The sequence below is a fragment of the Triturus cristatus genome, chromosome 6, assembly GCF_964204655.1.
Source record: "Triturus cristatus chromosome 6, aTriCri1.1, whole genome shotgun sequence".
In the NCBI taxonomy this organism is placed as follows: domain Eukaryota; kingdom Metazoa; phylum Chordata; class Amphibia; order Caudata; family Salamandridae; genus Triturus; species Triturus cristatus.
The window spans coordinates 1,492,012,584-1,492,084,672 of NC_140589.1; positions in this window are offsets into that span (position 1 = coordinate 1,492,012,584).

Sequence of the window (72,089 nt, forward strand, 5' to 3'; positions counted from 1 at the left end):
TATATATATATTATCTACTGGCGGTCGCCAGTAGATAGTTATAGTTAGGACCCTGTTTCCATAGGAAATCCGCAACATTCTATTTGGAATAACTTTGGCGCCGGTCGATGAATCCTCGCGAAATTTTCAAAATAGGTGGGGCGCTACGCTCCGCTCCTACCCTGAAAGTCTCGGGGGGATTCGTCAAGCGGGGGCTGAGAAAAAAGGGGGGTCCCAAAACGCGTTTTTCCCATGCATTTTTCCATAGGACCTTTAGACACAGCTACAGCCCGAACGGCTGAACAGAGTTACTTGAAATTTGGCAGAGAGGTAGTCCTCAGGTCAAGGAAGTGCCTTTTGTAGGTCTGGTGTAAATCTGTTCAGTAGTTCCTGAGAAAATAGCATTTAAATCAATATATATATGTGGGCGGAGCCTAACCACACATCTCATCCTGAGATCTGATTGGCTGTCAGCACTTCATCCAAGAAGTGTTGGCAGCCATCTTGGGACCAATATACATGATAGCACCTCATTAAAAAGCATTGCAGTTAATAGAAGGTTTTAAGACTTTAGTTACATTATAAATCATTTGTTGATGGTACCATACTCATTTTAGGAATTGTGGTATGTTCTAAGGTGATTTCACCATGTGAAAAAGCCTTCTGCTGGGATATCATGATTGAGAGAAAAATATTTTCTCATGCTTTTACCACAGAGGTTTGGAAGGTGATCTATAAGCTAAACTGAGAGCTTATTTTCTGTAAATTCACATTATCTTTCTCAGTCATGTGAGAATGAAGTCTGACATTCTCAGTAAAACATGTACATCCAACAAGGGCAGAGACTGTCAGTTGATTCCTTTGTGTTCTACTGCAGCTTTCCAGAGTGTTCCAAAGAACTACTAGAGCGCTAACCGTCCTACTTATGATAAATGTATGGCACACCTGAAGCCATCTTGCTTGGATTAAAGTGGTAACTCTTAAAACATTTAATTTAAAAAGGAACAAAATGAGGGGGTTCATTTTTCCATAAAAAGTATGATTAGTGCTGCAGAAAGAAAAATTAGGGCACATTTTGAGTGACTTCTCAAATCCTCTTCTATTTCATTAAAAAATTCTGACATGCAGACTGAAACATGCACTTTCAATACCAGCAGCAGTTTTCCCTGGTGAGCAGTAGCTTTACTACAGTGATCTAATGAGCAAAAAGAGTGCTAACATTCTGATTTTATGGCAAATGTGTGACACATTTGAATGCCTTCTTGATGGAATCAAAGTAAAAAACTGCAAGTATTTCCTACTGAGGAGACTGCAGTAAATGAGGAAATTAGGAAACTTCATAACAAATAAGTCTCCCAAGATGGCCACCAGAGACAAAAGAGCCCAAATGTAGCCCAAATATCACCCAGATGTAGCCCAAGTATAGCCCAATGACAGAATGTCCAAGAATGTTCTTAAAAACAACTAGAGCACTTACTGTCTTCATTATGACAAAAGTATGGCACACCTGAAGCCATCTTGATTGGAATAAACTGGTAACACTTAAAACATTTAATTTAAAAAGGAACACAATGAGGGGGTTCATTTTGCCATAGAAATTATGATTAATGCTGAAGAAAGAAAATGAGGGCACATTTTGAGTGACTTCTCAAATCCTCTTCTATTTCATTAAAAAATTCTGACATGCAGACTGAAACATGCACTTTTAATACCAGGAGCAGACTTCCATGGTGAACAGTAGTTTTACTACAGTGATCTAATGAGCAACTAGAGTGCTAACATTCAGAATTTATGGCAAATGTGTGACATATCTGAATACCTTCATGATGGAATCAAAGTAAAAAACTGAAAGCATTTCCGACTGAGGAGACTGCAGTACATGAGGAAATTAGGAAACTTCATAACAAATAAATCTCCCAAAATGGCCACCGGAGACAAAAGAGCCCAAATGTAGCCCAAAATCACCCAGATATAGCCCAAATATAGCCCAATGACAGAAGTGTGCAAAACACCTATTATTTTGTGTTTTTGCAGTGTTATATAGTGCAGACTTGTCAGGTATTGGAGTGCTTTACATGAGCATTGGTTACATCACACAAGAACAAATTCATTTTGGTTGTAGACATGGGGAGACTAAGTGATTTGACCAGAATCACAGAATGTCGAGCTGAAGCAGAAACTTCAACCTGGTTCCCCAGTTGCAAAGTCTGCAGTTCTGGAAGTAACACCACATCCTCTCCCCTAAGTGCAACATTTAATCAAGTTGTCAACTAGATAAAAAAACATAAAGATAACAAATAATTTAAAAGTGCTTTGTCGCTATTTGAAAACTCAGAAAATATGTCCTTATTTTAGTCTTTTAGAGCACTAACCATAATTTTGAAGCCAATAAGACCCTCTCATATATGTAATTTCTAAAGGAATGCTCTAGGTATTACAGTTTTGATTACATTAAGATGATGTCAGGCGTTCCACACTTTTGTAATAAATATAGAATGTTAGCAATCTAGTTGTTCATTAGGATACTGTTGAGAGGCAGAGGCCAGGGGCACGGACTCTGAAAATTGAAGGCAGGTAGGAGGGTGCAAAGGCAACAATTTAACCACACTGAGCAGGCAGGAAGGGCCGTGGAAGCACAACAGACTATGGAGGGCAGTGGAAAGGGGAGCAGGGGCAACAAACCAACAATACAGGACTTGCAAGAGAGGCTGTTGGAGGGAAGATCTATTACGGGTCAAGGAAGCTAGGGGCGGTCCCCAGAGCCCCGGGAGCCACCACAGAACTGAGCAGGAGAGTGAGTCAGGGACAAAAGGGGCACCTTAATTTGAGGCGGGGTGCCTAGGAACGCTTGCTCCAAAAATGAAGAAAACAGACATATGAGACATGGAATTGGAGGCAGAATACAATGGCAGTTTAATGAGAAGATGCAACTTCAAAGAAACCGCAGAATAGAGACATAAAGTACAAAATACAGAATCCAGATAATCATACAGCTGTCATGATATTCTCTGTATCTCAATTAATGGACTGACAGAGAGAGAGAGAAAACACATCTATAAATGCATCATGAGAAACAAGTTACACCAAGGAAAATGTTACCTAGGGACACTCACATTTACTCTTAGAGCAAGCATTCCTGCAATTACAATACAACATCTTTTAAATGCAAAAGTAAAGAGAACAATGGTTAAACATAACATGACATTTCATATAGGTAAAATAGAATAAGATACTTCAAGCAAAGCAGAGCAAGACATTTTAAGCAAAGGAAGACAAGAGCTCCCAGTTCTTGGGGAAAACCTGCACAGCCTGTTAACCTACATACAGACGGCGAGGTTGTCCGTCGATATCTGTGGGTGCTCCCTTTTTATATCATTTTGTGGGCTCCTTTGCACGCTACATCTACCTACGTATGCTACCCAAAAGCTTCGTCTGCAGATTTTACCAGACATTTCGTCATTTACCCACTTAATGCTGACAATGGACTGGGTGAAAAGGTCAGTCTCTCAGGCCAATCGCTTATCGTAAGTTCCATAGAGCAAGCAGAAAATAATGGGTGTTGTACAGGAATTCAATATATTCATGTATAAAATCTCCTCAGTTCTCCTAACTTGACGCTCTGCGGTTGCCACTTCCTTAAAAGCGGGAAACCTGCCCAGGAAGCAAGTACCAGTCCAGGATGCAGCCTACTGTATGTCGACAGCTTCAGGGGGATGTTGAACTTTGATACCGAGCACGGAGCACTCGGGTAGGGTGGGGGCTACTAGTTTGGAGCAGAAGGCCTCGCAGACCTGCCTTCAGACTGCTATACACTAAAATTGCAGAGCTATGGTCAATTTAACAAAGAGGCCTACATATTGAACAGAAGGGCCTACACAGGGGTTTTATGCTGGCTGAGTGGTAAGGATGTCTCAGGATAATTATATAGCAACACAGGACCCACTGGTCAATTTAATACGGCCTACAAATGCGGCTGGCAGGGCAAGGACAAGGGTCTCATACTTCAGGTGTGGACAGAACGGGCCAGGGGCCCCCTGTGATACAAAATCTACCCTCCTTCAAGGCTGTGGCAATGTAATAGACCATTGTGGGCAGAAGGAAGAGGCAATGGTAGTACAACCATACATGCCAACAGACCCGATACAGCCAGGAAACGTCCAATGTTTTTAAGCTCAAATGGGCTTTATTTGATCTGTCTCCTGTCTACAATATCCTCTTTTTCAATGTAACTCAAAGGGGAAAATCAATACCCCAGTTTTTTTTCAAAATCTCCCTCTTACCAAGTTCAAAATGTTCGCAAGTATGGTACATTGGATCATGGAAGGAAATGGGATAGGGACATGGACTTGGATAACAGAGGACAGGAGAGACATGGAGAGGTGCACCAAACTGACCCTGCAGGGCAGGCATCAGGGTTTGCAGCAGCACAATACACCACACAGGGCATGCAGGACGGGAGTGCAGCACAACAATCCATAGAAAGCAAGAGGGAGGGGACAGGACCATGCACATGGACAACAGAGAACAGAGGGGCAAGAGGCAATGGTAGCTAGCTGACCATAATGGACAGACAGGAGAGAAGGCTGCAGCATAACAGACCATAAAGGGCAGGAGGGACGGATCAGGGGCATTACAATGGAACAGACAAGCCAGGAGGGAGGGAGTAGGGGTCTGCACATGTAAACAGAGGGCTGGGGGCAAGGGGGCAGGGCAGGAGCAGCAAGATAGCCATGGAGGTCAGGCAGGATGGGCACTAGAAGCAAGACACAACATGAAGAGCAACAGTGAGACTGTGATGGCATACACACAGACCATGGAGGGAAGGTGGGAGGGGGTCAGGGGCAGCTAACTGACCACACAGGGAAGGTGGGAGGGGCCATGGCAGCACAGAAGACCATGCATGGCAAGTGGGAGGGTTAGTGGCAGCACAATGGCTATGATGGGCAAGAAGGAGGGTGCAGGGGCATGCACAAAGGACGATGGAGGATAGAAGGGAGGGTCAGGACCTGTGCACAGACAAGAAAGTTCAGGGGAAGGGGCCTCACAACAGACCACACGGGGCAGGCAGGAGGATCAGTTGCAGCACAACAGACCAGGGAGGGCAGAAGGGTGTGGCAGTACAATGGACCATGTAGGACAGGAGGAAGAGGATAGAGGCATGGCATGTGGACAGGCAGGGTGGAGGTGGCAGGGACAGGTTACAGTCATCTGACAATGCTAGGCAGGTGGGAGGGGAGTGACAGCTCAACAGAACACTCAGAGTAGATAGGAGTGGCAGGTCCATGGGACATGGTGGGCAAAAAGGATGGAGCAGGGGCATGCACAAAGACATCGGAGGGCAGGGGGAAGGAGAATAGGGGCAGCAAGCTAAGCACAGAGTTTAAGCAGGAGGTCAATGATGGGGCATAGAATTGGGCAATGGAGGGCAGGAGAAGTGGACTGGTACATCATACTAAATTGAGGGCAGTGGCAGCACATCAGACCATGCATGGCAGGAGGGAGGAGGCTAGTCCATGGATTCACACAACAGAGGATAGGGAGGAGGGGGATGGGGCAGCAAGCTAACTGTTCAGAGAAGGCGGGTATTAGAAACTTTATTGTTTTTAAAACATTTTGTCTGTGCAAACTACTTAAAATATGAACAAGTATGCAGCATAATCTCACTTTTATTCAGGAAGAAGAAGACGTTAGTGACTGTGACTCCGGGCTCACTTGGCAAAAACACCCCCTGACCCTCCACCCCCTATCGCAAAATGTAATGCCCGTGAAAAGGGTAGGTGAACACAGTGTTATATAGAACATAGTCCTGAGAGCACGATTGAAAATGAAAACTAGATATAGTGTATGTTATAAACTATGCACCAAAAAGTGTGATATAAGATGAACCAGGTGTGAAATATAATATGCAATACATTGTGCGCAATGACAGATTCATTGGAGAGCGCGAGATAGCACAGGCACTAGCGCGTGCTATGCGATATGCGCCTTGGAGTGTAATATGCACAGGGCAGTGTTGTGTAACCTAACTAGTCTCTAAAGTTGTAATATAAAATATGTGCTGGGGAGTGTAACGTTGCATATGCACTGTGACAAAGATATGGATCCCAAATTGTAATATGTATGGCATAGCACTGTGCGTTATAACATAGGCATCGAGGAAGGCACGTTAGATGGGGCAATATAACCCGTGCGAAGACAAGTGTGGCATGACATTTTCACGGGGTGGTGTTACAGTGCACATGGGCTAGAGAGTGTCATAGCATATGCACTAGCTAGTGGAATACAATACAGAGGTGTGTGGCACTCGGCAGGCAATGGTGGGTGTAACACAGCATTGGGCTCTGTCAGGAGCGCGCTGTGACTCGCAAGTGATGTTCGTCCCCTTTCCAGAGAGTAAAATAAAAAGTATTACACATCCGGCAGTGGATGTGTGTTTTATTAACTGTGAGGGGGGTTTCTTGCATAGTTTTGGTCGAATTTTTGTCGAATCCCCTTTGAATGGCTTGGTGTGCATGTGTATTAAATGTGCCCGTCAATAGCTACCCATGTTTGTATAAATAAACGACAAGGGTGTCTACCGGGATTAGGCACGGTAGAGCATCAGACATGTCAGAGCTTCACTAGTGGTGTAAATACATTCCACGTGGATTAATTGCATGCATAGTCGCCTTTTAATGAATATCACGCAAATCGTCATGGTGATAGGTACGTACGGTTTGTCCAGCATGTCCTAGGTGTGTCTATAAATATATATTTTTTAAAAATAATAAAAAACAGTGGCCGGCCCTGGGGATTGGGGTCAAAAAAATATAATTAGGAGACAGGCCCTGGGGGATGGGGTCATCAGGGCCAATAAATTAGAATAAGAAGGGGAACCACACAGCCCCCCTTCTTAAAAAAATAAAATAAATAAAAGACTGGCATCGTGCCGGAGGCCATGCCCCCTCCATGCAGCACTCTGCAAACGCGCCCCCAACAGTCATCTCCAGTATGCGCCAGGGAGCTGCGCTGCAGACAGGTGTTCTGAGGCCAAGCCCCTTTTTACACCTCTCTGCAACGCAGCTCTGTGGCGCTTACTGGAGGTACCTAGTGGTCTAGTGTGACCCTAGGGACCCTTAGGATTCAAGGGGACTTAATCTCTCAACTTAGAACAGCCACAGGGCGCGTTTACACAGTGGTGAAGGGAGGGGACGGGGCCTGAGGTGACGTGTGCAAACACGCACCATGGCACGTTTTAAATTGGGGATATAATTTCCCTTCAATACTGAGGGCCCCTGGGGGCTAACTAGCCCACCAAGTGCTTCCAGTAAGCGCCACTGAGCTGCATTGCAGAGAGGTGGTCCAGGCCGTGCCACTTTTTACACCTCTCTGCAACACAGCTCTGTGGCACTTACTGGAGGTACCTAGTGGGCTAGTTGGACCCTAGGGACCCTCAGGACTCAAATGAACTTAATCTCCCAACTAAAAACGGACACAGGGCGTGTTTACACAATGGTGAAAGGAGGGGACGGGGCCTGAGTTAACGTGTGCAAAAACGCCCTGTGGCCTGTTTTAAGAGGTAGTTTTAATCCCCATGCCCTATTATATACTAGGGGCTTATAGAGGAGGTAAGGCTAATCACAGGGGGACCCCAACGCATAATGTTCCCTAGTGTATGTAGGTGTTTTCACTGTATTCTAAGTGTCTTTTAACATAGCACTGGCTCTAGGACTGGTTAGTCAGACTCAGTTACCACCAGTATCCGTCTGAAAAAGTTGAGGGTACAGGATGATTTTGCAACAAGGCTTCTTTCTGCTCTTCTTTTTGTTCTTTCTGCACGTTATCCTTCTTCCTGCACTTATCTTCGTATTTGAGGACTTCTGTTGCTTCTTTCTGCACTTCTTTTGTTTCTTTCTGTGCATTTTTTCTTCTTTCTTCACATGTCCTATCTCTGTAGGCATAGTTAGAAATTAGCATTTAAAAAACCTTTGAAATTAACAGAAAAAACCATAGGTTTCAGGCACGTTATAGTTAGGAATTAGCATTTAAAAAACCTCAGAAATTCACTGAAAAAACCATAGGTTTCAGGGGTGTTATAGTTAGCTGGACTTTTCACTTGTACAAAACCATTGAAATTCCCCCGTTATAGTTAGTTCAGCTAACTATAACTCGCGCGCCCGCAATGCACTGCTGATGACGTCACATATTACATCACTCATGACATGGTCAGTGACATCACTCATGACATCACTGATGACATCTCAAATGACATCACTGATGACATCACTGATGACATCATCCTTGTGCTAGAGTGGCAGACCTCCTCTCACCCTAATATAACCTTTGATACACACATTCAAAAATAGAGACTAAAATTTTCAAAACAATGGACATACCAATACCAGTTACAACAACCTCTTCAGTAATTCTAAGATCCACATACACATCCACTCATTCACCAACAGTCCAATACAGTCACTCATACATGTACTCACTCATCATATGTACTCATACACCTATACATCCTGTTACACAATGCCACTCATCCATAGAGTTACTCACACACATAGTCACTCATGCTAATAAAGAATCAAACATACATTTACTTGCATATACAGTTATACACACACCACCACACTTACTTCTACGGAAACTTACACATACTTAGTCTTTTAAACAATCACTTATAGAAACACATACTTATTCATACAGGAACTCTTTCAATCTCTCACTCTCACATATACTCACATATATACACCAATAGTCACATATACTAGTTTAAAACATATGTAGTTACTCATAAAGACACTATTGAGACAGTCATTCACTCACTAACACACCCATACACACACTCATCCACCCATACAGTCCTGCACACATACTGTGTTCAACACATACAAACAGTGAGTCACTCATTCATGCACCTATGCACTACGTAATACCCCCACCGAACCATGCAGAGACTCAGACTGATACTCAAAAAACCAACTAATAACCTATATAGACACCCATGTAGCTACTCACCAACCCATGCAGCCACTTATACACAAAGTGAGAGACTGATACAGATATTTACATATTTAAACATTACTCACTAAGCCATGTATTCACTATGATACACTTAATCAGTCAGTTACACAATCAATTTTTCAAAAACAAATCATCCATTTAGACACTTATATACCCATTTATTCTTCCATCGACCTTGAGATATACATATATAAAACATATTTAATTTTCAGAATAACACACATTCACTGGATGATGTCATCAGTGATGTCATCAGTGATGTCATTTGAGATGTCATCAGTGATGTCATGAGTGATGTCACTGACCATGTCATGAGTGATGTAATATGTGACGTCATCAGCAGTGCATTGCGGGCGCGCGAGTTATAGTTAGCTGAACTAACTATAACGGGGGAATTTCAATGGTTTTGTACAAGTGAAAAGTCCAGCTAACTATAACACCCCTGAAACCTATGGTTTTTTCAGTGAATATATATATATATATATATATATATATATATATTCACTGAAAAAACCATAGGTTTCACACACGTTATAGTTAGGAATTAGCATTTAAAAAACCTTGCAAATTCACTGAAAAAACCATAGGTTTCACACATGTTATAGTTAGCGGAAATTTTACTGATAAAAAACCAATGAAATTCCCCCGTTATAGTTAGTGCAGGCAACTATAACTCACGCGACCGCAATCCTCTGCTGATGCTAATACTGTATTTAGACACTTATTTGCCCATGTCTTCTTCCATACATTTTTAGCTATACATATATTACAAATATTTTTTTTTCATAAAGACACATATGTCATCAGCAGAAGATTGCGGTCGCGTGAGTTATAGTTGCCTGCACTAACTATAACGGGGGAATTTCATTGGTTTTTTATCAGTAAAATTTCCGCTAACTATAACATGTGTGAAACCTATGGTTTTTTCAGTGAATTTGCAAGGTTTTTTAAATGCTAATTCCTAACTATAACGTGTGTGAAACCCATGGTTTTTTCAGTGAATATATATATGTATATATACCAAGGTGTATTGAAGAATGAGAATGAGTGGGTGTATAAGTGTTTGAATGGATGATTTAGTAAATGCATAACTGTCTGTATAAGTGAGTAATTAAACGTGTCTTAGTGAATGAATGAGTTAGTCACTAAACTATGTAAGTAACAACCGCAATGGACCGCACTCCGCTAGCTCCTCCTCCGGGTCGCCCCAAGGGAAGCTGGTACATGAAGTTCTTGAGTGGTTCACCCCAGTGGGTGCAAGTAAGTACTTGTTGAACTGATGATCTCTGATGGAGTTCTTGAGTGGTTCACCCCAGTGGGTGCAAGTAAGTACTTGTTGAACTGATGATCTCTAGACAAGATACATGTCCCGGGTTTTAAAATATCGCCCGAGACATGGCTCGGGTTTCAGGATAACTTCCCTCCTCAGTAGAGAAAATAGTTAGGGGTGGAAGAGAGGGCCGCCAAGCAACCGTCAAGGGCCTCAGTGCCTGCACAGGCACGCAGGTGCGTCCTCCAGGAGCTCGTCAGCTCAAAGCTCGAGGGAGCCATTTCTATAAACAACCGCAATGGACCGCACTCCGCTAGCTCCTCCTCCGGGTCGCCCCAAGGGAAGCTGGTACATGAAGTTCTTGAGTGGTTCACCCCAGTGGGTGCAAGTAAATACTTGTTTAACTGATGATCTCTGATGGAGTTCTTGAGTGGTTCACCCCAGTGGGTGCAAGTAAGTACTTGTTGAACTGATGATCTCTAGACCCGATACATGTCCTGGGTTTTAAAATATCGCCCGAGACATGGCTCGGGTTTCGGGATAACTTCCCTCCTCAGTAGAGAAAATAGTTAGGGGTGGAAGAGAGGGCCGCCAAGCAACCGTCAAGGGCCTCAGTGCCTGCACAGGCATGCAGGTGCGTCGTCCAGGAGCTCGTCAGCTCAAAGCTCGAGGGAGCCATTTCTATAAACAACCGCAATGGACCGCACTCCGCTAGCTCCTCCTCCGGGTCGCCCCAAGGGAAGCTGGTACATGAAGTTCTTGAGTGGTTCACCCCAGTGGGTGCAAATAAGAACTTGTTGAACTGATGATCTCTGATGGAGTTCTTGAGTGGTTCACCCCAGTGGGTGCAAGTAAGTACTTGTTGAACTGATGATCTCTAGACCCGATACATGTCCCAGGTTTTAAAATATCGCCCGAGACATGGCTCGGGTTTCGGGATAACTTCCCTTCTCAGTAGAGAAAATAGTTAGGGGTGGAAGAGAGGGCCGCCAAGCAACCGTCAAGGGCCTCAGTGCCCGCACAGGAACGCAGGTGCGTCGTCCAGGAGCTCATCACCTCAAAGCTCGAGGGAGCAATTTCTATAAACAACCGCAATGGACCGCACTCCGCTAGCACCTCCTCCGGGTCGCCCCAATGGAAGGTGGTACATGAAGTTCTTGAGTGGTTCACCCCAGTGGGTGCAAGTAAGTACTTGTTGAACTGATGATCTCTGATGGAGTTCTTGAGTGGTTCACCCCAGTGGGTGCAAGTAAGTACTTGTTGAACTGATGATCTCTAGACCCGATACATGTCCCGGGTTTTAAAATATCGCCCGAGACATGGCTCGGGTTTCGGGATAACTTCCCTCCTCAGTAAAGAAAATAGTTAGGGGTGGAAGAGAGGGCCGCCAAGCAACCGTCAAGGGCCTCAGCGCCCGCACAGGCACGCAGCTGCGTCGTCCAGGAGCTCGTCAGCTCAAAGCTCGAGTGAGCCATTTCTATAAACAACCACAATGGACCTCACTCCGCTAGCTCCTCCTCCGGGTCGCCCCAAGGGAAGCTGGTACATGAAGTTCTTGAGTGGTTCACCCCAGTGGGTGAAAGTAAGTACTTGTTGAACTAATGATCTCTGATGGAGTTCTTGAGTGGTTCACCCCAGTGGGTGCAAGTAAGTACATGTTGAACTGATGATCTCTAGACCCGATACATGTCCCGGGTTTTAAAATATCACCCGAGACATGGCTCGGGTTTCGGGATAACTTCCCTCCTCAGTAGAGAAAATAGTTAGGGGTGGAAGAGAGGGCCGCCAAGCAACCAACAAGGGCCTCAGTGCCCGCACAGGCATGCAGGTGCGTCGTCAAGGAGCTCGTCAGCTCAAAGATCGAGGGAGCCATTTCTATAAACAACCGCAATGGACAGCACTCCGCTAGCTCCTCCTCCGGGTCGCCCCAAGGGAAGCTGGTACATGAAGTTCTTGAGTGGTTCACCCCAGTGGGTGCAAGTAAGTACTTGTTGAACTGATGATCTCTGATGGAGTTCTTGAGTGGTTCACCCCAGTGGGTGCAAGTAAGTACTTGTTGAACTGATGATCTCTAGACCCGATACATGTCCCGGGTTTTAAAATATCGCCCGAGACATGGCTCGGGTTTCGGGATAACTTCCCTCCTCAGTAGAGAAAATAGTTAGGGGTGGAAGAGAGGGCCGCCAAGCAACCGTCAAGGGCCTCAATGCCCGCACAGGCACGCAGCTGCGTCGTCCAGGAGCTCGTCAGCTCAAAGCTCGAGTGAGCCATTTCTATAAACAACCGCAATGGACCTCACTCCGCTAGCTCCTCCTCCGGGTCGCCCCAAGGGAAGCTGGTACATGAAGTTCTTGAGTGGTTCACCCCAGTGGGTGCAAGTAAGTACTTGTTGAACTGATGATCTCTGATGGAGTTATTGAGTGGTTCACCCCAGTGGGTGCAAGTAAGTACATGTTGAACTGATGATCTCTAGACCCGATACATGTCCCGGGTTTTAAAATATCACCCTAGACATGGCTCGGGTTTCGGGATAACTTCCCTCCTCAGTAGAGAAAATAGTTAGGGGTGGAAGAGAGGGCCGCCAAGCAACCATCAAGGGCCTCAGTGCCCGCACAGGCATGCAGGTGTGTTGTCCAGGAGCTCGTCAGCTCAAAGATCGAGGGAGCCATTTCTATAAACAACCGCAATGGACCGCACTCCGCTAGCTCCTCCTCCGGGTCGCCCCAAGGGAAGCTGGTACATGAAGTTCTTGAGTGGTTCACCCCAGTGGGTGCAAGTAAGTACTTGTTGAACTGATGATCTCTGATGGAGTTCTTGAGTGGTTCACCCCAGTGGGTGCAAGTAAGTACTTGTTGAACTGATGATCTCTAGACCCGATACATGTCCCGGGTTTTAAAATATCGCCCGAGACATGGCTCGGGTTTCGGGATAACTTCCCTCCTCAGTAGAGAAAATAGTTAGGGGTGGAAGAGAGGGCCGCCAAGCAACCGTCAAGGGCTTCAGTGCCCGCACAGGCACGCAGGTGCGTCGTCCAGGAGCTCGTCAGCTCAAAGCTCGAGGGAGCCATTTCTATAAACAACCGCAATGGACCGCACTCCGCTTGCTCCTCCTCCGGGTCGCCCCAAGGGAAGCTGGTACATGAAGTTCTTGAGTGGTTCACCCCAGTGGGTGCAAGTAAGTACTTGTTGAACTGATGATCTCTGATGGAGTTCTTGAGTGGTTCACCCCAGTGGGTGCAAGTAAGTACTTGTTGAACTGATGATCTCTAGACCCGATACATGTCCCGGGTTTTAAAATATCGCCCGAGACATGGCTCGGGTTTCGGGATAACTTCCCTCCTCAGTAGAGAAAATAGTTCGGGGTGGAAGAGAGGGCCGCCAAGCAACCGTCAAGGGCCTCAGTGCCCGCACAGGCACGCAGGTGCGTCGTCCAGGAGCTCGTCAGCTCAAAGCTCGAGGGAACCATTTCTATAAACAACCACAATGGACCGCACTCCGCTAGCTCCTCCTCCGGGTCGCCCCAAGGGAAGCTGGTACATGAAGTTCTTGAGTGGTTCACCCCAGTGGGTGCAAGTAAGTACTTGTTGAACTGATGATCTCTGATGGAGTTCTTGAGTGGTTCACCCCAGTGGGTGCAAGTAAGTACTTGTTGAACTGATGATCTCTAGACCCGATACATGTCCCGGGTTTTAAAATATCGCCCGAGACATGGCTCGGGTTTCGGGATAACTTCCCTCCTCAGTAGAGAAAATAGTTAGGGGTGGAAGAGAGGGCCGCCAAGCAACCATCAAGGGCCTCAGTGCCCGCACAGGCACGCAGGTGCGTCGTCCAGGAGCTCATCAGCTCAAAGCTCGAGGGAGCCATTTCTATAAACAACCGCAATGGACCGCCCTCCGCTAGCTCCTCCTCCGGGTCGCCCCAAGGGAAGCTGGTACATGAAGTTCTTGAGTGGTTCACACCAGTGGGTGAAAGTAAGTACTTGTTGAACTGATGATCTCTGATGGAGTTCTTGAGTGGTTCACCCCAGTGGGTGCAAGTAAGTACTTGTTGAACTGATGATCTCTAGACCCGATACATGTCCCGGGTTTTAAAATATCGCCCGAGACATGGCTCGGGTTTCGGGATAACTTCCCTCCTCAGTAGAGAAAATAGTTAGGGGTGGAAGAGAGGGCCGCCAAGCAACCGTCAAGGGCCTCAGTGCCCGCACAGGCATGCAGGTGCGTCGTCCAGGAGCTCGTCAGCTCAAAGCTCAAGGGAGCCATTTCTATAAACAACCGCAATGGACCTCACTCCGCTAGCTCCTCCTCCGGGTCGCCCCAAGGGAAGCTGGTACATGAAGTTCTTGAGTGGTTCACCCCAGTGGGTGCAAGTAAGTACTTGTTGAACTGATGATCTCTGATGGAGTTCTTGAGTGGTTCACCCCAGTGGGTGCAAGTAAGTACATGTTGAATTGATGATCTCTAGACCCGATACATGTCCCGGGTTTTAAAATATCACCCGAGACATGGCTCGGGTTTCGGGATAACTTCCCTCCTCAGTAGAGAAAATAGTCAGGGGTGGAAGAGAGGGCCGCCAAGCAACCGTCAAGGGCCTCAGTGCCCGCACAGGCATGCAGGTGCGTCGTCCAGGAGCTCGTCAGCTCAAAGATCGAGGGAGCCATTTCTATAAACAACCGCAATGGACCGCACTCCGCTAGCTCCTCCTCCGGGTCGCCCCAAGGGAAGCTGGTACATGAAGTTCTTAAGTGGTTCACCCCAGTGGGTGCAAGTAAGTACTTGTTGAACTGATGATCTCTGATGGAGTTCTTAAGTGGTTCACCCCAGTGGGTGCAAGTAAGTACTTGTTGAACTGATGATCTCTAGACCCGATACATGTCCCGGGTTTTAAAATATCGCCCGAGACATGGCTCGGGTTTCGGGATAACTTCCCTCCTCAGTAGAGAAAATAGTTAGGGGTGGAAGAGAGGGCCGCCAAGCAACCGTCAAGGGCCTCAGTGCCCGCACAGGCACGCAGGTGCGTCGTCCAGGAGCTCGTCAGCTCAAAGCTCGAGGGAGCCATTTCTATAAACAACCGCAATGGACCGCACTCCGCTAGCTCCTCCTCCGGGTCGCCCCAAGGGAAGCTGGTACATGAAGTTCTTGAGTGGTTCACCCCAGTGGGTGCAAGTAAGTACTTAATGAACTGATGATCTCTGATGGAGTTCTTGAGTGGTTCACCCCAGTGGGTGCAAGTAAGTACTTGTTGAACTGATGATCTCTAGACCCGATACATGTCCCGGGTTTTAAAATATCGCCCGAGACATGGCTCGGGTTTCGGGATAACTTCCCTCCTCAGTAGAGAAAATAGTTCGGGGTGGAAGAGAGGGCCGCCAAGGAACCGTCAAGGGCCTCAGTGCCCGCACAGGCACGCAGGTGCGTCGTCCAGGAGCTTGTCAGCTCAAAGCTCGAGGGAGCCATTTCTATAAACAACCGCAATGGACCGCACTCCGCTAGCTCCTCCTCCGGGTCGCCCCAAGGGAAGCTGGTACATGAAGTTCTTGAGTGGTTCGCCCCAGTGGGTGCAAGTAAGTACTTGTTGAACTGATGATCTCTGATGGAGTTCTTGAGTGGTTCACCCCAGTGGGTGCAAGTAAGTACTTGTTGAACTGTTGATCTCTAGACCCGATACATGTCCCGGGTTTTAAAATATCGCCCGAGACATGGCTCGGGTTTCGGGATAACTTGCCTCCTCAGTAGAGAAAATAGTTAGGGGTGGAAGAGAGGGCCACCAAGCAACCGTCAAGGGCCTCAGTGCCCGCACAGGCTCGCAGGTGCGTCGTCCAGGAGCTCGTCAGCTCAAAGCTCGAGGGAGCCATTTCTATAAACAACCGCAATGGACTGCACTCCGCTAGCTCCTCCTCCGGGTCGCCCCAAGGGAAGCTGGTACATGAAGTTCTTGAGTGGTTCACCCCAGTGGGTGCAAGTAAGTACTTGTTCAACTGATGATCTCTGATGGAGTTCTTGAGTGGTTCACCCCAGTGGGTGCAAGTAAGTACTTGTTGAACTGATGATCTCTAGACCCGATACATGTCCTGGGTTTTAAAATATCGCCCGAGACATGGCTCGGGTTTTGGGATAACTTCCCTCCTCAGTAGAGAAAATAGTTAGGGGTGGAAGAGAGGGCCGCCAAGCAACCGTCAAGGGCCTCAGTGCCCGCACAGGCACTCAGGTGCGTCGTCCAGGAGCTCGTCAGCTCAAAGCTCGAGGGAGCAATTTCTATAAACAACCGCAATGGACCGCACTCTGCTAGCTCCTCCTCCGGGTCGCCCCAAGGGAAGCTGGTACATGAAGTTCTTGAGTGGTTCACCCCAGTGGGTGCAAGTAAGTACTTGTTGAACTGATGATCTCTGATGGAGTTCTTGAGTGGTTCACCCCAGTGGGTGCAAGTAAGTACTTGTTGAACTGATGATCTCTAGACCCGATACATGTCCCGGGTTTTAAAATATCGCCTGAGACATGGCTCGGGTTTCGGGATATCTTCCCTCCTCAGTAGAGAAAATAGTTAGGGGTGGAAGAGAGGGCTGCCAAGTAACCGTCAAGGGCCTCAGTGCCCGCACAGGCACGCAGGTGCGTCGTTCAGGAGCTCGTCAGCTCAAAGCTCGAGGGAGCCATTTCTATACACAACCGCAATGGCCCGCACTCCGCTAGCTCCTCCTCCGGGTCGCCCCAAGGGAAGCTGGCACATGAAGTTCTTGAGTGGTTCACCCCAGTGGGTGCAAGTAAGTACTTGTTGAACTGATGATCTCTGATGGAGTTCTTGAGTGGTTCACCCCAGTGGGTGCAAGTAAGTACTTGTTGAACTGATGATTTCTAGACCCGATACATGTCCCGGGTTTTAAAATATCGCCCGAGACATGGCTCGGGTTTCGGGATAACTTCCCTCCTCCGTAGAGAAAATAGTTAGGGGTGGAAGAGAGGGCCGCCAAGCAACCGTCAAGGGCCTCAGTGCCCGCACAGGCACGCAGGTGTGTTGTCCAGGAGCTTGTCAGCACAAAGCTCGAGGGAGCCATTTCTATAAACAACCGCAATGGACCGCACTCCGCTAGCTCCTCCTCCGGGTCGCCCCAAGGGAAGCTGGTACATGAAGTTCTTGAGTGGTTCACCCCAGTGGGTGCAAGTAAGTACTTGTTGAACTGATGATCTCGGATGGAGTTCTTGAGTGGTTCACCCCAGTGGGTGCAAGTAAGTACTTGTTGAACTGATGATTGCGACCAATTGGACTTTTACTAAACTATGTAAGTGTCTGTATCAGTCTGTCAGTTGGTGTGTAAGCATTTGCATGTGTTGGTGAGTAGCTAAATGAGTGTCCATATGGGTTATTGTTTGGTTGTCTGAGTATCTGTGTGGGTGCCAGAGTGTCTATGTGGGGGGTGTGTGACTCCATGGATGGATATATAAGTGGCTGATTCAGTGGGTGTGTGGGTTGAGAGTACATTTGTGAAGAGCGGTATGGATGGGTGAGTGTGTGAATGGCTGTGTTTGTGAGTGAATGGATGTCTCAGTGGTACATGTGTAAGTAACTACATATCGAAAAGCAGCATATGTGAGTGACGGAGTATATAAATGAACTATATGTCAGAGTGAGTGATTGTGAGAGTGGCTGTATGGATGAGTGTGTGGTTGTATCAGTGATTGTATAAGAGAGTGAGTATGTGTTTGTGTCTGTAAGCGAGCTTGTTTTTGAATAACTGTATAGGTGAATGGAAGTGTGATAGATCTTTTGCATGACTGACTAGGTGTGTGAGTAACGCTATGGATGAGTGGCGGTGTGTGAGTGTCTGTGTAGGTGTATGAGTACATGTGATAGTGCTGTAATAATGAGTGACTGCATGCATGAGTGATTGTATGGGTGAATGAGTGGATGTGTGTGAAGACCTAGGAATCAGTGAGTGGGTATGTAGTAATTGGTATTGGTGTGTCTATGGTTTCAAAAATGGTAGTCTGTATTGTAGAGTAGGTGTATGAAAGGTTACATTAGGGTGTGAGGAGGTGCTTCAGTTTATCACGTGGATGATGTCATCAGTGATGTCATTTGAGATGTCATCAGTGATGTCATCAGTGATGTCACTGACCATGTCATGAATGATGTAATATGTGACGTCATCAGCAGTGCATTGCGGGGGCACGTGTTATAGTTAGCTGAGCTAACTATAACAGTGAAATTTCTATGGTTTTGTAAGAGTGAAATGCCCAGCTAATTATAACGTCCCTGAAACCTATGGTTTTTTCAGTGAATTTCTAAGGTTTTTTAAATGCTAATTTCTAACTATAAGGTACCTGAAACCTATGTTTTTTTTCAGGGAATTTCAATGGTTTTTTTAAATGCTAATTTCTAACTATGACATCCCCATTAAGTCCCCTAGAATCCTGAAGGTCCCTGGTGGCCAAGTAGCCCACCAGGTACATTCAGTAAGCGCCACAGACATGCATTTCAGAGAGGTTTTCTGAGGCCACGCCCCTTTTTACACCATGCTGCAAACGCGGCTTGTGGCACACTGCTGCTCAGAGGATGAAGTCCTCTTGTGTCTTGAGGTCCTCAGTACACAAGAGGACCTCATCGTCCCACCAGAAGTGCAGCAGAAGCCGTGTTTGCAGAGTGGTGTGAAAAGGGGCATGGCCTCGGAGCACCTCTCTGCAACGCACCCCTGTGGTGTTTACAAGAGGTACCTGGTGGACTAGTTGGCCCCCAGGGACCCTCAGGATTGAAGGGGAATTAATCCCCAACTTAAAATGCGCCACAGGGTGTGTTTGCACTGTGGTGCAGGGAGGGGGGCTGGAGCCTGATGTGACAAGTGTGCAAATGCGCCCCGTGGCGCGTTTTAAGTTGGGTGATTAAGTCTCCTTGAATCCTGAGGGTCCCTGAGGGCCAACTAGCCCACCAGCTACCTCCAGTAAGTGTCACAGAGCTGCGTTGCAGAGTGGTGTAAAAAAGGGGCGTGGCCTTGGACCACCACTCTGCAACGCAGCTCCCTGGTGCTTACTGGAGGTACCTGGTGGGCTAGGTGATCCCCAAGGACCCATAGGATTGAAAGGGACTTAATCCTTCAACTTAAAATGCGCCACAGGGCGCTTTTGCACACTTGTCAAATCAGGCCACGCCCCCTCCCAGCAACACTGTGCAAATGTGCCCCCTGGTGCATTGTAAATTGGGGGATTAAATCCCCCTGAGTCTGGAGGGTCCCTGGGGTCCAACTAACCCACCAGGTACCTCCAGTAAGCACCACAGAGCTGCGTTGCAGAGAGGTGTAAAAATGGGCATGGCCTTGGATGACCTTGCTGCAAGGCAGCCCTGCGGCGCATACTGGAGGTCCCTGCTAGGCTAGTTGGCCCCCAGGGACCCGCAGTATTGAAGGGGAATTAATTCTCCAACTTAAAAAGCGCCACAGGGCACGTTTGCAGCGTTTTGCTGGGAGGGGGTGGGGCCTCCAGCTCAATGCCGATTTTTTTAAAATTTATTTTTTTTAGAAAGGGGGCTGTGTGGCCCCCCTTCTTTTTGCTTTTTTTGGGCCCAGGAGACCCCATCCCCCAGGGCCTGACCACATTAAAAAAAAAAAAAAATCTGAACGGGAAGGGGACCATGTGGGCCCCCCTCCCATGGCCAATTCTGGCACTGGGGACCCCATTCCTGGGGCATGGCCACATTTTTTTATTATGGAGGGGGCTGTGTGGCCCCCCTCCCTGGCCACTTCTGGCCCCAGGGACCCAATCATCAGCCAATCATGGAAAGACCAATCCATAACACAGTTTACCTTAGGAGCACTTGCACTTGAACACTGATCAGCAGTGAGAAAGTGCGCAGAGACACTAAACCAGCAAAAACAGAGACAAAACCAGGAGGTCAGAAAGCAAAAACATGGGGGGAAACACAGCAAAAGAAGCCAGGTCTAACACCCACTCTTATCATACTGATACACTTAGCTACCATAACATTTGTAGTGTCTGGCTTATTGCAAACACCATGTCAAGATAGTGTCCAATGTGCCATGATGCAGCAATGACACAATGACAGTAATTGATGGCAACTAGTGCACTGTATACAGAATGCAAGTTTGGGATTGTATGGCCTGGCATAAAACACATATGCTAGTCACTAGACTGCTCAATATTGTTGGAAGAAATTCCTTGAAAGATGATTTAGCATGCTCTCAGTTATTTCTTGGAGGTGACAACCACGTGAGTATAAAACAGATTCAGTCTTTCAGAACGGAAAAGCAGTGAAAACACACACTGCTATTTCTCTGCTTGAAAGACATTACACAAATACATATTGATTACAAATTTATATTAATTTACATGTTATTTATTTGAGTTGCTGCCTGTGCACTGTTAAGCTCAAATGTATTTCTCTTTTATTTGTATTTAAACATTTTAATATGCAAACATATAAATGTTAACTACACTACAGTATACTTCATCAAAATGCCACCTTCATAGAATAGGGAAATAGTATCACTAATAAATGGTTATTTCAATGGAAGAAGATGATGGTGTCCAAGCAAAACTAAATTTATCAATTCCAGGTGTAAAATCAACGTTTTCATAGTTGACCCAACTGTAAGTTTGCTTTATTTATTGCCACATTATATCGAGACTTGAAGGACAATTCAGTGTCAAATTGAATGTAAACTTTAGAGGTTTACGTCACCACAGATCATCCCCTTGCCTAAGGAGTTGGGCAATCACAAAAGAACATTTAGATTTGGGAGCCCTGTGATGAAGCAATGGGGCAATTTAAGGCAACTGAAGCATTTCTGTTACCACTCTTGGAAGTGAACCAGACATTCAGTGATATTATGTTAGACACAGTTATATCCAGACCCTTTTTGCACAGATCGATCTGGGAATGACCAGTGAAAATCTATAATTTAAGGCAATATGGGAGAATTATATCTGCCATGCCAGGGGTGCAGGTACAAGTTAGGGAGAACACATGCATAATATTGACCGGTTTAGCCCTCAGCAGGTGATATTGATGTGATCTAACTGGAAATAGCCCAGAAGAATCTGTTGGGTTTGTCTCGCGTACATTAGGAGATCCATTTACGTAGGGCGTCCATTATCTCCTTTTCAGTATTAGATATGGGGTCAGGATGTTGTGGTGCCTGTTTCATAGGCTGTGGAAAAAGTCCAGAGGAGTGAAGGTTTGCATCTTGATGCACCTTGTATATTAAGATCTTGTCTGATTCTCTTCCTCTGCATATGTCTCTCTCCATTCTCATGATGATGATGATGATGTGGCTATTCATAAAGAGCAAATCTCATCTGAGGGAATAGTAGTTGTGTAGCTGACTCGCGAAGGAGTTTGATAAAGATGTGTCTTGAGAGATTTATGAAAGAGATAATCATCATCTGTGAACCAAATTGAAAAGGGAAGTGAATGAGCGGCTAGAAAGGAGAACAAGCACCCTCTGATCCGAGAGTAAAGATTTCTGGGGAGCAAGAGCAATCTAAGTGAAAAGCTACATATAGAGCATGAAGGAAGGTGATGGTGAAATGTATTTGGAAGATAGAAAGGACCTCGTCCCTGACAGATCAAACAAAAGTATTTGAATAGAATGTAATTAGGTACCAAGACTAATGTAATTAAAACATAAAGGAAGTGATAAGAACATACTTGGGAAGCCTGAAAATAAGATGGACAACAGCATGTAGACTATGGAGAAGATGATTAAGAGTGGAGGCCAGCAGACCAAGGTAGAATTGCAACAGTCAAGCTGCAAGAGTACAGCTACCTGTGGTGTTCTACCATTTTGTATTTACACCTATTGTTTATTATTTGTGTGCTCCTCTACTGCTTATCTTATGGTTTAGAATGTAAGCACTCTGTTGGTGCTTCTACTATGTGCATTGCTGTAATAAGAATGTTGGGAACAGTGGATCAGAATCCTTATGTTCAGTTGGTGCTCTTCCTCTGGGCCTGTTGGATACATATGTTGAAGATCTTAATAAACCTCAAGAAAAAGCTATTTTACATTGTGTGAACTCGTCTTTACAATTTGGCGACAAGCTTGGGATCAGGACTCAAACCCGGTGAGTTTTTCCCCTCGTTCAAGCTGTTATCATGCTTTATCAAGGTACTGGTGTTTTTTCCTTAATTTTTTTTAATCTGCTTACGGGCCGAGGGATCTATATTATCACCCATTCTCCAGTTTCCAGCTACTCCATTTAACCCAGTGGCTGGCATACAGTTTCATGTTTCCTTCCAATTATGGTACATCGTCCTCGGCATTGGCAGTTACAGTAATCTTTCAAACCTGTGAGCCTGCACGGGCCTACCTGCGCGAGCCCACCTGCACACAACATACCTTCACAAACTCCTGTTCAGCCTTCTTTATGTCACTTGGATTTCTGTGGTGTGGCTTTGTTTCCATGATAGCCCTTTGCTGCTTACTGTGACGTACTTACTTCTTTCCAGCCTTGCATCTGTCATTGGGTTCCTCTCTGTGCGGCTCCGTTTCCATGGTGATGTCTCTCTGCTCTCCGTGGCATGCCTTTTCTCCTCTGTGTCTCGACTGTGGATGATCGCTGCGGTCACCTGACACAGCAACGTGGCAAACGCTCTACTTCCTCCTTGTTGTATTGCTCGACCAAGGGAGATCGCTCCGGTCTTTTGGTTCAGCAATGTCTTTGTTTACTCACGTTACACAGCCATTTTTCTTGATTATTTGCTTGGCCGTGTGAGATTTCTCCAATTATCTTCACCACCTGATCTAATTCTGCATGAAGCATCTCATCAACGTCTGCTGCCATACGTGCCATACATTCTAGTGCCAGAATCACTATTATTTCAATTGACAGGTACAAACAATCTTGGACACATTTTTTCTGCTACCCCCTAATGTTATCACAACTGCATTTGAAGGTAGCAGAATTGGTTTGGCTGGCTAATTTGGGGCAGACATCACTTTTGAAAGCAAAACTATTCATGGCAAAGTGTATGTAGCTTGCAAAGGTATTAATGTATTAGGATGGTGGCACCGAGCTAAGTTTGGTATGATTATCAAACCAGGCCATAAAAACCCTGTCGCTTTAGTGAATTCTGTTTCTGTCGGTGATCAATGGATACAAAAATTTGAGAATGTTTTTCAGGATAAAATTGGCAAAGTTAGAGATTTCGTTCATACCATCAAAGTTAAAGATGGTGCATCTCCCATGAAACATAAACTTAGAAATGTACCACATAGTATAAGGAGTGCACTCGCAACGATGTTGAATAAAATGCTAAGCGATGGTGTTATTGAAAAAGTTGCCACCATCTGGTTATCTCCCATTGTTTTGGTTAAAAGGAAATCTAGAGAACTTTGCTTATGTGTTGATTTAAAATCTCTCAACAAGGCTATTTGGGTGGAGAATGTTCCCTTACCACGTATCGATGATTTGATTACAGCTGTAGGCCGGTCCAAATGGTTTTCGAAGTTGGATCTGCGGTCAGCGTACCATCAGGTAGTTCTAGATAAGCAATGTCACCACTTAACAGCTTTTGTAATGCCTGATTTCAATTATGTCGCATGCCATTTGGACTGGCTTCAGCTGCTTCTGTGTTTCAAAAAGTTATGACCAAGATGTTTCAAAATGTACCGAATGTTGTAGTGTTTCAAGATGATATTCTTGTCTACACTGAAACAGAAGATGAACAAAACCAAGTTTTAGAGCTAGTTTTGCAAACGATCCAAAACAATGGTGTAACGTTGAGGGAAGACAAATGCATTTTTGTAGTAAATGAAATTGAGTATTTAGGTGATGTTCTCACAAAGGATGGTGTAAAACCCAAACCCAGCACTTTAGGAGGCATAGTTAATGCACCACATCCTGTGGACAAAGATCAGTTATGATCTTTCCTTGGATTGTGTGAATTTTCTCAAAATTGATAAAGAATGTCTCTGCTCTTACTGAGTGTTTCAGGAATCTTCTGAAAAAGGGATCTGATGTCATTTGGACGGCCGCTTGTCAAGAACATTTTATTCTTATCAAGGAATGCATTTTATCTGCACCAGCACTTCAGGTATATGTTGAGGGCAGGAAAACTTACATTACAGTAGATTCCAGCTCTTACGGTATGGGTGCGGTATTATCTCAAGTGATCGGGAACAAGGAAGTGACTGTAGATTTTGCTTCAAGGAGAATGAAAGATGTGGAATTGAGGTATTATGTAATTGAAAAGGAAATGCTAGCTTGCGTGTGGGGTGTTGAAAATGTTAAATCATATGTATGGGGAAGGAAATTTTGGTTGAGAACTGACCATAAACCTTTGGTTGACATTCTATCTGGTCTCAAAATTAAGAAATCCACAGCTAGACTTGCTAGGTTGCCCGCTAAGTTGTTAGAATTTAATTTTTCTGTGCATTACATTGCCGGTGGAAAAAATGTTGAAGCTGATTTTTTATCCAGGCTTTCTGTTGAAAATGTTGATTTGAATAGGGAAGGTCTAGAGGACATTGAAGAATGCACCATTGCCAACGTGGATGACACTGTGATCTGTCCTAACATGGAGATTTGGCAAGATGTTTTAACTAATGATTCCGTCTTGAAACAAGTCATGGAGCATGTAGTGAAATGATGGGCCAAGGAGAAGTCTTTGTCAGCTGAATTACAACCTTATTCCAAAGTTGCGGGTGAGCTTTCAATTGAAAATAGCTTACCAGTGAGGGGAGGTAAACTTATTCCTCCTAATAAGTTCAAGTTCAGAATAATGGAACCAGCCCATTCTGGTCATTTGGGTATGACTGCCACCAAACGTAGAATCAGGTACGATGTTTGGTGGCCCAGCATGGATCGTGATGTTGAATCCATGGTGAGAGATTGTGTACAATGTTCTTATAGCGATAAGCATTTGACAACGTCTACTCCTGTGCCTTAAACAGTTTGTTGTCCGGACAGAATGTGGCAAAGAGTTGCTGTGGATATTCTTGGTCCTTTTCATATTCTGCCCAATTGTATGAAAAATTGTATTGTACTAATCGATCGCTTATCCAGAAGGGTGGAAGTAAGAGGCATTTCTGAGCCAACACTAAATCTGTCATTCGTTTTTTGCAAGATGTGTTTAGCAGATAAGAGGAATTGTTGACAGATAATGGTATGCAGTTTACTTCGTCCTGTATGCAAGAGTTTTTAACAAAGTTGGGGGTGAAACATCTACGCACTCCTCTTTACCATCCACAATCTAATGGAAATGTTGAGAGGTTCAATAGGGTGCTAGTTAAATGCATACAAAGCAATGTCAAGAGAAGAGGAGACTGTGAGACAGCTGTGAGAGATGTTGTTTGGGCATATAGAGCCACTCCCCATTCAGTTTCAGGTGCGGTACCATTTGAATTAATGAGAGGAAGAAAAGCTTCCTCTTCTCTTAATCCATTTTGGAAAATAAGGGCACTTGGGGGGGATTGCGATGTTTCATTTCAATCTAGAAAGGCTAAATGTGCTAGTGACCATGGTATTTGTGAGGAATATGAAAAGAACAGAATTTTAAGGAAAAGTAAAGAGAAAGTTTGCAGTGGGTAAGTACGTTTGAGTCAAAGATCCTTTGCTACTACAAAAAGGAAAGTCTAAGTTCAGAGAACCTAGTTGCATTGTCGACATTAAAGGCCACGCTGTGAAACTTGATAATGGACAGTGGTGAAATGTGTCTCGTTTAGCAAACGTTAGACAGTGCAATGATAATTCAAAGTTAGAATGCTCTAATTCTGATGTTGAAAATGTACGGTGGAGTTGCAGAATCAGAAGAATTCCCAAAAAGTTTTTTGACTAGTTTTTTTCTTTTTTAAAAAGGGGGGAGATATGTGGTGTTCTACCATTTTGCATTCCCACCTAATGTATATTATTTGTGTGCTCCTCTACTGCTTATCTTATGGTTTAGAATGTAAGCACTCTGTTGGTGCTTCTACTATGTGCATTTCTGTAATAAGAATGTTGGGAACAGTGGATCAGAATCCTAAGGTTCAGTTGGTGTTGATCCTCCCTGAAGATCTTAATAAAAGAAAAAGCTATTTCGGATTGTGGGAACTCGTCTTTACACTACCTAGGCAACAAGATGGTGACTAGAAAAAAGAAAAGAATGAAAAAGGGTGTTGCATCCATTATACTTAATGGTTTTTGCGCTTCCGAGGGTTTTGCACGCGAACTGGTCTGGGAAACAACGTTTACAACGCAGTCATTACATCGCACTACATTTATAACACAGTTATTACATCGCAACATCCTTTACAATGCATGTCACTACAACGCAGCCATTACATTGAATGTCACTACAACGCATGACACTACAACGCATGTCACTACAACGCAGGCATTACATCGCATGTCATTACAATGCATACCATTACAACGCATAGTACCAACACACTATCCAACACTAACCCTACTGTTGCACCCCCTGGAGTTAGTATAGTAATTTGTACCCCTACACTAACCAACATTTACCCTACTGTTGCACCCCCTGGAGTTAGAATAGTAATTTTTACCCCTACACTATCCAACACTTTCCTTAAATGGGATGTAATGGTATGTGTTGTACATGTATAATGCGATGTAATGGAATGCATTGTAAATGAAGTTTAAAAAAATTTGTTGTAGTGGCATGCATGTTGCGATGTAAAAACTGCATTGTAAAGGCATGCGTTGTAAATGTATGCATTGTAACGTCGTACATTCAACTGGTCTTTTCTTCGTGCTTTTTATTTATCGTTGTGTGGCTCTGCACAAGCAGTGTTAAATGAGCAGTCCTCGATCCTGCAGATTCCTCCTCATAGAAGATGTTCCATCTAACTTCATGTCTGGGGCCATGTGTGAAGGTTGTGTCTCATTCTAATAAATGTGGTCGGGGGTCTGGTGACCAGGTATTGCTGTGCCTTGCAGTCTTCAAACTGCGGTTTGTGTTATGGTTGCTCATTGTAATTGTTTGTTAAAATATATTAATGCTCGTGTTTTCTTTAATTTAGATTGAAGCAACTATTGGAAGGAGTTTTAAAGGGTCCTCGAGTGAATGACATCACAATACATCTCAAAACCCAAGCATACATCAACTAACAAAGCAATCTTCTAGAACACCTATTGAAGGTGATTGTAGATGTGGGGAAGAACTGCTTTTCTCCACATTAGATGGCCCTTTAACTTGGGAGACTTGGTATCTTCTTCAGCTTCAATACCTGTAAAAACAGTTGTTAATAACGGTATTAACGATATATAACTCCAATGACAACAGTACAAATATTTAATGATAAGAGAAGCGAGTACAGCAGCAAAAGAGAGGCCACGCTAGTTAAAGCCAGCCAGGTCATTCATTATTCAGAATCGGCAATCCACGCAGCACGTGGCCCTGCCCCCTGACGCACAGTTTAATTGCTCGTCCCCCTGCGGGACTTCCGCCTCCATTTACTGTACGGGAAGTTCAGTCACACAGATAATTACATCAGATGTGAGTTACAACAGCGGGGTTCCGGCCCACGAGAGGCTTGCAGGGGTCAGGGAGCTGTTCGAAAAAAAAAAGGTTTAACTGTATAACGAGCAAAGGCTTATGGGTGCATGAAGGCTCAAATATCTGATCGGACACACGGTCCTTGACACTGCGTATGGTATGGAACAGGGTGTGTAATTCCACATCTAGCTGCAGCTACGTATTTTATAGAATAGTGTATACAAAAAAGTGTCTGGAACATCGTGCCACCTAAAAGCAGGCATTGCATATTAGCAGTGCACCGCTTTGATTTCAACAGTTACAGAGCCCTCATTATATTTTAAACACACATTTACTCTAGGTTGAATGATTAGTGGGGTGTTTGTATGGCATTCCCGTTCCATAGATCTCAATCTCTGGCGGCAGGTGAGACTCTATTTTAGCATGAGTTTTATTTAAAAAAAATGCAAATTAAAGTATGACATTATTTGACCTATTAGCCATCTATTTGAATCTTTATCTTTAAAAACACTGGAGAAAGATTGATTCAAGTGCATGAGTTCATTTTATACGTGGACTCTGTCGTGCCTCACTCTTCTACCAACAGTAAAACTACAGTGTGCTGGAGGAATAGCTCAGTGAGTTGAACAGACATATCTTCATGAAAGTAAGTCACCATTTCGAATCCTTGCAAGATCTCCCCAGAGTTCAGTTCTTCTTTAGGTCAATAAGCTGATAACCATGGCTTGGAAAGAGTATTTTCTGCTATTTACAACAATGAAGCACTGTATAAAAGATCTGTTAGGGTTATATGTAGGTGAAGAAGGGAGGAGGTGTGTAGTTGAGAGTTACGCCATTCATGTTGTTGCAAATTGGTCTGAGTACCAGATTTGAACATCGATTACTTACTGCTATCATGTCACAGGAGTGAAAAAGTTGTTTTTCCATTACTGTGATGTGACGAGGAAGCACTCATTTCCCTGGTCTATCCCCAACCGTGCCCGGGTCTCTAAAGGCCTGGGCAAATGGGCGGAATCCTGTTTGATGGTCTGCTACTTTGCCAGCATTCTCCAACCTATCTTGGGTTTCCAGAGACCCAAGAGAGACTTACAGACATGGATGGACCTACGAATCCCTGTCCTTCACGTTCCTTCTGGGTCTGCAGAGGTCTCTACAGACCAGTGGCTGACACGGAATTGGAGTCTGTAATGGCAGTGGCTCTGAAGAACCGCTGTCAGCATGGTACTGGCTCTCCTTGGGGAAGCTGAGGGAGGTAAGGTGCAAAAGGTAGTGGGCAGGGTGGCAGAGCAGCAGATACTTTTTGGTTTCTGTTTGGGTGGGGAGACAGAGCATTGGCCAGAATGTGGTGGGTGAATGTGGGAACCAACACATTAGATATGTTATTGTTTAATATTTGAGAATGGTGGAGAAGAGTATAGCAAAGGGTGCTGGGGTTGTCTGTCAAAACATTAACAGCCCCATTATAAATAAAATGTGTGTTAAAAGAAACAGCCTCATTATGAGTTGGTGAAACACTCTCTGCAACTACAATTGGCCCATCTTTCCAGACCCTGTAACTCTGGGCTCAAAAGCACTAGATCCAGTTATAACAGGTGTAAATTCACACCCAGAGAAACTACAGAGGACTCCAGACAGGGGCTCCAGGCCAAGGTGCAGGGGACTCCCTCTCACCTAGAGGGCTGGATTGGGAATCAAAAACCGCCCTGGCAAAATGTTTAAACTAACACTCCCCCTCTTCCTGACTATTTATTTCCAGTCTTTCTCTCTCTTGTTTTCCAGTTCCAGACCATGTTTAATTTCCAGGTGGCATAAATAGCCACTGCAGCTCTGTCCAACCTTCTCTTGCAACACAGGGATAGCAGATAACACTTAACGCAGGATTACCCTGTCCTGCTGAGTCTTCCTGGCTGTACTTTCCCCACTATCATTCACCATCTGCTCAATGCAATGGACCAGGAATCTGGAATAATATTCCGAAAAGAACTCCATTCCGTGGCCGATAACTTGTCATGTCTGTTAATTGTGGTGGAGATACCAGCCGGAGTCAGGTTCTGTCCCCTCTGCTCCTGCATTGCCATACCAAATATCTTGTAATGAAGCTCCATGCATTTTAGGGGTCTGGTTCTTGGTGGGACAAAAAATGGTGGAGTATTTACCACACCGAATAAATACTGTTTCCTCCTGTGGGGTATTTATAGGTTTTATGAATACTTCCTATTCCGAGTTCTCCTGCGAAAGTTACAGAACATGCAGGATACAGTATTTATTGCGCTGACATCTTTATCTTTTACTTTTCTACTTCCCATTGTTTCTCCAATACATTTTGCCTGGTTTTACCTTATGGCATCTGTCCGTGGGAAAACATAGGGGCTGCGGTAATTATCACACAACTCAGACTTACATTGCTGTATAGATTCTAATTCACCCATGAACTCAGAATTGGGGCATAGGCATTTATTTGAAGGAGGAGAGAGAAAGCTAAAAGGTAGTGGGGTGGTTGACAGGGCACCAGGAAGATGTCATTTTCAATGTACAGTGTAGAGTTGGTTAAATGAGAAGAGCAAGACCATTCGTTGCTCTCTCAACACTCCTTTGTCCCTGTGCAACTGATCACAGAGGATTTAGAGGAGCCATGAGCCATGAGCAACATCAAAGTGTGCATGGAATGCCTGTCAATAAGGGGGAGTTGTCCTCCTTGGGGTACCAAAAGACAAAATTGAGAACTCGAGTTTCACTCTCATTGCCTATTCATTGATACTTGGAACCACTCGGTGGCAAGCCACCCTATCTATAATTCTACATGTTAAAACCATTAGATTTAGTGTATAGTGTTGTTCTATCCAGTTTATGGAGCTCCTAAGCGAATTGTTGACGTTCCCTTAAATAGATGAGAATTCTGCAAGGGATCTAATTCAGGTCATAGCTGTTAAGCTTGGGGTTGTTTTCCTATTAAAAACTGCATTCTTATCCTGTGAGTCGTGCAGGGCATTGGGGAGTAATTACTTTACCGTATTGTTCATATGATAAACTATCAAGTTTTTATGTAAACATATGAATTAATTAGTAGCAATGCCTGGTTAGCACCCAGTGCGTGGCCACCAGGGCTACTGCCCCCATTCCCACTCCCTGGAGAGGATACCACCCATTATACCAGGAGACACAGAATTGAGTGGTGAGATAGATTGATGGGCATCTCCTCATCCGGGAAGCAAACGCCCAGCTCCCTGACTCTGCTGTTGTCAAATGATATATGCATATTGCAAAGGTAGAGGACTCAGTGGAAATATTGCCTCGTTTACACCTTTTACTGGTCAGTATCTGGAAGAGAGGGGGGGGGGTGCAGAAAGTCTCCTTGAAACCTACAAGGGGTTACAGGTCCCATGATGCTCTGATTACCTCAGTGATGTGGAAATGATATGGCATCCTTTTGCCCCATGCATTGTCATTTCCAGCCGCATTCTACTTGAACGCCACGTGAAGATGATGTGTAAAGGTGTAAATAGAGCAAATTCACTTTTATGATCCGATCACACAGTGAAGGAAGCATTTGTTTAATCCTCCTCAGTCTGGGTGATACTGGCCAGTGATAGAGAGGTAATGGATGCTTTGATGGGCATTTCTTTATCAAAATGAAGGCATCTGTGTTTACTCACACTTTATATTCTATTCAACATCACTTACTCAGAGAAAGCAATGCTGGCAATTTTTCTCTAATACTTGCGGCTGCGTTTTATTATTGACTTGACTTTTTCAGTTGCATTGTCCCACCTTAATTCCTCCCTTGCAATTCATGAGAGGCTGGAGACAAAAACTCCAAATACCCTACAGAGCAACAGAAGTCACATAGTGCATCAACTGTTTGGCCTCAGATGCTCAGATCACCTTAATCAAACCATGAATTGTCTCCTTGTGGTAGATCACATTGGCCACAAGACTGGATATAATCCACAAGGCTTACTTTCATCTTGCCATCAGCCGCAGCACCAGAGTGTTTTTTCATATCTATGCTAACAGAGGCCTACACAGGGGCTCTTACTGCCTACTGGTCATCCACTAGCCATGGTTCAATGGTTTTGGAGAAATATCCCTTTATTTAGGAGTTCGATAATTTAGAACTTCCTTCCAATTCACTTCTTTGTGGATCAGACCCCATAACCTTCATTGAGAGCCCACCTGTTCCACTCTACCTGGGGTATTTAGTAGAAAGAGGTTTCAGTCTATGGTTTTCTAAGTTCTCTGAAGCTGCGGGCATGATGGTTGAACCCTACATAGAACATTGTGAATAATTTGTTACCTGTACTCTGGAAACACATGGATAGGAATATATACTGTAGTGGGATCACATGTAGAGGTGGGTTTGTGATCTGGTTTGAAATGTTCAAAAGAGAAAGAGCTACTTTGGACTCCCCCATGAGTCTCTATAAGTCAAACATAAACAACTAGAGGATTTCAGAAGAAGGCTACTTATCGTAAGTCTGGAGAAATGGTTTAACCATCACACGTTTTAGGAAATGATAAAAGTAGTTCTACACAGGGGACTCAAAACGAAAGGGGAAAAAAAAGGAATGTCGGAGGTTTTTACCATGCTGTGTCCGTGATGTGTGTTAGTGAAACTAGGTAAAACAAACATTTGCAATGCAATAGGTCTCGCATTTGTTAGAGCTGGAGGTACTGACATTGTGAATGTGAATGTTTTTTACTTATGTGTTTTGGAGTCAAGTGGATTTGTGTGGTTTGTAGTTGAATTATGTGGTATGTTGTGCAGTGAAAATATGTGGATAGAACTTATGGTGCATTTAGTGTATAGAAATTATGTGGGGGTGGGAGTGTGTATTATGGAGTGTAATTATGTTGTATGGTATCGTGGTGTAATGTTATGTACTGGAGTTTAAATATGTGGTGTGCTGTTTATTTTAGTGGTGTGATGCAGAATTGTGTGGTGTGGATTGAGAGAGCACTAGGGTAAAAGCACTTTCCAAAACTGCCTAATTTGCTGCACCCAGCTAAACAAATGTGCTGATCAAGAACCCACTCTTTCTTTCAACATGGCCTAACAGTATATACTAGTAAAGGTAGTTCAGATATTTCCTGAACACAAAAGGTGTAATAATCGGTGTTGTGGTCTTTTAAGTCACTTAAAAGTATTTGAAAATAAGAGTTTAAAAAAGATTTTTTTTTTAGCATTACTGTTTCTTTACATTGTTTATTTCATTTTCCAAGAGGCAAGAGTAACACATTCTCTCTTTAGAAAATCTTAACATTAGAGCTATTCATTCCCCTATGTATTAACCCTGGGTCCATTGCTGCAGGCCTGGAGCCATCAGTTGATCTGTGCTCCAACAGAAGGGGCAGGTAATAAAAAGCCTCTAGCAGCCTGGGGTGTGGGAAAACATTTAGCGGAGTAATTATTGGTGGTCTGCTCACACGTTATTGACTGCATGTGTTTGGCTTAAACTAGAGTTCCTTGTTCCCTACTCATAAAAGAAGTATAGGCTTTCAGTGGTAAAAGCATGGAGGCTGTGCCTAGGAGTGGAAAGGCTAAAACTGTGCTGATCCTATACTTGAGAGCGGATATGTGGAGACAGAATACCCAGAAGACAAACACAAAAGGTGAAAGTGCGAGGATCTGTCCTTTTGTGCAGCTCCAGCAAGGGGACAGGTACATAAGCATAGCAGTAAGCGACAGGCGGAAAGTATCAATTAAAAAGCAGATGGGGTGGCTCTGCCGATAGAAGTCTGCAATGGGCGGAACGCAATATTTCAAAAAAGGAAAGCAATATTATTTTTTATAAAGATGAACAAGAAAGGGTAAAGTGCGAGGCTCTTTTCTTCTGTGCAGCTCCAGCAATTAACGCCTTAGAGACAACGAGACTCCTGCAATTTAACAACCCTGGACATTAACTCAAACTATACGGCTCTATGGAGTATCCACAAGGTGAAGTAAAGTATTATACAAAATGTAAACAAATTAATAAACCTTCTTAAGAAGTAGACCAAATGATTTCTATATGTTTAGATGTGTAGTGTGCTGCTCTCTACATTAGTGTAGATGTGGCATGGAAGCTAACGAGCAGCGCCATCTCAGTCGACAAAATGCTTAGAAGATGAACACGAAATGGGAAAGTTCTTTTCTGCCACTCCAGCGAGGGGATGGGTACAAAAACACGGTAGAAAGTGATGGGTGGAAAGTAACAATTAACAAGAAGTGCCGTGGACCGGACTTAGAATGCGAGGGGACGGACCGCGCATTGCGCACTTAACATGAGCGTGCACATCGGCTGTCTGAAAGAGACGCCGTGAGCTTGCACATGGGCTGTCCGGGCGCTAGCTGGAAGAGGTGCCGGGCGCAAGCTGGAAGAGGCACCATGAGCGTGCACATCGGCTGTCCGAAAAAGACGCCGCAAGCGTGCACATGGGCTGTCCGGGCACTGTGTGCGTGCAGATCCCTGTCCCCCTTCGGCCACCAAACCGACGACTATAGGTCTCGCCAAGGCGAGTCATGCGGGAACTCTAATCTTCAGAGAGACACACACATATCTGTCCGTGAACTGAGACTGATGAAGCATAAGATTGGACTTCATCTACTTGTGCCAAAGTTTTGCCCACAGCAAAGCCATCACCATGAAGTCACTCTGTGAGCCCCTGATAGTGTATGTATTAGGATCTGGGATCCAATGTAGGCCTTTGGGGCCAGAGCCGTAGCATATTATAGGCAATCCACAGACAATAAGTATCAGTGCAAATGCAGTTCGTGTACATAGTGATTACCCTGAAAACCGTAATTGGAGCCGGCTGTCTTGAGCCTAATTTGGAACCACTTGATTCTGATGGTTCATATTAAACTAGAAAGCATGGGTTATAAATCAGATATCCCCTTCAGACTTCCAGCCACAGGCACCGCCACTAAAGAGTGTCTATCAATGAGACAAGATGGCACCAACAGGGATAAGTCTTTGTGTATCACTGACACACAGGCAGGGCTGTCGGAAGGGGGGCATAGAGGGTGCATTATTCCACAGGCCTGCAGTTTTTCTGGGCCTTGCACTAGTGGTGCCACATTTATTTATAGATTGAAAAAAAAAGCCTACAGTTTTTTAATAATGACTGACGAGGTAGCTAATCCCACTCAGTGGCGTCAAATTCTGCCCTGTGTTCTCTTCTCCTGTAGGACATGCTTTTTGTGAACTTATAAACTGGTGCTCAACCTACGATAGGCCCCCTGAAATTGTTGAACGGAGCTCGGCAAAAACCTCTGACATGCCTGCATAGAGAGGGTAACTATGAATTGTCATCAAGGAAAAAATGGGAAAATGAACGTAGCAATTACAGCACAACATTCGCAAGTGTGTCTCAAATAGGGGTAAGATGGTCAGTGCGCTTCAGTTTCAGCGCAATTTCTGTAAACCAGAAACTCACTTACATTTAGTAGTCATCCAAAAAAGCACAAGCACGTCTTCCTTTCTAAATGTTCATTGTGATCAAAGAGCATGATGCAAGGAGCGAAAAGGCACAATGTTATTAAATGTGTAGGAGAGGTCCTTGATGTGAAGAAGGCGGCATATGTCTATTTTTTGCCATTGGTTGCCGCAGTTCATACCAGTGGTGGAAGATGTAGGAGAAGCTGTGGAATCAAGAAAATTCTACACGTCAGAGAATGCTGCAAGGTGTGTGTGGGGAGTCTGCAATAGGAGAGGTGTTGGCATTATTACAACTGATTGCCACTGCTCACTACATGACATGAAATAAAACAGAAATGTTCACTGCGCCCAGTTGCTCCACCAGAGGCTTTACGTTTGATTTCCCTGCTTCAGCCTTGTATGCTGAATCTTGGGTACCAACCTTTGTGCGCTACTTGTCATCCGTGAGGGTATCCAGGCGCTTTTTCTATAGAGACAAATCACCGCTTTCCAATGAGGTAGCAGAAGAAATTCTAGCCGTGTGTCTGCTGTGGGGTGGGTATGGTAACTCTTGGTTTATGGGGCTGTTTTTTATGCCTTATAATTTTTTTTGATCTTGCGTAATTTCGAGTACAAACAAAGCACTCAAGATAAAATACATTGTCAAGATCTGTTGAACATCCAATTTCCTCCCCCCAACTCAGACGACAAAATGCTTCGAAGACGAACACGAAAAGGGAAAGTTCTTTTCTGCCACTCCAGCGAGGGAACGGGTAAAAAAACACGGTAGAAAGTGATGGGCGGAAAGTAACAATTAACAAGAAGTGCCGCGGACCGGCCGCAGAACGGGAGGGGATGGACCACGCATCGCGCACTTAACATGAGCGTACACATCGGCTGTCTGAAAGAGACGCTGTGAGCTTGCACATGGGCTGTCCGGGCGCTAGCTGAAAGAGGCGCCGGGCGCTAGCTGGAAGCGGTGCCATGAGCATGCACATCGGCTGTCTGAAAGAGACGCTGTGAGCGTGCACATGGGCTGTCTGGGCACCGGGAGCGTGCACATCCCTGTCCCCCTTCGGCCACCAAACCAACGACTATAGGTCTCGCCAGGGTGAGCAGCGCATGCGCTGTGTCGCTGGGTGAGACCTAAAAAAACGTGTCACTGTAACAAAGCCAAAGCATTTAGCATTGTCAATGCTTGCATAATTCTAGATTGCTTTAGACATTGACACTATTTGCATTAATTCTTTGATGTATAAAAGAAACGCACATTGGTGCAAATACCTGCCATATTCCCCTAACGAATATTGCAGATGTGCATGAGATCATTCTGCAAAGGTCGTGTTGGATATCAATGGGATCTCACAGAAAAATGTTGACCACTTTGCATTCAGCATGCCTATGTGGTTCTCAGTCATGCAAAATTGAACCTCCGTAAGAAACACTCCGCGGACTTTTAGAGAAAACTATCATTAAAGCCTTACATGGAGAAAAGTAACTGCATCAAGGGACCACCTTGATTGGTATACTTCAGTATGATATATTTGGAAATAGCTCATTCCTTTACAAAACACATAAACATGGATATTCTACGGTAGAGCATTGATAGGTAAGAAGGAGAGAGGAGGATTGTGTGCCATATTTTATATTTTTCTATGTGTTTTTATTCATATATTTCAGAGTTAATCTAGGGTTAATTTAGAATTGCAGCGGGGCAAGTACAGTGTAAAACATGAGCATATTTTAAGAGTGTGGTTCTGCCAAAAGATAGCGGAGATGAAAAAAATAAATGATTCCCATATAGAGAGGTGAATACATGCATATCTATATTGCAATAACAGATGTGCAGTATAAAACAGCTGGGTACAGACCTAAAGTTGATTTTTTTTAATCATTACATAGGCTACAGTAATCCTCCAATGGCGTAAAAGAGAGTTTGCACTTGTAGTGGGATTACAACTCGTGTAAAAATCCTGTACATTTTCCCCTTTCAAATTTTGGCAGAAAAACCTGTTGAAATTTGTGCTCGGAAACAGAATGTGTGCAGGGAAACACCAAAACATTCTGGGCTTGATTCCCAAGACCTTTGCTGTCATCAAGTGTGATTTACTGGTGTAGTGCTTGCAGCTTAATCTTGAGTTCGAGGAGTAAACCAAGAGTATTTCAAGAATTGGTCACAGGAAAATCTTTGTGAATCGAGTCATCTGAGTTTTCCAGCTTGCACCTGTGAAAAGTGAACTGTATTACCATGTCATCACGTATTCCAAAGTGAAGACCTCAAAATATGGAGGTATTACCACTGCGCAGTGTTTATATGTATTGGGTGCGGTATTACCTCACAAAGTAATGAGCTTCTTTTAATATGGCCTTATGTGGCTTTGCAGCAGATAAGTAGAACAATACATTTTGCTTAACTGACCTTACGTATCCCCTGCAGTAGTGAACATTGGGACTTTATAGCATGACAGGGAGGCTAACATTATGCAAATCTCCTTAATTGCTAGCTCACAGCAGAAACAATTGAAAAATATATAAAGTCCCCACACATGCAGCCTTATCCCTTCTTTGTTGCTGCTGCTCACAAGATAAGTACAGCCTTTACATTCTAGCACTTTCTGTGTCTTGTTTTGAACCCCCCCCCCCTCTATAGAAAGGAATAATAATATCTCCTCTTTATCCTGGTCCTAACTCTCTGATTTAACCTTGCTAAATGTAAGTGCCTTCCCATGGGGAGGAGGGTGGTTCTTATATCTAATACTTCTTTCCCTTACAGGGTCAGGCCGGAGGTCCTCCTACCTCCATAACCGATACAATTTGGTGGTTCCTTCGTCTCCTTAAGGCCGAGAAAAATGCCTCTACAGCTGACCGGTTTCATTTTGAAAAGACCAGTCCCACACTTCTTTCTGCAGCGGACCGGTGTTCTTTAAAAAAAGCAGAGCCCACATCCGGCTGCCATAGCAGCTGGAGCTCACGGGGAAAATAACACAGTAAGTCAGCTTTCCTTTGAAGACTGGCTTGCAGAGGACACCTTCCACCCAGGCCAAGAAGCAGCATGAGGTGACTCAGTTGCCGATGGGTGAATCACCCATCGGCAACAGCCTTGCAGAGTCACCTCTTGGGTGCAGAGTTCGTGGTCTCTGCAGGGAGCCCGACATGCTCGGCAGAGATGCTGACAGCGCTCCCTCTCCACAGCAGCTGCCGGCTACCCTAAATAAGTGCAGCGTTGTGACGCTCAGCGATCGCACCCACTAAATGTAACTACAAATTAAACAAGCATTTGCAATGCAATAGATCTCACATTTATGAGAGTTTGAGCTTTTGGCATTGTAAATGACAATGCATTTTATTTATGCTTCAAAAACAAAAACATAAATAAAAGGCATTGTCATTTACAATGCTGATAGCTCAAACTCGCGTAACTGCGAGACCTGTTGCATTGCAAATGGTTGTTACCACTTGCTGCATCTCACCTCCCTATCTTTCAGGGATTAAGGAATGTGCGCATTACCATTCAGCACCTGGGTGACCCCCGTGAGTGTTGTGCGCTATACAAATACACAGAATATGTTGAAGAAACTTAAGCTTTCTAAGCGCTGTAAACTGGAAATTATCTTATTATGTGATGCAAAAAGAATGCCAGAGAAAAGGGAAAGAAATATAAAACTGAAAAGGCGGTCAGCACTAATGTCAAAAGAGAAGGATGGAAAGAAGTGTGAAAGAAGACAGATGCCATTAAGACAGACTACCTGTCACTTGCTCTCATCTCTGTTTCCCAAAAAGTTGTTTTTATTACCGAACGGCTCAGAATGCGGCAATATGGTTTCCATGAATATGCGGTGACACGTTGACTGGGGGAGCTGGCGTCGGCTCACCTCCACCATACAAAGGGCTTGCTTCTTGGGCCCTGTTCCGGCTCTGATGGGACAATCACTGCCGGAGACTAGAGAGGAGAGAGTGCTCGCTGTGCAAACAAACTCAACTGGTACCCAGGGAGTGGAGGACCGGAGAAACGGAGGGGCAAGAGGGTGGGAAATAAGAGTGTACAAGGGGAGAGAGGGGGTAGGGAGTAAAATGAGAGAGTATGAGTGTACGTGGGAAGGGAGGGAGTGAGACAGGAGGGGCACCATGAGAGAGTATGAGTGTTCATGGGGAGGGAGGAAGGAGGGGGTAAAATGAGAGAGTATGAGTGTATGTGGGGAGGGAGGGAGGGAGACAGGGGGGTAAAATGAGAGAGTATGAGTGTGGGGAAGCAGGAGGGGTAAAATGAGAGAGTATGGAAGGGAGGGAGGCAGGAGGGGTGAAATGAGAGAGTATGAGTGTGGAGGGAGGGAGGCAGGAGGGGGTGAAATAAGAGAGTATTAGTGGGGAGGGAGGAAGGCAGGAGGGGTAACATGGGAGAGTATGAGTGTGCACGGGGAGGGAGGGAGGGAGGCAGGAAGGGGTAAAATTAGAGAGTATGAGTGTAAGTGGGCGGAAGGGGAAGGAACAGAAGGGAATGGGCTATGCTAGACAAAATAAATAGAAAGACAGATCAGGAAAGAGGAAGAGAGAGAAAGAGAAACAAATAGAAAGGAAAATAGGCCGAGCATGAGAAAAAGAGAGAGTTATAAAGAGAGGGTGAGAGAGGCGGTGGGAGGGCACGAAAGAGGCAGAGCAGTAGAATGTAGGAGAAAGAAAAAGGATGAAGAGAGGGAAGGAGGGAGAGCGAAAGTGACAGACAGGTAGGGAAAGACATATCCATAAAGGAGGATAGTTTGAAACTATAAACAGAAAATCCTGCCCTGTCCAAACATTGAAACAAAATATACTGTGCAGATAGGTTATGTGTACTATAGACATTGCTCAGTGTTGCCTCTGTCAGATGTGGCTGGTCCCAATAGACGTAATCATGTATGTATGTGTTTGGGGTGCCGGTGTTGTAATTTGTCAAAAATCATATTATGTCCCCAAACAATATTACCGCATAAAAGCGGAACATTGAATTTTCAGCAGATAAGGCAGAGCTTGAAAGGCATTCTTCGCAAAACCCTGCCCCCATGAAAGGAACTTTCTCCTTGAATTTTGGTCGCTCCCTCCCCTGGACGTCTGGAAACTGGATCGTGTTGAAAGAAAAGGAGAAATATGGCCTCCCTCCCGGGCAGGTCATTGAAGCTACCCCATAACTCTGGGGAGCGCTGCTCTGCGGTGCAGAAGAATCCGCTCGCAGCCGAGGCGCTGCAGGGGAAGGGGAGATGCACGGAAAATGGCTGAGAGGCGCTTCCGGCACTAAACGATTTCCCATCTGCACCGCTGGCACTTTTCACCCTGCGGTTTCACTGACAAAACCTCCCAGACTGACAGGCATTCGGCAAAGAACTTGGGCCGCAGACGAGCACATGCAAGCAAGGAAACTGGCTAGAAGGGAGCCAAACAAGCGCGGCCGCCTCGCGCTTAAAGTAATAAAAACAATTTTGAGGAGGAGGCAGCAGGGAGAGTGGAGAGAGGAGGGGGCCTGCCCCTGTTTCCCTTGTGGGAGCGAGCAGAAACCATCTGTTAATTACAGCAGATGGTTGGAAAGCTCGCTCCCGCAAGGGAATCACCAAACGTGCACGCGTTGCCATTCAAAGCAATGCAATGCGTGCACGTTTTTGGCAGCAAAACAGAATCAATTTTTAAAGGTCTTTTCCAATGCAGCGCTTGTGTGCTGCGTAGGCGAGACCTAAAAAAGACTGTGGTGGCATTGTACTAGAGAAAGGACCTCACTGTTAAAGGAAAAGCCCTTGTGAAATGGACAGGAACACTCTGTACATGCCGGTAGCCATTTTAATAACCCTTACAGTGCCAAAACACTGGAGTGTCCATTTTAGCTTGTTGGGCAACCTAATTGTATTCTGGCAGAGTTAGTCCAACCAACTGTGAGAACTGCTGTTTCTTTGTACAGAGCTCTTGTATTTTTGATTAATACTCATCTACCACCATGTCCCTTTGAACCTTTAGGGAATACTATGGAGGACAGGCTGGAGGGGCTTATAGTCAAAGCCCTTGACAAGGTAATGGGGTCACTGGACGTCACAATTAACAAAAAAAAGTGGAGGTCCTCTCCAAAAAAGGTTGGCCAACTGCTGGCACAGGACACCCTGAAGGGGCAGATGAGGCGGCTAAGGCCCAGAGGAAAAGGTTTGCATGGGAAAACCTGCCTAAGGGAGTAAAAAAGCCCAAGGCCTCAAGCCAAATGACATCACGCCTTGTGGGTTGACACGGACATTGCTTTGTATAACAGGGAACAATGGTTCCTGTGGATTATGTGTATAATATTTTAGTAATTAAAATGCTCAATGGCACATATTTGCGGGGATGGAATTTGAGAGAAAGAATCAAACTCATACACACCATAGATTTCCAGAAGTACTTTTACTAAGCCTTTACACTTTGCATCATAAAATCTGACAGGCAATGTGCTCAGCCTCCCAAGTGAACTAGAACCTAAAAAAAAATAGAGGGGAGTGACAGTTGGTGACATATAAAAAAGGTTTCAGTTTGTACAAAACAACCACAGGTAGGTATGCTTGATGAATTAACAGTCCTCTAATACAATAATAAGGCCGAAAGGGTGGTTCGTTTGCAATACGTGTCGACAGCGATTCAACCCCAAGCGCAATAAAGGGGTCTCATCAGGATCAAACAATATGGAACACCTGAAATCGAGTAACAGGGATAATAACTCGAAATACCAAAAGATAAAAAAGGGAAAAATCCTTATTGGATAAATACCAGATAGGTATATTACCTGGAATGAGAACAATGGACTGTCAGTGTGAATGGTGCACACCAAAACTTGTGTAGCTGAAGACAAGTGTAGGAAAAATAAAGGTTACTCATATAATGGCCCAGCTGGGAACTGTCAGCGAAGGAGAAAGAAGATGAAACAGTTGAGTATATTGCCATATAGTTGATGAATAATGAATACAATGGTTTGTATAGCCAATATGGTCATTCACCCCAAGGGAGAGGGGTGGACGGACAGACCTATCCTACATGGGTACGGTGTCCAATTCAGTGGTTGATACACAATGATACACAATGAATGTGTCAATTGTCCATCTACATGCGGGGGAAAAAGGTCATTAATTGGCTTATAGTGGAGTCTCAAGCGCAGTACTGCTGCTGTTAAGGGAGGGTGGGAAAAATCCCTTTACTCACCCAATGGGGAGATGTTAATTAATGTGAAAGGTTTTACAACTGGCTGATAGAGATTGATTTCAAGGTACTGATCTATGGATCCATGATTCATCCGATGGTTATCTGTATATAAGAAAGATACCTTGTAACCGTCTTGTGTGGAAAATCTACATTATAAAGAGAAGAAGGTTGGTAGTGCATACCGCTTATAGGACATTTATTGGCCTCATATTTAATGGGAGAAGTGGATTGGGCACTACAGATTGGCAAGAAAAAGGCCCAGAATTGCCCATTCCCATTGATAACGATGAAAGTTTAGAGGATGAAATTAACCACTCCCACTCCTCTGATTTTGACATGGATATTGACATGGATATTGCGGAGATGGTGGTGAGAAATATGGAAATAACTGATGAGGCATCAAAGGCCTCTGGATCAAATATGGGCATTGTGGATCCATTCGGGGAAAACAGGTTTGACCCACTCCTCATTGAGCACCCTTTGCCTCCGGAGTGAGCTCCATCCCTGCTCATTGCAGAGTACCTCTTCTTTTGGCTTCAGAAGGAAATCCCGAAAGAAATTCGGTGCCTTCTAAGATCCTAGTGTCCACGCCTCTCCCTCCTGGATAAAGTCACTTGAACCCCAGAGCTAGATACAAAAGTGGTTGCGTTTATCGCCAAAGGTGGAAAGGACCCTAGAAAAGGTCTTGACAAAGGCCTAAAGGCCTGCCAAGACCACCTTTTGACGTGATGGCTAAACTATGAAAAATAATATGGAATAAAGAAGATGAATTTTGGAAAAATGTATGGTTTACGTGAAATATTTGGATCACACATGTGTATAAGGCTGTGCAACTCTTCGCAGGCTCGCAAGCAGCGCGTCTCAATTTTGTTTATGTAGTACCCATGTGCACTGGGACGGAGCACACCAAGAGTGCATGCACGCCAACTTTGAAAAAATATTGGACACTAAAAATGATTCTACTTACAAGGCAAGGGTGTGCTTCAGTTAAAAAATTGATGAATGTATTACTTTCAGTTCCACTTCTGTTTAGCACCCCGATCAGGAAAGTGCACTCATATTTGAAGGATGTGGTTCACGTCAAAGGTGGTTCATCGCACATCATAGTTGGCAGAATTGTAAGAGATTATGTTAATCGTACTAAAAAGAAACATCTTAAAGGAACTTGGCATGGACTTCACTTAGTTATGTTGCTCCGTTTATTGTTTAGCGGAAAATGTTCAGTAAATGTTTGTTATTTGTGAAGCAGGGGGTATAACGGGGAATGAGGGGGTCAATGTTTTTGTTGGTGCATTCTGGGGCGGGTAGTGTGGGTTTGAAGGTAACATATTAACACATGACATTAACGCACAGGTGGGGATAATTACGTGGGGTTTAAAAAAAGCCGGTTAGGTTGTTTCTAATTCTTTGAAGTCTGGCACGCAGAGAAGAAGGATGCGTGGGTGATTATTGCAGGTACGAAATACGAAATATATAAGCTTGCAACACTAGTTCAGTGCATGAGAATACATTCGTAAGCAGAGGCAACTCTTGGGGTTTACTTAGGTTGTGTTTGTGGTTAATACATTGTGTTTTCACTTTGAGGGTATTTGAGGATTGCAGGGGTTTATTTTTGAAGTCTGTTTTTGAAGAGAGGTTTGGTCATCGGGGTGCAGGGAAGCAGGGACAGACATGCATGGTTAGAAGGGATTTGTGTTCGTAAATTTATATTATTACCATGTTTAATTTTGGGAGACAATATTTTATTTAAAGTTTTCGAGGGTTCAAGGTTGTAAAAGAAAGGGTAGATAATATTTTCCTTATGAACATTATGTAACGTTTGGTTGACATACATCTTTTACATTATAGATACCCCTGACGAAGGTTATAGACCGAAATGCATTGGGTGAAATTGCATATGACGAAGGAATCGAGCGTTCCAACAAGCTTGTGAATAGGCCTGGATGGGCAATTCTTGAGTGAATTAACATGCATGAATCTAAAGGAACAGAGCACCTTTTGACGTGATGGCTAAACTATGAAAAATAATATGGAATAAAGAAGATGAATTTTGGAAAAATTTATGGTTTACGTGAAATATTTGGATCACACATGTGTATAAGGCTGTGCAACTCTACGCAGGCTCGCAAGCAGCGCTTCTCAATTTTGTTTATGTAGTACCCGTGTGCACTGGGACGGAGCTCACCAAGAGTGCATGCATGCCAACTTTGAAAAAATATTGGACACTGAAAATGATTCTACTTACAAGGTAAGAGTGTGCTTCAGTTAAAAAATTGATGAAGACCGTCTCCTGGACATTACTTGCCCACTGACAAAGATGTTTGAGATAGCTGAGATGGCTTATCTTGAAGACACCCTCATTGACCCCAAGCAATTGCACCAATGGGTGAAAAAAGCCATCTGTCTCCTTGGGAATGTGAATACTACACTCTCAAATGAGAGAAGAAAAAGCATCTTACTCAAAATAGATCCAAAACTGGTTGAACTGGCCGGTAAAGAAGGAGAAGTTGCTTCCCAGGGTTTACTCTTTGGGAATGACTTCATTAGAGATATGGCCAAGTATGTGGGGTATTCAGCTCAATAAAGAAGTCCCAGAGAGACATCAAGAAGGTCTTCCAATACAAGGTTTTTGCCAGGGCAGCCATGGACAAAGTTCATCAAGACCCTACCTGGAATGTGGGGCAAGTTTTACGCACCCAAGCTTCGCCACCCATTAGACCTCCTACCCCCAGAAATAGAGATTTTGTGGGAGAGGCTAAAGAGGCGAGAGGAGCCAAAGAGGATTTACAAGAGGTAAGAACTATGAAAGACCCTTCAGATACCCCCTTTAAAGGTGGGAGGCAGAATTTGCCAATTTTGTGGAAATTGAAACTTAGTGATTCAGGATTCCTGGGTCCTGGACACAGTGAAGGGATACAAGATCGAATTTATAGGTGCACCAATACAAAGGAAAATTCCTCAGAAAATGGTTTTCTCACAGGAAGATTCCATTCTAGTATCACAGGAGGTAGAGGACCTGTTGAACAGAGAGGCAGTTCAAGAGGGAACGGGGTCTTGTTTTGTCAGCAATATCTTTTTAGTGGAGAAGAAGGACAAAAGGCTGAGACCAGTGATAAATCTAAAAATCTAAACAAATGGGTGGTCTACCACCATTTCATAATGGAAGGAGTGCACCTCCTACGAGATGTGTTAAGAGAAGGGGATTGGCTAACTCGGTTAGACCCAAAGGATGCATATCTGACTATCTCAATTTGGCCACTGTACCAAAAATGTCTTCAATTTACCTGGATGAGCAAACTTTGGCTGTTCCGCAGTCTCCCTTTTGGGCTTACCTTTGCCCCTTGGTGTTTCGCCAATGTTCTTCACTCCATAGTGGTTGTCTCAGAGAGAGGGAGGGTGAGAATAATAATTTACTTGGACGATATGCTAATAATGGCTCAGTCCAGGTAGGTGTTCTAACGTCACACAGACCTTAACATATGCTTATTAGAACACCTGGGTTTTGTCATAAACAGTAAAAAAACCTGCATGGTACCAAGCCAGGAAACACAGTTCTTGGGTTTTCTCATAAACACAATATGGTCAGAATTGAAATTACCAAGGGAAAAGTTAAGGAAACTTCTCAAGGATTTTAGGAAAATTTAGGGAGAAAAAAAATCACCTTTAGGACTCTAGCAAGGATCCTGTCTTCAATGATCCAAGCAATCTATGCGGGCCCCTTGTGCTACCAGGCATTCCAAAGACTCAAAGCAAAAACATTGAGAACAAGTCAATCATATTCTCAAATGCTGGCTCCGGATCCTGACTCAAAGAACGAACTATTATGGTGGCTGAGGAATGCAGAAGCATGGAATGGCAGAGCCATCTTTAGAGAGGAACCAAATATATTGATAGAATCGGATGCATGTTTAGAGGGATAGGGTGCGAGATGTGGTGACTTATCAGCTGGGGGATGCTGGAAAGATCAGGAGAAGGAGTTGCATATCAACTGCTTGGAATTACCTGAAGGTTCATTTGCAATTAGTTGCTTAACCAAAAACTTAAGGAAGTTTTCTGTGATGTTATTCATGGAGAATGTATCTGCGGTCAGATATGTCAACAAGATGGGGGGCCCTCACTCCAAGGGGCTTGTGAATTTAGCCAAGGTCTTCTAAGGTTACTGCTTAAGCAAGAGCATTTCAGTAGTAGTGGAACATATCACTTGATTAAGCAATGGTGTTGTGGATTGGTTCTCCTGGAATTTCAGCGACTCTAGCAATTGGAGGTTGAACAGGGGAATCTGCCTCAGTATCCAGATAAAATGGGGACCCTTCGGGTTGGATATTTTCGCATACACGCTGAACACTCAGCTGTCAAACATTTTCAGCTGGAGGCCCAACCCTCAGGCCTGGGGGATGGATTCCTTCTTTCAGAATTGGTGGGGCCTAGGACCTTATGCTTTCCCTCCATTTGTCATGCTACCAAGACTACTATTGCATGTACTCAAGAACAGGAGACCACGGTAGTGGTTCCTAATCCTATTAGAAATGAGCATTGACTTACCAATCTTAATTCTAACTTTCAGGGAAAACATTTTAGGTCCAGAAGGAGAGTCACATCCTCTTGTAGAGCAGGGACTACTGGCATTGATGGCCGGCAGGATTTCAGGAGACAGCGGTGTAGTGCCAGAGGCACTCTTGTGGTCTGACACCCTGTGATGACCTTTGACTACCATTAATTTAGCTGAGTTTAGTGTGTTATTTTATCCTAGCCTGAATGTATGACGGTCCTGCATATGCCTTGCTTCTCTTTAAAGTTTCTTTCTTCTAATCTTGCTGTATTTCAGTGGGAGCTGTCACGGAGTAGGACAGCCTTGCCAAGAACAGAACGTATGGGATGTGCATTTGAAAGCATGAGAGGGAGAGAGAGGTGTGGAATGTACTCTTTGGTTTCAAAGTGCAGTGTTGTGGGCAGTGATGCACACATGTGCTCGGTGTTGTACATTGTGAGATAAAGTATGTGATGCTATAAGACATTGAGAGATGGAGTATGTGAATCTATAAGCAGCTGTGCACAATTGTGCATTGTGTTGTACATTGATGAGAATTATGAAATTCTTACCGTTGGCTTTAACATGGCCTCATGTCATCCTTTTTCCTGACTTTGCCTTGCTTCAGCCTTTCTGCGTGCACAGCAGCGCTTGCAAGTTGTTTGGGTTATTCACGTTCAAGGTCTTTTTGTTTTTGTGAGAGATTGTTTATGTACCCGGAAGGCTTTGTGAGCTTCGTCAAGATAAAGGCTGGAACATGCGAGATTTGGAGAAGGGGACGTGAGTACTCCTTTCTGCCATGGGAGATACTTGCTTGGAACCTGGCCAGTTCTGGTAAGATTCCTCTGGCCCGGGGGGAGGTCTTTCCCGAACCTTCTAGTGTGCTTTGAGATCATAAAACGGAGGGTTGTTGATTCAGAAACCGGGAGTTTGGAATCCGAGTGGGGACGGACGCGTCTACCTTGGAGTGTGTGGACCCTGGTTGCTGAGGCTCTCAATCACGGCTATTTAACTTCCCCAGTCACGAGTGGGTGCGATGCAGTGTTTGCACCAGGTGAAGTATTGAGTTTTGGTTATTGCCATTGTGATGTTAGGCCAGTGGCTTTGATCATTTAAGGTGTTTTCTTTGTGATGTGGGAGTGAGTTGAGGTGCACATCCAAAGTAATCATCTGATGTATATATCTATATCTTTCTGATCTCTTGTAGGACGTCCTGTTTATTTGCTTTAGTCTTATCTCATATTATTTGCTGCTTGTTTATTAATCAGTATTATTCATGCATTTAGATTATTGCGTGCATATAAACATATGTATCTCTTTGTGTATTTGAATCTTGTGCATTTGGAATCTGGGAAAGCCTTTCTGTTAGAGCATTGTGTAAAATAAAACCCCAAGCTTTATTCTAAAAGAGAGAGAGTCCTTGCATTTTGTAAAATAAAACCCTTTTCTAAAGGTGTTGTTTGTTTTGTGTTAAAGTCTTTTGCTTCGCCGGGTGTTGAGACTTCTTGTGGGAGCTGTATTATCTGATAGGCGCAAGCAAGACAAGTGGCAGATCCCATGCCTTTCGGCAGACTCTTCCAGTCTCATATCATAGTCATGGGCACCTGGCACAAGGAAAGCATATAGATTGGCTTGGGAGAAGAGGGTTTGTTGGTGTCTTCGACTGAATTACAATCTTGTTTCAACTGATTTCGTACATGTAGTTAGCTACTTAGCAGAATTATTCACATCAGGACTCTCATAGAACAGTTAATGTTTACAGATTGACAATTGCAGCAGGTCACTGTCTTGTAGACAGAGTCTCTGTGGGACAGAACTTATTGACTAAATAAATCATGTGAAGTGTGCGTGTACTAAATCCACCTTCTGCAAAATACGCTGCTTTGTGGGACGTTAGAGATGTTCTACAGGTCATAATGAGTTGGGCGAGAATTCTGGGCTATCCTTGAAACGTATCTCTTATAAACTCACTGTCTTTGCTCTGCCTGGTATTGTTTAGATGGATCTTAGATGTGAAGGCATTAGACATCATCGGCAGGGCCTACAAACCTGAAGGGGTTAGCTTTTACTTAAAAAAATGAATAAAGACCATGTCAACTTCTATTTTCTACCCCTTCTTTACAAGGAATGAAAGTCTTGCCTGGTAAAATACTTGATGGAGTATGAGAGGAGGTCTAAGGGCCAGATGTACGCCCCTATCAATTTGCGAGTCGTAAGTTGCGGTGTTTTGCAACTCTCAAATAGGATTTTACAAGTGTCTCAGAAACTGTTTGCGATTTCAACTGGGGTCGCAAATTGCCTGCCTCATTTATGTTCATGAGGCAGGTACAATTTTCGATCTCATTAGAAACGGCTAGCACTCTCAGGGATGCTGGCCTGCTGGGGTCAGCAGACCACCATGTCTGTGACTGCTTTTTAAATAAAGCAGTTTTATTTTTTTTGTAATGCAGCCTCTTATCCTCAAAGGAAAACCGGATGCATTTAAATAGAAAAATTTCATTTTCTGTGTAATTTATTAAGAGTAGGCATGGTTCGTGGGACCAATTCCTGCTCTTAAAAAATACTTTCGCAGACACTCACAAAGAGGAAGGGGTCCCCAGGGGACCCCTTCCCATTTGCGAGTGGATTATCAACTACTTGAAGTAAGTGGTAAACTGCAAGTGTTTTGCGACCGCAATTGCAATCGCAAAACAAATATTTATTTAAGTGAGACTTGCTATAATAAAGGGATGCCCTTGGCAGCACCCTTCCTGATAGTGAGTCGCAAACCCTATTTTGTGAGTCGGTAATAGGTCACCGACCCGCAAAATTGGGTTTGTACATGGGGCAGGCAATTTTGCGATTTCCCATTTGCAACTGCAAAATATGGTCGTACATCTGGCCCTGACAGTTTGAGAGGAAATACAGAACAAATGCTAATATCCCATAGATCACCTCTATTATCTCAGGGGGAGGTTCTTCTCCCACCTAAGCAAAATTGGGAAGAAAGTAATGAAAGAAGCAGGTGGAAAGGGACATTGGGGGCCTTTAGCGGGCCCCGCTTTCCCACTGGCCCTCAGACATGGGACCTGGGGGTCATCTATGGTGCCCCCCTACATATTCCTGCACCCCGTGGCAGGCACCGCAGGGTGCCTGCCACTTAGTGCAGGGATATGTACAGAGTGTTTTTTTTGTACTGCGGCATGTGCTACAAGACATACACTTTGCGACCGCCTTTAAGGCGTACGCATTGTAATTCCAATGGTCAGACCGCCAACAGCAACTTGGGCGGTCCCATTCCTGATAATGATGGCAGTCGAACGAAAGTCCGACCGCCATGGCCCTATGTTTGGTGTACACTCCTTTAGGGGTGCTTCAGCCTCCAAAGATTTCTTCCTGGGGGGTAGGTTTGCAGGATATCCTTAGGGCTGCGGATTGGTCCAATGAAAGTATGTATAAAAGCTGCTATTTTAGACCTGTCACAAGCATAATTGACATTGTGTTAAATGCACTTTAAACTTGCATAATGTTAGCCTCTATGTCATGCCATAAAATTCAGATTTTTCGCAGCCTGGTTGGCAGAAAATCTGGATTTTATTAAAGACACAGAAACTAAGATTCCAATTTGATACCCTCCCTAGTGGGGTCAAAGTTACTGAATTTGTATTGCTTTTTCTTTTCTTTCAGAGTAAGACGTTTTCTGACTGATTAAATTTTAATTTGGAAGTTAAGGATCTTAGAAGTTGCTTTATTCGCAACACCAAAAGAAGGGAGAAGACTGCGTGACTTTATCGCTTATTAGGTGGTTATTAGAATGCTATTGAATTTCTATATTCTTCAATTGTTGCTGCTGTGAGCTGGCAATAGGGAAGCTCTGCATAATCTTAGCCTCAGTGCCTTTAATAAAAATCTAGATTTTCTGCCCACCTTGCTGTTGGCTGTGAAAAATCTAATGTTTCCATGATACAAACCACTGGTATAAGTCAAACATCAACTACCTCCTATAAAAAGTCAAAACAAGCAGAGCAAGACCTAATGCATAGTCAGAATCTCTGCTGAGTATTTATTAAAGGCAATTTTCTGAATTCAGTGTGGCTGTTATACTAATTAGGATCAGACAGATGTTCCATTTGTATGTACATAACATTCTAAGAATTTGATTTCTTGGAACTGCAACATTAATGTCTACCGCTCAGCAGCTGCTGAAGTTCAGGAGTTACAGATCATCAAAATACTTTTTAAAATAATATTTTACAGGCTCACAGTGCCGAAATTCCCTTTCCATATTTAATGTTCCTGCTTTCTTCATTAAATGGTACAACAATCAGTGACCTTTCTATTTGTTAATGAATAAAAACAAAACAAATGGTACAGTAAACAGCAAGTTTAGGCTCCACTTTAATTCTTTTTTCAGTTAAAAAAAAAGAATTTAGTTACTGACTGTGAGTCTGTGCCAGCGTTCTTCACTTGCAAGTCACTACATCTCCCGATTTGTTAAATAAAAAGTTACCACTTTTCAAAGGATTCAGTTTGAGAAAAATTCTAGAGGAAGGGGGAACAGACCTTGATCTAGAATACTCTATTTGTTGGAAGAAGAAGCGATTTATTTTGGAGAGAACGTATATAAAATGAACATAAGTATTTTTCAACGTTTGGCATCTACATTGATATATTAATATATAGGAGCCCTGATGATGTCCCAAGGGGACGAAACGCGTTGGCTGTTTAAGACTGTATAAATCAACTGATTGGCTGTATAAGACTGTACAAATCAACATAACTTGTAGGCGCACGTTACATGAAAATTCTTGAAAAATAAAGAAGTTAACTTGAAGTGACTTTCTGGATTGCATCATTTCGGACTACAATATTTGATTGTTGGATAGTTATTACTTTTGCACTCCTTCCATTTTGATTTATAACACTTTTCAAAATATATAAATAAATACAGAAATAAACACACAGATGATCTTAGTTATATATGCAATTATAATTCTTCAATTAATCATCGTGGCAACTGCTTCCTGATCAGGTCATTGGAAACCGGGTGCTGGCAGTCAAAGTTTCAGTGATCTGCACAGGTGAGGTGGAATTATCAGCAGTCACAGAATCCTCAACAGTCTGTCTGGACCCAGTCTCTACATTGACATCGATATTTGGTTAGTGATGACCCATATGTCGAAAGTGAGAGGATCCCAGGACCATAGGCAGTCACCATGTTTCCTTTGGTGCTAGTGATAGTAAATGATCAGCCTCAGAAGGAGCATCAGATGTTTTTTTCAGGGGTTGTATGACAAGCAGTCGATCTCCTGGTAACATTTTTTACATGACGTAATTTGTCAGCATATATTTTTATCTTTCGTTTGCGACTAAAGTCCTTATTATGAATGTCTTCCTCGGTCTTAGATGTGAATTTTGTCCATTGGGGCAGCTTGGTCGTAATAGATCTTCCAAACATTAAAGTTGCAGGGCTTTCCCCTATCATTGAGTGAGGAGTTGAAGGGTAAGCTCGAAGAGTAGTGTTCAAAGCAACTTTAAGGATGAGTTTCTCCACTGCAGCATGCTGAACAGCTTTTTTAGAGTACTCATGAACTGTTCTACCAGACCATTGGCATGAGGCCTAAGAGGGGGGCTTTTTTGATGCCTTATATTGAGGTAATTTAGAAAGTCTTTGAATTCTCAACTATTAAAGGGTGGGCCGTTGTCAGATTTTAAGAGTGTAAGTACACCCCCTGTTGCAAAGATGCCATCTAATCTCTGAATGAACTTTTCATGTGTAGTGTATGAAAGGTCTTCTACCAATGGAAAATGGGAGTATTAATCAACAATGACTAGAAGATGATGTTCATTCTCAAGAGGACCAACGAAATCAACATCAATTCTCTCCCAAGCATGATGTGGCAATTCTGAAATGACCAAAGGGTGCTGAATAACTTTAGATGAAAGACAGTTGCATACATGATAGGCCGTTAACTCTTATTTGACAATTTCATCGGCATAAGGAAACCAAAATCAGTCTAGGAGAGCTCTCTTTGTGGCAACTATTTCTCAATATCATTTATGGGCGAAGTCAATTACTTATTGTCATAGACACTCTGGAATAACAATTTGTGTACCTCGCAGGATGAGGCTTTCTTGAGTCACTGATAGTTCTACTCTTACATTTTTGAACTTTAAATACTCACAGTCATTAGTGAGAGGTCTAGCATGCTGGTTCCATGACTGGTGAGCAATAATGTCTTTTAACTTCAACATGTCACTATCTTGGGTCATGGTAGTGACAATTTGTTCCAAAGTCATGGCAGCTGGTGTGCTCGATTTTACAATAAAATTCATGTAGGCCTCCACTATCATAGATGGGGTATGATGGCACAGTAATAGCACTCTTGAAAAATAATCAGCAGGATCCTGTATTTCCCTGGACAATGAAGAATTGTATAATTGTATTCTTATAAAAAAAAAACAAAGTTTAATTCAAGGAGGCATTTTGTCTTTGGAATTGCCAAATATCTTCGACAGTGCTTGATGATCAATCACTACTATGAAACACTTTCCATATGAGAACACGTGGAAATATTCACAAGCCCGGCCCACTGGCAAACTTTCTTTCTCAGTTTGCGAGTAAGCACGTTCCGTATGTGACAGGCTTTTACTGGCGTATGCCACAATATGTCTCTAGTAATTTGGCTGTCTGCTATGCTGTGCAAGGATGGCACCTAATCCAACAGAGCTAGCTTGAGCTACAAAAGGCTAGCATCAACTACAACCTCTTTTTGAAGTTTGGGATCAAAGTAGACCGGATGTATGACGTAACAACGCGCGTGTTTACAATGCGTGCAGTTACATTGCGGTTTTTACAACGAACGCGATGTAACCACGCGATGCCATTACAACGCAAGTCTTTACATCGACTTGCGCTAGATGGCGTGCTAACATTAGAAAAGCGTAATTTACTATTCCAACTCCAGTCCACTTAACAGTAGGGAAGGTGTTGGGATAGTAAACTACACTATTTGTAATGTTAGCACGCCATCTAGCGCAAGTTGATGTAAAGACTTGCGTTGTAATGGCATCGCGTGGTTACATCGCGTTCGTTGTAAAATCCGCGATGTAACTGCACGCGTTGTCAAAGTTTCGTTGTAAAGGTTGTTTCCCAAGTAGACCATTTCAGTGGTATTCTCTATGGCTTGCTTGATTGTTTGGATGCTCTTCTCACATTCACGTGACCAATGAAATGATGCATTCTTTTTCGTCAGTTCTTGTAACGGTGCACTCACAATAGCAACGTTTTGTATGTATCTGGAACAGTAGCTGGCCATTCCAAGGAATGATCGGAACATAGAAATGTCCTGTGGGGTATTTGCAGTAGATAACACTTGCACTTTAGCTGGATCAGTTTTATACACCCATCAGAAAATACATGGCCAAAGAATTCCCAAACTTTTCTGGTAGAATTCACATTTGCCAGCATTCAGAGTTAAGCCTGTATCATACAGCAAACAATATATTTGGATGAGAGCTGTGTCACGCTCTTTCTGAGTGGCTCAGAAAACCAATATTTCATCTCTATAGTTAAATGAATTTACTACAGGCTGTATGATACGTCGAAGGATGTCTTGGAAAAGTTCTGCAGCAAAGGATACACCAAAACCAAACTCTTAGAGAGAAACAGACCAATATGCTCGCAGGACCGGTCGCTCCACGCACCGCACGGCTCCCCGTGTGTGACTAGGACCTTCACCGCTGCTGCCGCGAGTTCTCCGCTGCTCCTGTGCTCCGTCTGCTCTGAGTAGTTTGTGTTTTTTACTGTGCCCATTATTGTATTTGCTTTGTGCCCTGTGTTTAGCTCTTTTCTGTTTTCTGCACTCCCCAAGACTGTATTTCCCACCGCTCCCCGCTTCCCGCTGCTGCTCCCCGGTGGCCCCACCCCTTTTTCTCTTCTGTACCCACTCCCCGACGCCTATTCGTCGCCCCGCTCCCGCCTCCCAGCTGCTCCTCCCTCCCACTTCGGCATTTACGGAGGAGACCGCGCGGGCACGCAGCGGATGCGCGCAGCGGGCAGGCACGCAGCGGATGCGCGCAGCAGGCGCGCCGCTGGCGTGCCGAAGGCGCGCCAAAGGCAGGCCTGTCTGCGCCCGTCTGCGCCTGTCCGCGCCTGGACCGCGCTCAGCGCCAGAACCCCTGGCCCCCGCAGGAACCAGGACACCCAACTGAAGTACAACACCGCCACCCTCAACGCACTCAATGCCGGACGACCACCCGCCTGCTATCAAGCCACCCCAAGGCGCACCCATGGACCCTTCACCTGTCAAGCCTGCAAATTCACCTGCCTCCGACCCCGCACCCCGCCCACCAAACCAAACCACAACAACAACCACCTCAAGTGCATCCTCCTCAACACCCGCTCCGTTCACAAGCACGCCATCGAACTCTGGGACCTCCTCGACACAACAGCACCTGACGTCGCCTTCCTCACGGAAACCTGGATGAATGCCTCCTCAGCCCCCGACATCGCTATAGCCATCCCGGCGGACTACAAAATCACCCGGAAGGACCGCGTCAACAAAACAGGAGGAGGGATCGCCATCATCTACAGAAACACCATCAGCGTCACGACCAACACCGAAGACACCTTCTCCACCGCTGAACACCTACACTTCCAGATCCACACCGACCCCCAGACCACCCTCAGAGGAACGCTCATCTACCGACCCCCGGGCCCGCGTACACAATTCAGCGAAACCATCGCCGACCTCATCAGCCCGCACGCCCTAGCCTCACCAGAGTACATCCTCCTAGGAGACCTGAACTTTCACCGGGAGAAAAACAACGACAGCACCACCACCACCCTGCTCGACAACCTTGCCAACCTCGGACTCAAGCAACTGGTGGACACCCCCACCCACCTCGCTGGCCACACTCTCGTCGCCATCTTCTCCGCCAGTAACCACGTCACCTTCAGCCACTCCACTGGACTACACTGGACCGACCACAGCTGCATACACTTCACATTCAAGAAGACTACATCTCACCACCTCATGCATCAGATCCCCCGCAGATGCTCAAGCAAAATCACCACAGACCAGCTTACCACATCACTGAGCCAGAACTCACCAGCCAACACCAACATACCCGACAGCAACGACGCAGCCCACAACCTCGCAAAGTGGATCACCAACTGCGCCAATGACCTCGCCCCACTGAAGAACCCCCACAGCAAGACCGCCACCAGAAAACCCTCATGGTTCACAGACGCCCTCAAAACCGCAAAGAGATCCTGCCGTACACTCGAAAAGACCTGGTGCCACAAACGAACAACAGAAAACATGACAGCCCTCAAAAACGCCACCCGTGAATACCATCAGCAGATCCGGCCCACCAAGAGGACATCGTTCAAAGAGCGACTGGACAACAACACCCATAACAGCAAGGAACTCTTCAGCATCGTCAAAGAGCTCTCCAACCCCAACGCCAGCAACAACGACATCACCCCTTCGCAAGACCTCTGCAACTCCCTCACCACGTTCTTCCACCGCAAGATTGCAGATATACACGACAGCTTCGGACCCCAAACTCCACCTCCGGACACCAAACCAGCGACCCCCACCACCACCATCAGCTCTTGGACCCCCATCAGCAGTGAAGACACCATCCACGTCATGAACACCATCCACTCTGGCTCCCCCTCTGACCCATGCCTCCATCACATCTTCAACAAAGCCAACACCACCATCGCACCCCACCTGCGGAACGTCATAAACAGCTCCTTCAAGTCAGCAACCTTCCCTGAGAGATGGAAACACGCAGAGATCAACGCCCTCCTGAAGAAACCCACAGCGGACCCCAAGGACCTCAAGAACTTCCGCCCCATCTCTCTTCTCCCCTTCCCGGCTAAAGTCATCGAGAAGACCGTCAACAAACAGCTGACTGCTTTCCTCGAGGCAAACAACTTGCTCGACCCTTCCCAGTCTGGATTTCGAGCCAACCACAGCACCGAGACCGCCCTCATCGCAGCTGCTGACAACATCAGAACCCTCTCAGCAGCCTTTGACACTGTCTGCCACCGCACCCTAATACACCGCCTCAACAACACTGGAATCCAAGGAAAGGCCCTGGAATGGGTCACTTTGTTCCTCTCCGGCAGAACCCAGAGATTCCGCCTCCCCCCCCTTTCGCTCCGCGGCCACCGAGATCATCTGTGGCGTGCCTCAAGGATCCTCACTCAGTCCAACGCTCTTCAATATCTACATGACCCCCCTCGCCACCATCGCACGAAAACACAACATCAACATCATCTCCTACGCCGACGACACCCAGCTGATACTCTCCCTCACCAAGGACCCAGCCATCGCCAAAACCAACCTTCAGGAAGGTATGAAAGAGGTAGCAGAATGGATGAAGCACAGCCGTCTTAAGCTCAACTCGGTCAAGACAGAGGTCCTCATCCTCGGACAATCCCCATCTGCCTGGGACGACTCCTGGTGGCCCTCGACGCTGGGCACCGCACCAACACCCATGGACCACGCACGCAACCTGGGATTCATCCTGGACTCCTCCCTCACAATGACCAAACAAGTCAACGCTGTCTCATCCTCATGCTTCAACACCCTGCGCATGCTTCGAAAGATCTTCCGATGGATCCCCACAGAAACCAGAAGAACAGTCACCCAGGCCCTCATCACCAGCCGGCTGGACTACGGGAACGCCCTATACGCAGGAACCACCGCCAAACTTCAGAATCGCCTCCAGCGCATACAGAACGCCTCCGCATGACTCAACATCCCTTGCCACAGCCACATATCCACCCACCTGAGGAACCTCCACTGGCTCCCCGTCAGCAAAAGAATCACGTTCAAACTGCTCACCCACTCACACAAAGCGCTCCACAACATGGGCCCCGAATACCTCAACGGCCGCCTCTCGTTGTACACCCCCACCCACCAGCTTCGCTCCACCAGCCTCGCCCTCGCCATCGTCCCACAGATTTGCAGAACCACCACCGGGGGAAGATCATTCTCCTACCTGGCAGCGATGACCTGGAACTCCCTCCCCATTTCCCTACGACTGACCCAGGACCATCTCAGCTTCAAGAAGCACCTCAAGACCTGGCTCTTCGAGCAGTAGCAGCACCCCCCCCCCCCCCCCCCCCCGGGCCCCTTGAGACCCTCACAGGTGTGTATAGCGCGCTCTGTAAATGGAAATGATTGATTGAAAGTTCCTAGATTTCTCTTCAAGATCCACTTGACAATACCCTATATTTAAGTTGAGTCGAGAGAAGACCTTTGAACCATTCAATTGAGTTATCATATCAGTAATGAGCAGACCTGGATGTCTCTTGTGCTCATTTGCCTTGTTGGCCTGACGCATGTTAACGCATAACCATACAGCCCCTACACTGTCTCTTTCTGACACTACTACAATGGGAGAAACTCATTGTGTTGGACCAGGGAAGTGTTCAATGATGCAAAACATTAAATTCCTTTTTAACAGCTTCTTGCAAGGAAGATGCAATTTGTCTGTGTCTTTGAGCAACAGGACGAACATCCTCATTTGTATGTAACTTTAATTTTCATTGTTTTGTGTTATCCTAACCAAAGAAATAATAAGGGAAACTGACTTACAATTTCATGATGAGCATTCATATTGTAGTTCACTGATGTCAGTCCCCTATCAGCAGTGGTGTTGAAACTCTGAAAACATGCACTTGAAGCAGTTCCTTGAAGTACATGACTGGGTGCTTGTACTACTGTTTTCTTATGTTTCATCTGGATTTTTTACAGGTGTTGAGGCTGCCCATTTGTAGACTTTAGATTTTGACTTCGTAAGTTGTGATAACAGATACAATTATTGAAATTATTGATATTTATCGACTCACCTCAGTCAATTATGAAAGATATCGAACACCCATTTATCTTTAGAGTAATATTTGAACAATGTTTGAATGTCTTTGGAGCTTTTTGATGTCAATTTTTCTTCACTTTGAATTGTTTCCCACATTCAACTAGTCCCACATGGGCGTGCCTTTCTGAAGCAAACATTGACATTGTACAGTTGTCATTGTCACTTTCACTTGAAACTGATACTGAGGTACTCTTTGTCAATGATTTAGATGACGATTGGTGTCGATTGGTCAATCAATCAATCAATCATAGGCATTTGTATAGCGCACTGCTCACCCGGAGGGTCTCAAGGCGCTGGGGGGGGGGGGAACGCTACTGCTCGAACAGCCAGGTCTTGAGTTGCTTCCTGAAGGCGAGATGGTCTTGCGTTGTCCGGAGGTGGATGGGGAGGGAGTTCCATCTCTTGGCTGCCAGGTAGGAGAAGGATCTTCCTCCAGCGGTGGCTCTGCGGATGCGGGGGACGGTGGCGAGAGCGAGGCTGGCGGAGCGGAGCTGGCGGGTGGGCTTGTGGAAGGTCAGGCGGCTGTTGAGGAACTTGGGGCCCAGGTCGTGGAGGGCCTTGTGTGCGTGGGTGAGGAGTCGGAACGTGATTATTTTGTTGACGGGGAGCCAGTGCAGGTCTCTCAGGTGTCCGGAGATGTGGCTGTGTCGGGGAATGTCCAGAATGAGTCGTGCTGAGGCGTTCTGGATCCGTTGGAGTTTCTTCTGGAGTTTGGCGGCGGTGCCGGCGTAGAGGGCGTTCCCGTAGTCCAGCCGACTGGTGACGAGGGCCTGGGTGACAGTCTTCCTGGTCTCGGTAGGGATCCACCGGAAGATCTTTCGAAGCATGCGCAGGGTTTTGAAGCATGAAGACGAGACGGCGTTGACTTGTCTGGTCATCGAGAGGGAGGAGTCCAGGATGAAGCCTAGATTGCGTGCGTGGTCCGTTGGCTTGGGGGTGGCTCCCAGGGCGGGGGGCCACCAGGAGTCGTCCCAGGCGGAGGGTGATGATCCCAGGATGAGGACCTCCGTCTTGTCTGAGTTCAGTTTCAGGCGGCTGTTCTTCATCCATTCGGCGACGTCTTTCATCCCTTCGTGTAAGCTGGCTCTGGCGGCGTCAGGGTCGCTGGTGAGGGAGAGGATCAGCTGGGTGTCGTTGGCGTAGGTGATGATCTTGAGGTTGTGTTGACGTGCGATGGTTGTGAGGGGGCTCATGTAGACGTTTAAGAGGGTGGGGCTGAGCGATGACCCTTGTGGAACGCCGCAGATGACTTCGGTGGCCGCTGACCGGAACGGGGGGAGGCGGACTCTCTGGGTTCTTCCGGCGAGGAATGAGGTGATCCACTCCAGGGCCTTCTCCTGGATGCCGGTGTTGTTCAGGCGCTGTACCAGGGTGCGGTGGCAGACAGTGTCGAACGCTGCGGAGAGGTCCAGGAGGATGAGGGCCGCAGTTTCCCCGTTGTCCATTAGGGATCTGATGTCGTCTGTGGCTGCGATGAGGGCGGTCTCCGTGCTGTGGTTGGCTCGGAAGCCGGATTGCGAGTGGTCGAGGGATCCGTTGGTCTCGAGGAAGGCGGCAAGCTGTCTGTTGACGGTCTTCTCGATGACTTTGGCAGGAAACGGGAGGAGCGAGATGGGGCGGTAGTTCTTGAGGTCGGAGGGGTCTGCAGTTGGTTTCTTCAGCAGGGCACTGATCTCGGCGTGTTTCCAGCACTCCGGGAAGGTGGCGGTGTTGAAGGAGGCGTTGATGATGTCGCGGAGGTGGGGTGCGATGATGTGGTCGGCCGTGTTGAAGATGTGGTGTGGGCAGGGGTCCGTAGGGGATCCGGAGTGGATGGTGTTCATTGTGCGTGTTGTGTCTTCGGTGCTGACTGGGGTCCAGGTGCGGAGGGTGGCGGTGGGGGGCATCGGTTCGGTGGTGGGGTTCGTGGTTGGTGGGCCGAAGCTGTTGTGAATGTTGGCGATCTTGTCGTGGAAGAAGGCTGCGAGGGAGTCGCAGAGGTCTTGCGAGGGAGTGATGTCATTGTTTCCGGCGTCGGGGTTGGAGAGCTCTTTGACGATGCTGAAGAGTTCCTTGCTGTTGTGGGTGTTGTTGTACAGTCGTTCCTTGAAGGCTGTCTTCTTTGTGGCGCGGATCAGTTGGTGGTGTTTGCGGGTGGCGTGTTTGAGGGCCGTCATGTTGTCTGTGGTCTGGTTGGTGCGCCAGGTGTTCTCCAGGGATCGGCAGTTCTTCTTGGAGGTGATGAGCTCGTCGGTGAACCAGGAGGCTTTCTTGCTGCCGCGTCTGCTGGGGGGGTTCTTCTTCAGTGGTGCGAGGGTGTCTGCGCAGTTGGTGATCCACTGTGTGAGGTTGTTGGCGGCTTCGTTGGGGTCCGTTGAGCTGGTGGGGGGGTTCTGGCTGAGGAAGGTGGTGAGCTGGTCGCCGGTGATCTTGTTCCAGCTCCTGCGGGGGGCTTGTTGAGGGTGGTGGTGGGTCGTCGTTTTACTGAAGCTGAAGTGGACGCAGCTGTGGTCAGTCCACTGGAGATTGGTGGAGTGGCTGAAGGTGACGTATTTGCTGGATGAGAAGACTGGGTCAAGCGTGTGGCCGGCGTAGTGGGTGGGGGTGGTTACCAGTTGCTTGAGTCCGAGGTTGGCCAGGTTGTCCAGCAGAGCAGTGGTGTTGCGGTCCTTGTTGTCCTCCAGGTGGAAGTTGAGGTCCCCCAGGAGGAAGTAGTCGGTGGAATTGATGGCGTGCGGGCTGACGAAGTCTGTGATGTCTTCGCTGAACTGTGTGCGTGGTCCCGGTGGTCTGTAGACGAGGGTGCCTCTGAGCGTGGTCTTGGGGTCGGTGTGTATCTGGAAGTGGAGGTGTTCGGCGGAGGTGAAGGTGTCATCGGAGTTGGTCGTGATGCGGATGGTGTTCTTGTGGATGATGGCGATGCCTCCTCCTGTCTGGTTGATGCGGTCCTTCCTGGTGATTTTGTAGCCTTCCGGGACGGCGATGGCGACGTCGGGCGCTGAGGAGGCGGTCATCCAGGTTTCCGTCAGGAAGGCGATGTCTGGTGCTGTCGAGTCGAGGAGGTTCCAGAGTTCGACGGCATGCCTGTGAACGGAGCGGGTGTTGAGCAGGATGCACATCAGGTGTTTGTTGCTGGGGCTCGGTTTAGCAGGTGCGGTGTTGGGTCGGAGGCCGGTGAAGCGGCAGGTCAGGCAGGTGAAGGGTCCGTGGGTGCGTGTCGGGGTGGCTCGGTAGCAGGCGGTGTTTCGGCCGGCGTTGAGTGCGTGGAGGGTTTTGGCGTCGTAGATGTGCAGGGTGTGCTGGCGAGGGCGAGGACCAGGGGGTCTGGCACTGGGCGCGGTCCAGGCGCAGACGGGCGCAGACGGGCTTACCTTTGGTGCACCTTCGGCGCTCAATTGGCGCTCCCGCTGCGCGCGTCCGCTGCGCGGTCGCTCTGGGGGCGTCATAAGTAAGGAGCCGGGAGGGAGGAACAGCTGGGTGGCGGGAGCGGGGCGGCGAATGGAATCACAGGGGGGCGGGGCCGCAGGGAGGCAGCGGCGAGAAATTCCAAGAAGCAGCGGGCAGCGGGAAATTCCCAGGAGCAGCGGGAAATTCCCAGGAGCAGCGGGCAGCGAGCGAAGGTCTCAGTCGGTCTGACCGCTTGGCCTTGTGGGATTACGTTGAACATCACTGAGATAGCATTCAGTCTGCCATTTTGTCTTCATGCTGTGATGCATGTACTTTTTTTTGCCCTGCACGCTGTTATAAAATGGTTTGCTTTACCACAGCCGATGCATATGTGTCCAATGGCGGGACACTTACCTTTGTGCGGAAATGACAGTTCACATCTGTAACACATTTTCTTTTTCTATGGAGACATCACTTTGTCTCCTTCGGCCTTGTACTTTGGCTACTTTTCATGCTCATGACTGATGCACTTTGGGAGCCTCTGGCCTTCATGTCAGTCACTTGATAATCAGCAAACTCCTCAGCGCAAGCAGCCTTGAGGACTTGTTCGAAGTTCACAGTTTCCTTCAGCATTCATCATCGAAAAGAATCTGACGGACATCTATTGATACCTCTTAGAAGGGTAGCTTCCTCATCATTAAATTGATGGAATTTACAGTGTTTCACCAGAACATCCAGTCTCTTAACAAATTCATTGATGGTTTCATCTGGTCTCTGGTGTTCTTGACTGAATATGTATCTTTTGTAATCTACATTTGGCACTGGATTAAACTTGACTTTCAAGGTGGTTTTGATTTGATCGTATCCCACATCACCTTCTTGTGGCATCTTTTTTATGGCTACTTTTACTCCTTCACCAGCCATGTTCCTTAGATACTTTATAATCTCTTTATCGTCCTTTTCATCTATTGCATCTATGAAATCTTCAAAAGTCTCTATCCATGCAGTCCATCTATTGCCAATATTGTGTTTTTGGCAGTATCAAATGCTGATGGCAGTCACAAAATTTAAAAAGGGATTGGTTAATGGTGCATTTTAAAGCAAATAAACTTAGTGAGAAAGTAAGGTTTATAAAGCAGTGGGAACATATACTCTTGAAATATTAAACACATTAAAACTGTCCCATATGTACTGCATTAATATGTTCAGCAGTTACTATAATGTGTAAATTGTACAGCGCGACAACTTCAAGCCCTTTAAAGTATGTGCTTGGCCAGTGATGTGCAGTGCATGAGGCATCGACTTTGGAAGAAAATGCTCTAAACAGGCTTTATAAAGCACCCACAGCTTCTGGTTGCAATCAGTCATATAGAAGTATGTCAGACAGGTCTTTAAGTGGGATGGAAAAACCAGGGGCTCTCTAAAAGGGAACTTGTAAAATACATTTCTGTGATTCCTACAGTGTGCCACCTGACCTGCATTTTGGTTTCTCTCTGAGATGTTTTTGCATCCAGATATGTAAAACAACAACTGACATACATCTGAAACGTGCCAATACTATTGGCTTTGTCAGTGGTTGTTAGCTGTTTAAGATAAATGAGTAACAACAATGATTTGTTATAGATAAGTAATATTGCAAATGTTTCAATTCTGAAATTGTGAGACTGTGGATTAAATATTACTGAGGTCTTTAAAAAGGCTATTGGCCTTCAGTAATATATGCTTTATATTCAATTTGTATCTACTTTTTCTCCGCACATCTAATCCATCTACACATCGTCTGCCTCATCTCTCCTCCTCAGCGCCCTCTTTTCACTCTCCCCTGAATATACTTCCTTGCATCTCCCTTGCCTCACCACGACCAAACATGCACTGCACTCACACACATTTAGGCACTTTATTTTCTCTTACTTTTGCCTTGAAAATATTTTGACATCCGTATACCCCTTTCACACACATTTACAAAGAATTTCAATTGCTACTGGCTTAAACGACCATTGTTCTGTGTGCTCTGCAGAGAAGCCAACCCACTGACAGGTACTTTGTATTGCCGTCAGCTTCAGCACCAGAGCACTCAATCAAAGCCCCTATCAAACACCTGGCATGACTCAAACTATGCACTATACAAGAGTAATAAGATGCCTGAAAAAAACAGAAACTACAACATGATGAATTAGCCAACATTCTTGGAGATTGCAAGATTAAGTAAAACATGAAATAAGAGAGGAACTACATCGCTGACATGCATTACTTTAACATTCATTATTTGTAAATCAATCCATATTTTAGGCATTAGCGATAAGGGAATGGAGATAGGGCCAGTTTTAACGCCATACACCATGTAACTTTCTTTACTATAAGCTTGACTCGGCTAATCGGATCAACTTCACAAGGGAACAAAAACCCTGCTTGTCTTTTGAAACTATTTCATGGGGGAGTAAATACAGCAGCTCCACTTCTAAACGGGCCAGAGACCTGCAACCAGGTCCTGGGGTGTCACGATGGGAGGCGGTTAGTGTGATCAGTGGTCTCAGCTCAATATACATTACACAAGATTAGTGTTATAAAACTTACCATTTTCGAAGACAAGACTGCAAATCACACATGCTTGCATCCAGTTCTTCCATGTGGCGAATGGGAAAGGGTGAGATCTATGCCTGTGAATGATGGACGTCTGGCCTCCGACACCCGAAACTGTGACGCTAACAGCATCACTGACCTACAGTGGATACCACCATAGCTTTAGAAAGGTAATCCCTTTGTCATGCGTCACATTGCAGAAAGTTGATTTACCATTTGGCTTCAGTCTCCTGCTTCAGAGCGAGGCAGGGCAGGTAGCCTGGGAAAGACAGGACAAAATTAATTGAATCAATTTGTCTCTAATTAAATTGATCTATTTAATTCATTTAAGGGACGAGAAGGAATTTCAGAGGGGTGCAGTCCCAGAGTCCTAATGGAAACCCCTCCCCTGGTGTTGAGAGGGTTCATAGAGTCCTGTTCCATTGAAGCAAAAAGTTCTGTTGGTCATGCTTGTAGAAATTAATCCCAAACATCACTTATGCTACTGCCTTTCACTACAGCCCTAGACTCGGTCTCATTTAGAACTTTTCATCTCATCTCTTTTCTCTATAATTGTATTCAGACATATTAACATATTGAGATCACCCTTCATTTCCTAGGACTTTACAACACATAATATTGGTGTAACATTGAAGTTGCCAATTCTGCACACTCACAACTGCATAAATGTTTTTTAAAAGGTTTCCAATGTTTGTGAAGTATGAGGCTCACTAAGTTTAAAAAATAAAATAGAGACACTTCAGGGACCCATTGCAGGAGACATTGCCTGCTGCCTCAAGGGGCCTCTAGGATACCATTGCTGCGAGACAGCTGTACCTTGTGAGAGACCTCAGTTCCACGATCCATGCCTTGCCCCTTACACAAATCACAACAACATTGCTCTTCTCCTTTTCCTCCTACAATGGTCTCTGTGGGCTCGTTTCATACTGATTCTGCTGAGCTTCAGGATAACTTTCCCCGGCCAACATCCAATACTTAGACTCTCCCCATGCGTAGCAAAGTTCTTAGGCAGTTTTTGAGTCACAATGGGGCACATTTACTAAGCTTTCATGCAATGCATTGCTTGAAAGGGAGGTTGCAGAAATGCACAACATCTACTAAGATACAGGGCATTTCTTCTGCTTCCTAACACTGGCCTATTTGTAGAAGCCTAGAGCCAATGCAGACAATGCTGCTAGGGTGCCGGCGTTACGAGCAGGATTATTTTTGAGCAGCAAGGGACATCCTCCAGCTAAAAAACAATCCTTTAAGAAATGTTTCCTCTTTCCATTTGTCCTGCGAATGCAGCATGCAGATAAAGAGAAAATAACAAGCAGAAATTAAGATATTTCGCCTCGTGCCTCAGGCCGGAAGGAGCAGCATTGTAGCACAATCTCAGGTTTACTAACTTTAGTAAATTTGGTATTGTGTCAAAAACATGAGTGAATGTGTGGGAATGCCCACACTCCACCTATTGAATGCCTCCCTGCTGTCTAGTGTGAACTGTCAGTGGAAAAACCTCAACAAGGCAAAGCCATGAAAAATCTGAAAACTTCACCTGGTTTCACCATTCAATGTTCAGAAATTTGCTTTAGAGGCAAAGCTAAATCCTTTATTCAACCCTACTCATAACCATGTGTATTTTCCTCCCCATTGAATTTAAACACAAAAGATTCGTTTTAGAAAATTTCCTCAAATCTGTTAATGTGGATGGCCTAAAATTTAGGCCTGGGCAAAAATTTCGTTCCGTTCGCGGAAATTGCGATAATTTGACATTTTTGCGTTCCGCGGAGAGCGCGCAAATGGCAAAAATTCCGGTTTCCGCAGCTTGGCGATAATTTGTTTCTTGCTCGCGCTGTAAAATGATACATTCTCGCGCGCGCGCGATCGCCTTACCTGAATCCCTGCGTTCGCCGACAAGTTTTCTTGATCCGGTCGCGTTCTCCATGAGATGTTGTATTGTTTTTAGCCATTTGCGCTGTCTCGCGACAGTTCGCGCCCGCAGTGACGTCATGCGTCGCGCGATCACGTCTTTCTTCTCGCGATCATGCACCGCGAGAACAACTCAAAACAAGATGGCCGCGCCCGCAAGCAACCACATGGGTAAGTTGGCGACCCGCAACCATGCAGAAAATCTCGCGAACATGCCGGAAAAAAACTTCCGCATCTTCGCGATATTTCTGCTTGTTTGCGATAATTTTAAACATTCTCGCGATAATTTGCGAAGGTTAATTCCGCAAATTCCGCCCACCCCTACTAAAATTCATAATTTTAATACTTAGAGCATAAGAATTCAGATTTTCTCTAACTTAGGAAAATGTAGGTCTTGTCATCCATCTATTTGTGCTGTTGCTGTCTAGCATGTGACTTGAACTGCTTTTTATTCTGTGTCATAATAAAGACTCATAGACTTCACAAGCTGAGGAAATAATTTCTCATAGCTACCGGAGCAGGGAGTACTTTCCCAGGGACAGAGTGACTGTCCCAGATGGAATAACATACTATGTAACATTTCATGCACTGAGGACAGATGTTGTGAACATCAGGGCTTCATGTATTAGAATTTGTGAGAAAATGTTCAAATGAATTTCATAACAAATGTTGCTTTTTGCTTGTTTCCTGTTGGTTAAGAGCATGAGAACCATATACTAATTTATACATTTTATGAAGCTTTTTTCTAAAGCCCTATAAAGGAGGTGTGATTTCTTCATGATGGAGGAAGACCTTTTTCCCACTCTGAGAAGGTGAATCTATGCATGATTTATCTTAGAACTTTACTGAGTTCTTCGCTGTATTCTTTATTGATTTCCCTGCTGTGGGCTCAGCTTATGCATTTCGTGACATTCATTTATTGAGTAAACCTTAAAACGGAGATCCTTGTCAATCAATCAATCAATCAATCAGGGATTTTTAGAACGCACCACTCACCCATGAAGATCTCAAGGCATTGAGGGGGGGGGTCCAAAAAATGGTCGGGTCGTGCACAGACCGGGCAAGTAGAAAAGGTGAAGAAATTGTCGGGTGCCACTGAGGTATCACTCTCAAAACCCTGGGAGTGTGAAAAGACAAGAAGATTCTCATGCGTTGGCTGAACACAGGCAACGTCCCTCTGGGCACACCTCATTAAGCGAAAGCTTAAAGCGTATTTAAACCATCTGATTGTGGCATTGAGTGAAGATGCAGTAAATACTTGAAGTCAAAACATTTATTGATCTCTGGGCTTTCCAAAATGCTTCATATGCTTTAAATGCAATAACGATGATATTATGTATGCTCCATATCATCTAGTTGCCATAATCCCAATGCATTTCGGGCCCATTTGGCCCTTCATCAGGGGAGTCTAAACAAAAAGATACACAACAATAAATGACTGTTTACAATGAGAGGTTACGCCATAAAACAAAAGCCAATAAAGGACCCTGCCAGCGAGTATACAAATAGTGCCAAAATACCATGGTGGCCACATTGTCATGTGCTACAATGCATAAATAAACATGATGAAGACCGGAGGTGTATTGCTAAAGTTGCATTAATCAAAGAATAACCGAGGCGAGTTGCCAACGGTAACGAAAGAGGTGAACCAAAATGCCGTGTTCAGTGCTCAGTAAAAATGCCGAGGTGGGGAGGAAAAACGAAAGGTAAACACAGCTACTATGCGTCTCATAAAAATTACAAGCGAAAAAGTGAAACGAGTGCCATTGAAAGCTCCGTACAAAGTGAACTAGCGTGCATGCAACTAAACGCACAAGTATTCCGGTTAAAGCAAGTGTTTACCTTGTGCTGATAAATCAGCGGTTCGGGCTGTAATAGTACAGCGGTGCCGGTTTTCGGTCACGGGATGTGGGTAGAGCTGCTCGACAAACGGCGCGCATTTAAAGTGAAAAGGTGCCGGTGTAAACCGGAAGTGACGTGTGATGGTTAGTCCGCATAGCAGTTTAGGACTAGCGGGAATGGTCGGCGCCATGTTTCAAGTGCCGGTGAACAAGCAAAAAAAGGATTAACAAGGTGTAAACAAGGAACAGGCAGTGTGTAAAACGAGTGAAAACAAACAGTGTGTACAAAGATAAAAAATGTGAGAGCAAATAATGATGAAAATAATGAAGGTTAAAAAACTGCAAACATGCACATGCAAATGTACAAAATTTATAGATAGCAAGCGAATTCCAAGCGGTCATTGAGACCCTTCGGTTTCAAAGAGTCCAGTTTATAAATCCAGTAATTTTCACGTTGCAGTAGAAAGGTGTCATTGTCTCTGCCCTCCATCTTTGATACAGTTTCCAAAACCAGGAATTTCAGTTGCGAAATGTTGTGTTGTTTCTCTAGGAAATGAGCGGCCACTGTTGATTTCAAATTGCTGGTGCGTATATTGCTTTTGTGCTCCAAAATGCGTGTCTTGATCTTCCTTATTGTTTTACCGACATAAACCAAGCCGCAAGGGCATTTTAGTAGATAAATGACGTTGTTGGTGTCACAAGTGGCATTAACATGCAATTTGATGGGAGTACCTCTCATTGGGTGTGCAACTGAGTTACCCCTGATGATGCTGTTGCAGTTGCTGCAGTTTAGACAGGGAACTGTCCCTCGGAACAGTGTATTGGGTGCATCAATCCTAGGACGAATTAGCTCTTGAATGTTTTTGCTCCTGGTGTATGCAAACATCGGTGGATTGCTGAAGATGCCATTAAAATCAGTTTCAAACGTCAGCATTGGCCAATGTTTTCTGATTGATTGTTTGAACCTATAGCTCATAGTGGAAAACCGGGAAACCATGACCATGCGATTCTTTTCTTTACGTGTAGTAGGTTGTAACAGCCTCTCACGTGGCGTGTTGGCCACTTTTGTTATGGCGTTAGAAATGACCTCCTGAGGGTATCCACGGGTGGTGAAACGATGTGCCATGGCTTGAATTTGATCTTGTGATTCAGAATGATCAGACACAATTCTTTTCACTCGGAGTAACTGTGAAAATGGTAAGTGGTTCTTCAGTGCCGGTTGATGGAAACTGGTGTAGTGTAACAGGTTGTTACGATCTGTGTTTTTTCTGAACAAGGTGGTGGTGAGTTGATTGTCACGTATTGTCAACTGAACATCCAAATATGTTATAGTTGCCTCATGGAAACTGAAAGTAAATTGAATGCGGTCGTTGATCTGATTGAGATTTGTCAAGGCTGCCTTGAGAGAATCTAGTGAGCCAAACCATAAGACGAAAATATAATCTATATAACGCAAGAATAGTCGTGCATGTTCCTTCCATGTGTCCAAACTCAGAATGAATTTATTTTCAAATGCATGCATGAACAAATTCGCGTAGTTAGGCGCGGCACAATTGCCCATCGATGTACCAGTGAGCTGTAGGTAAAAGTTGTTGTTCCATCTGAAATAGCTTTGATAAAGTGTGAAGGTGAGGAGTTCCATCAAGAACACTTGTAAAGCATGGTCCAGATCAGACTGCAGTAGTACCTCTTCAATTGCTTCAATTCCTAAGTCATGAGGAATAGTGGTGTAAAGTGACTTGACGTCAATGGTGCACAACCACACTTCTTCGTCATCAGGCAATGTAACCTGATTGATCTTGATTAAAAAATCAGTGGTGTCCTTAACGTATGTGTTCATACGTGAGACAAACTGTTGTAGGTGAACATCCAAAAACTTACCAATTGTTTCGTGTATACTGCCCCTTGTGGACACTATTGGACGTAGTGGGGGATTCATAAGATCCTTATGAATCTTGGGTAGCATGTGCAGGGTGGGTGTTCTGGGATGCTTGGAGATTAAAAATCTCTTGGTTTTTTCATCAATGGTTCCGTTTTCCACGGCCTTGTCAATAATGGTTTGTAAAAGATTGGCGAAACTGACTGTAGGATCTTGAGATAAAATCATATACGTGTTGCCGTCATTCACGTGTAGATCTACTTGAGTTTGATAGAAAGTAGAGTCCATTATAACTAGGGCACCGCCGTTGTCTGCTTTTTGACAGGTGATGTTCCGATTGTTAGCCAAATTGTCCAAGATTGCTCGCTCCTTGTTGGTAAGATTTTGGAGTTTAGAACGTTTCCTAAAATTGAAGGAAAGAATGTCATTTTTCACCAGATTCTCAAAAAGGTCCAATGTCTTGTGGGAGATTGGTGCTTGGAAAGTGCTCTTAGGGCGGAGGTGTTTAAGTAAGTGGGATTCAGGCTTGTGATCAGATTGTGTTACATTTTCAAAAAAATGTCGCAACCGGAGGTTGCGCATGAATTTGAACAGACAGATATCCAATTCCAATTTGTTGGTATGATAGGTTGGTACAAACGACGTGCCTTTTTGCAATGTTTTGATATCCATTTCTGTAAGTTGATACTCAGAAATGTTAATAACTAACTGCTCAGGATTCATGATTTCTTCCCTTTGTTCCTTCGGCCTAGCGCTGGTAGAGACTTCGGGCTGGGCATGGTGGGTGGGACGTCTTTTGCCCCTCCTGGGTCTAGTTGATCTTTTTGGCCTACCTCTAAAAAAGGAACATTGGTGTCGGGTTGAATCGGAGTACTATCCACTGTGTGTGTGGTTGCTAAAGGTTGACTCATCGGGCGTCTTTCACTGTCCGAGGATGACGTGTCTGTCTCAGTATTAAGGTTGGAAGGTTTGTTCTGTCGTCGTCTTGCATAAACCTCTGCCCAGGAGTAGACCTCTCCCAACTTATAGTCAAGGGTGTCACGTTTATACTTGCGGATCTTCCGCTCGCTGATTTCCTCAGTGTATCTATTAAGTTGTATGTTGATATCTTCCAAGGTTTTCTCCCAATCTTCTGAAACGATTAACTCTTGGAGTTCTGTTTTGGTCTGAGCTATGTCTTTGTTAAGTTCTTCCAGGACTCTAGATAACTCTTCAATGATTAGTAAGATCAAGTCTAATGAACACTTGTTCAAGATGGCATACCAGCGTTCCACAAATTTCGGACTGTTTCTGCAGAGTAGGGGTTTCAATGGCACTCGAAGGCCTCTCGGAATTCGCTGAGCACGATGGTACCTGATCAAGGTGCTTGCATGAAGTCTCTGATTGATCTCACGTTTGCTGAGATACAGAAGTTGGCGTAAGCTATTTTCTTTGTTTCTTTTGTTAACGAATGGCGTGCTCTCCTCATTGATAAGTGCATAGATCTTGGAGGCGTCGTCATCTGCAAAAGCAAATGTGTCAGCCCGTAGGTCTGTCAGGCGTGTGATGTCGTCGTAAGCCATTTCAATTCAATTCTGAGGGGGTCGTGCTACGAACCAGCGGGTTAGAAACAATTTGAAGATCCAAAAAATGGTCGGGTCGTGCACAGACCGGGCAAGTAGAAAAGGTGAAGAAATTGTCGGGTGCCACTGAGGGGGGGGGGACAGCTCTGTGGTCATCCGAAGAGTCAGGTCTTGAGGTCCTTTCTGAATAGGTGCACTGTCGGGCTTTGTCTGATGCTGAGGGGAGAGTTCGTTCCAGGTCTTGGCCGTGATGTAGGAGAA